Source organism: Phasianus colchicus, chromosome 8 (assembly GCF_987193195.1).
Source record: "Phasianus colchicus chromosome 8, bPhaCol1.hap1.1, whole genome shotgun sequence".
Lineage (NCBI taxonomy): Eukaryota > Metazoa > Chordata > Aves > Galliformes > Phasianidae > Phasianus > Phasianus colchicus.
Window position 1 is genome coordinate 26,454,023 of NC_143443.1, and position 53,147 is coordinate 26,507,169.

Below are 53,147 nucleotides of genomic sequence, written 5' to 3' on the forward strand. Positions count from 1 at the left end.
ACATTATGCAGCAGGTAACAGAGCTATGCTCATGAATCATTGCCTTGTTTATTTAAAAAACAAACAAACAAACAAAAAACAAATATCTGACAGCAGTGATGGAGTGACTGAGCAGGCGTTCAGCTTGCCTGCTGAATCCTGGGAAAGCCCTGCACAGCAGGGAGAGGGGAACAGCACCTATGGCCTGCAGTGCCACACGAGCTCTGGCAGGTGGGTTTTTTAGAGTCCAAGGAGTTTCTGTGCAACTGAGAAGCAGAAGTGGTTTGGATTTTCCTATGTTAAAGCCTTCCTGTCTCTATTCTCATTTCATGTGTAATTAAGGGATTTTTTTAAAGAAAGTACACCAGAGAAACCCTAACAACTGAGCCCTGCTGTGCATAACACTGGGTCTACCCCAAGCGATGCTGTGGATGAAGAAACATTTTTCCATCTGCCTTTTCTCTGCTCACATAGTAGTCTTTGTCCTTCTGCTTTGGCACGTGGGCTAAGGGGAGCTCAAAGTGCCCCACGTAGCTTCCAACTGGGGGGAAGTGTGGCTGTGTGCCAGCTGTGGGCTGCTTGGATGGGGTCACAGGGCTGCAGTGTGAGGGCTGAGCTGGCTGAGCTTGTTCTGCGAGAGGCGGATGCTCACCGGGGTTTGCTGGAGGGTGAGGTAGAGCTTTGTATTGTGAATGCACTGGGAATCCCAGCCTGCACCACCCAGCTTGTGGAGGATGCTGGATCCGTCCTACACAAGCCTTACAAACTGCCACTAGCTTTATCACCACAAACTCTTCACGGTGTGATGCAAAGTCATCTTGGCGATAGCCCAGAATATTCTTCACATTCACGTATAACTAACTATTCCACCATCCCTTTGGATTCTCCACTGCTGTGTACAAGATTCCTGCAGAGCATCCCAGGTTGTAAAAGCCTTAAGACGGAAATGGTCTTTCGGATCAGTGTTTATGCTACACCTGGCTTCCTGCCAGTCTGGCCAAAGACTGGAGTCCCTTCATATTTCCACATCAGAGAAAGGTTAATCATAACAACCCTCAGCCTCTTGCATGTCTAGGTGATGAATCCTTCCCACGCCTCTGTAGGACCAGTGCATGTAGGAGATCAGTCTTGGAGTGTGATGCCACAGTGCCCCAGTACTAAAAGTTCACAGGCTGAGAATTCTGAGAAATGCTGCCCCTTTGCATAGGTAGGAAAACTGATATACAGGGAGGGGAGAAGACCACGTGCATACAACCAGATGGAGAGAACTGCACTGGTCAGGCCTCTGTGCTCCAACCAGGTGTGTGGCTGCCCTGCATCTTCCCAGCATGTTATCATAATGATGGTCATGCCATGCCATGCTATCCCAACCCCAGCAAGCAGCCAGTGGTTTCATCCCAGCACACTGCTCTTGTGCAAAGGAAGCAGCAGCACAGTCAGTAGGCAGCAGAAGAGCCTGCTTAGTCTGCTGTGACAGCGGCCCACCCAAAAGGTCCCGGCCCCAGTTGGGAACCTAGTGATAAATGCTCAGTGCTCACACTGCCTGTCTGTAACTGCAGCCAGTAGCTCTTTGAAACATACAACTTGCCAAAGTGGGTTAGCAGGAACGGTGTAATAGGAGGGATTAACGTCTGACGATGATCCTGCCATCTGCTATTTCCTACACCTCCTCCTGGTATGTGCCAGCACCAAGAGAAGCAGCACTGACCTGTGGAAGAACTGAGCTGGCTACACAGGGACGTTGGTGCCTGGAAACTTTGGTCACCTTGCAGGTCCTCAGCATGCTTTAATGATTCCCAGCCCTATTTTTTGGCCATTTAGCACCATTTTTGCTACCACCTGCATCCACTTCTCCCATCTGGGATGCAGGGTTACTGTAGCACAGGGAATGGGAAGCCAGCAGGCATGGAATTATGGGATGTGAGCAGGGGCCATGGCAGATCCAGCGCAGCTGCAGCAGCTCCATCTATGAGACAAGCCCAGCGCCTGCCTCTCTGTAAGGGTGTGGGTGTTTCTGGGAAACCGAAGCTCATCCCCATGTATAGGAGGTGCAGGCTCAGCTGGAGGAAGGAGAATTTTACAGCCAGCACCTGGTTCTGCCTGCACCGCGTTTCGAAACGTGCCACACACCAGTGTCAGCTCTGCCGACCTCAAAAATGCAAACGTTCTGAGTCAACCACTTCCCTTGTTCCTCCAGCGTGAGGTTTCCATGCAAAGAGTGTTCTGGTGTTCTCATTTCCTTCTTCTGTCAAGGACTGCAGGAGACACACTTTGCAGGTGTCTTCCATCAGAGCAGCTGCAGTGAGGTAGCTGGGCTGTGGGAGCTCCCTATGAGCTAACTGAGAACCTACTAATTGAGAACCTGCCAGCCAGGCCATGAGCGTGTAGTCAGATATAGGTAGGCTTCCGGGGTTCCACAGCAACAGGAGAATGTGTTGTGGGTGGCAAAGTGTTGTATGACAGTAGGAGGGCTGGGCAAGGGGAATTCAGCATAGCTCTCTCTCTGTAAGGCTGCATCCTCCTCCACTTGGTGATCTGGTCCCTGCCTCCCTGAGAAGGATGGATGAAATAGTAGCTATGAGTAAAGAGCAGGAAGGCGTCTGGATTGGAAGGAGTTGGGTTGTTTAATAAGCATGTGTGTTTAGCACTTAGGGATGACTTAGAAATGGCAGGTCCTTATCAGGAGCTTGTCTCAAATGATCCAAAGTCTTCTGATAGGTGTTTACTGGTAACGTAGAGCATTCTCTATAGAGCAATTTCCTCCACAGCACCTTAAATATTTAGATTGGGTGCTTTGTGCATTACAGGGACTCCAGACAGACAAGTCCTGGTTGAGTGGGTGCAGCGTGTGTGATGGCCCAGGTGCCAGAGGGACGTGGGCCTGCCCTGGGGCATTCGCAGAGACACTGAGGTTTCCAGCCTTATTGCACCATACAGATTTCTCTTATGTTTTTGTTTGTTTGTTTGTTTGTTTCGGTAAGAAAGTATAACTTCATTTCTACATTTTATTCTGTGAATTTGGGTGAAGTTCTTGTTTTCTTGTTCATTCGATATTATCTGACATGGCTCCACTGTAGTTAATATTTGTTCTCTGGGCCATCTAAAACAAATACTGCATGACTTTATCCCCAGCCCCTCAACATATCTGTCTATATTAGCACCTTTAGGCAGGTTTAACAACATGGCTTATCTGCAGATTCCTGTTTAGTTTGAATTTTGCAATTGACATGAAGCCCTGTTGCTGTTGATGTCAGAAAGAGAGCCGTGAGCAGCTTGAATGAGAGGGAACTTGTCACCACACAGCCTTTCTGCTCAGTGCTTTTAAGACTGCTCTATGTTAACCTGTCTGCACTTGAACTGCAAGCCCTTTTATTTCCTGTGCTCTTTCTCTGCGGGATTGCTGGTAATGCTCGTGGATCAATAGGGCATTTGTACCCTTCCACCTTCCCCAGGTGTTCCCTCCATCTGACAGCAGCAAACATGTTTTGAACAAAGCACAGAGGGTCGGCCCACTCGCGCTGGCTGGTGAGGTGCTATGAATTAGTTGGCAGGTTTTAATCCAGTAAAGCCTAGTTAACACTGTCCTTGTGCAGTAAGCTGATTATGATAAATAAGCATGCTGTGTCTTAGCAGATGCCTGAAATCAGATCAACCAAATGCAGTTAGACTGGCCAGGAAGCTTTTTCTTTTTTCTTTTTTTTTTTTTTCTTCCTTTTTTTCCCTCCCTCCTTTCTTTTAAAATCCCACAGCAGTAAGGCTGCGCTGGCTTTGCAGTGAGCTTCACACAGGACGTGGTGCTGAGAGGAGCTCCCATGAAGCCCTGGCAGCCTCCATCTCATCTAGGATTGAGATAGGGGACAACTAAGGGAGCTGCACAACACAAGTGACTGCAGTGAGCTCAGTGCTGCTCCAGCAGCCTCATCACATGAGCACATGTGGGGGCAGGCAGGGTGCACTGGATCTTGTCTTGCAATTTCAGGGCAGCTTCTGGCTTCCAAGAGAGCAAAACATCCTGGCACACTGAGAGTTGCTCTCTGGGATTCCATCCCTGCCCCTGGAACTGCCCCATGCACCAGGATGCTGTAATGTGGACTGCTGTCCCTGCTCAGCAAGGCCTTTGTGAATGGGGAAGATCATGTGGGGCTGGAGCTCAGAGTCCAACCAGCAGTTCTCTAGCTATGGCCATCCCATCCCCTGCAGCTCATTGTGTGGCTGTCTCTCTGCAGACACTGCAGGCCCTTGGGGAGGGTTCCCAACACCGAGAAGGGCTCCAGAGTAAGAATTCCAGCATTTCATGTCTGAATGCCAGCTCTGTTGAGTGGTAGGGAGAATAAAGCTCCCATTTAGGATATTGCTGCTGTCTAAGAGGCTTTAGGGATTGTTAAAACTCTTGTCTCTCAGGAAACAGTCTGGCTTCATCTGTTGCCAATTAGAGCCACAGGGTCTGGGCTGGGTGCTTGCAGCTCACTGGTGACACTGTCCGCCCCAGGGATGCACGTGGTGGTCATGTAGGAGCTGAGAAAGGGATTAAACCCTCCCCCCGTGAGGAGAAGTGCTGCTGGAGTCATTGTCCCTGGAGGTGTTCAGGGAAAAGGGTAGATGTTGCACTGAGTGACATGGCTTAGTGGGCATGGTGGGAATGGGTTGGTAACTGGACTAGATTCTTAGTGATCTTTTCCAACCTTAATGATTCTATGATTCTAAGTGGAGAAGTTTGGGATAGGCAGGAAGAACTTGGCATCATCTGGCTCAGCACTGGCCCAAATTAGGGCTTCCCATGGGAGCTGGGGGCCAGGAGAGGGCAGTCACCATAAGGCCTGGGGGTCCCTCACAATGGCAGATCTGTTGTTTGACCAAACCAGCTCCTTTCTGACTTCTCTGGCCCTGGAGCTGTTGTGGCCACTGCACTTTGTAATGATCTTCGAGTTTTGAAAACCCCAGGGTTATTCTCCCTTTCCATCATTTTTGGGAGTGCAAGAAAACCCAGGACACCATCAAGCCACAAGGAAAGAAAGAGAACTGAAACATCTCACTTGTTAGATCTGCTTGCCTCAGGGGTATTAAAACAGTATTGAAATAGGAAGGAGGACACATCCGACCAGCAGTGGAGCAGGCCATGTGAGTGGCCCTGCTCTGCTTTAGATGTCTCTCATCACTTGAGCCCCACAGTGTTGGCACTGTGACCCACACCTACCTGGCCATGCTTCATCCCCCAGCGCCAGCTCCCTTGTTCACCTCCCTGGTCCCATTCTGTGAGCAGGTGTTGACTCCTCTGTGGTTTCATTCCCCTGATTTTTCTCAGTTCTTTATGAAACCAGAACATGCATATGGCCAGGCCATTGGGGAGCTGCACAGGTTGCCCATGCTGGGTGGAGAGCTGCTCTAGGAAGATACCAGTATGATGTGAGGGGGCACAGGATATCTCATTTCTGTAAATTGCCACACTGAGGAGAGATGCATGGAGGGATGTGGCTTCTGCAGCGCTTTGCTGTACTGTTTCCACCAAGCTTTGCTAAGCAGGGTGGGAATGGAGAGATCTTCACAGAGTCCTGAGGCTTCAGAGAGAGCTCAGACAACCCTAGGCAGCTGGTTTGTTTGGGATTCCAAAAGGGGCTTGAATGGAAGAGGTCCTGGAAGGATTCCTGGCCTCAAGTAATCTCCCTTCTCATCCTACCTTTAAACACAAACCTGCAGGAGCAGAGGACAGTATCGGCAGTGGAGAATCCCACACCACAGGAAAACTCAGGTCTCAGCAATGCCTGCCTCCTGGCACAGGAATTTCTGACAGTGAACATCGAGCCTACTTGGGTTTTGGGTTTTTGGTGCTGCATTTCTCCAGCCAATTAATTACTATAATGAGGGTGAGGCTCTTATCAGATCCAGGAAGAGAGCAAGGGAATGAAACAAAGGGTAGATTAATGCATGAACAATGTTTTCCTATGGAAAGACAAGGGGACTCCAGGAGGTGATGTAGACCAGAGGTCCCCATACACAGAGGGGTGTGCAGCACCCACCTGGGCTGCAAATACAAGATGTATATACACAAGAGCTCCAGCTGGTTGCTCCCAGAGCTGCTGCAGGCAGTGGGGCTGGGGGCAGAAAAGACAGGATGGGTGGGTGGGTGATGAAATGCACACCCTCGCCCTGCTGCTGGCTTGCAACACACCTGAGATCAGACAAACAGATGGAGGGACCTGCTGACTAACCCCACACCTGTCTGCTGAGCCTCACTGCCTGTTTTTGGGCTGGGTGAGCCCCATGGTGTGGCAGGAGGACACCTGGAGCCAGGTACTCTGTGCCAGGGCCTTGTGGCCATGATTTGAGCCACATGTAGCAGTGAGGAGCAACTCTTTGGAGTGTGTGATGGTGTAGAATAAAAGCGTGTGGGTGGCTGGGGGTGTTAATGCTGGCAGTAATTCCCAGCTCTGTGACAATGAAGCACTGATTGCATTGCACACGCTGGGCCGGATCCGGCATCGCTCCTCTTGCTGGAAACAACTGATGAAAGCAATGGGAATTGCTATCTGAGATCGTGACTGTGGGATCAAGGACATGATGACACTCTGCTTTTCTTATCACGTTATCTCTGGCTCTTTCCACTACTTGAAAAGTTCCACCCTGAGCTCACAAAGAGTACAAAGCACCCCTGAGAGATGCACAAACCCCGAGCATCCTTTATGCCAGCTGCTGGTCAGTGCTTAGCTGGATATGCAAGCACAGCTGGGCTTTCTGTTTGCCTTCAGTACACAAACATAGTTTCTCCCACTCAGTAGAGGAGACCTGAGTACCCTCCCTCTGGCCATTTCATTCAAGGGAAGTAAAGAGAAGCTGAGGAGTGTGGTCTGCATGGAACTGGAGCTGTTTTAACAACTGTCAGTCTCAAGTGTGCTGCAGTCACAGCAGATAAAGTAAATCAAATTTCTTCCCTTTTTTCTCTATTGTCTGAGTATCCAGCTCTGCAGGGGATAAGGAAATTGGGGAACCAAGAGATACAGGTAATCAGGAGGTGAAGCATCAGAGACATGGAGGACCAGGAGTTGGGGGGGTCGCTGCTGCCCACCCAGCACACAGCCCCACCAGGCAGCTCTGCTCCTCCTCCATTTATCTTCTGTAAGCACGTAGATATTTTTTGTGGGTTCACTGTAGATGCTGAGCACTCCTGCACTTTGTCACTTGTAATTTCAAGTATCAGCTGTTTTGAAGGCATGTTACAAATTTGACCTAAAAATATTCATCTAGTTTACAGCTGGTGCTGCAGGTACTCTGGAGGGGACGCATGTCAGTGCTTCCATAGCTGTAGCCATGGAGGAGCTGCATTCCCAGGGGAGCACACTGGCTCAAACTGGCTCAACCCATTAGAGGATGTGCTCCTTCCACCTACTTGTTTCACAGTGACAGAAGGGCAAGTCTGAACTATTACAAACATGGCTTATTTGCACTTACCATGCAGTGAGCTGCTAATACATTTTGACTTGTGTGCCTAAAGATGGGACAGACGTGATCCCTACGTCTCCATATCATGTATGTGATTTTGTAGTCCTTAAGGCGTGACAATCTGGTCTGGTTATTCCCAAGCCAACCCCCACAATTTGTACTTGATGACAACATTTCTTGACTTGAAGGAGAGGGAAACTCCACCACTTCCTTTGTAGCTTGTCCCAGTGGTTTGTCATCCTTACTTCCAAAAATGTGAGGCTCATTTCTCCCATGAACTTGTTTGACTCTGGTTCCCCTTACAACAGTTTGTGCTGGCCTCACCCACTGTGTGCAGTGCAAGCAGGGCAGTTGAGTGAGAGTGTTTCAAGTGGAATCTCTGGTAATTCCATACCATTTTCTATAGAACTGCAGCTTATTTTCTGCAGGGAAGTGGTGGGCAAAATACCCTACATTAGCTGGTGAGCAATAGCCCTTTTGACTCGAAAGGCCTGACCTCCATGCTTTCTTCTCTCTCTGCCTTTAATTCTGTTGCAAGTTTTCTTCTGCGGTTAATTTAGAGGGAATCCCCTGCTGGAGGAAGGAAAAAAAATAGAAAATTCCTTTTTGGGAGTATGCACTACATAACTAATCACACTGTGACTGCATTGTTGGGAGAAATGATTTTGGAAATCAGTCCCACAGAAACCCACAGCTAGAGCATCTCTAGTTCTGCAGAATCAGCTGGCTGGCAGCTGCTGTACAGATGCAGCCCAATCCTTCTCTGTGATAGCAAAAAACAGTGCCTCAGTGTGAGCTGTGTTACTGTCTGTATTATAAATCCTTTGCAGTGCACATTGCAGTAAAACAATCTTGCAATTAATCACACAGGCAGAAGCAAAATCTACGTGTGACGTCAGCTCTGTCTCTGCTTCCAGAGCCTTTCTTAAATTCTCTTCTAAGTGCATGGAAGAGAAAAAAATGTCTGATGAGTGGAAAGAGGGAATTCCCATATCTTCATGTGTTTGCCGTGCAGCAGTGGGGCTGAAGGCACAAGTGGAGCTATTAGCACTGTACGGTAAGGAAATATCAACGCAAATGCTATGACTAATGGGCTTCATCTCCCACTGACCTGCGCTTGCTGGAGAGCTAATGCAATGGTATCTGACACAACAGCAATGCACTGTCTCATAATCCCACGTGTCAGGATCAAAACTGGTGTCAGCTATCCCTCTGGTTTGTCTCACATGGGCACCTGGACTTGGGTAGGGGAAGCACCTGCAGCAGAGTCCTTAATGAGCACCCACCATGAGGCTGGGCTTCTGGCTGTGCAGGCACATCCTCCTGCAGAGAGCCCCATATGTCAGATCACCTCCTGCTCCCCTGTCCATGTCTGCCTGGCCAGCAGTGTGGCAGATACTGGGGCTTCTCTTCCTTCTTCTCAAGTTCAGCCTGTCCAGGACATCATTATCTGCTGGAACAAGGAGTTTCTCGCTGTAGTTTCCAGACTGGCTCCAGGGCAGGTGCCTGTGTTCTCCCTGACACTGAGATGTATGCAGTGATCTATGGCTCTCAGTTTCCACCTTCTCACAGACACTGCCAAAATTTTTCCTTTATCATCTTAATTTCAACTGTTTGTTTTCCACTGTTGTGGAAGGCTTTAACTTCAGTGTTAATAACCCCAAACGGGTGCTTTCATACGTGGCTCCAGAGCATCCAATGCCATTCTGTGACTCACCCCATGAGAAGTATGCCACCCACACCACGCTGTCCCTGAGCTCATTGGTGTGTCCCACAGGTCTTCCCCCATCACCCAGAGCCTGCTGCATGCATCCCATGTATACCAAGCTGGGAGCGTGGCTGTGCAGCCCCAGGCCCCTTCCTGGCTTCCAGCTCCTTTGCAGAGCAAAATCGAACCTTTGTCCTGCTCTGCAACATGGGGCTGGTTTTCCTGCAAACAGGGACAATGCCCTGTTGTTCAGGGCCAGCCTGCAACCAGGGGTCGTGCTTCCAGTACCTCCCCACACCAATCCCTGCTGCCTACTCACAAATGTGAGTACTTCTTGTAGGGAAGGATCCCAACCTGCTGCAGGTGAAGGGCTCTGAAACATGAGATGATAGCACTGAACTCTCTGGGAACAACAGTCCTCCCTGGGTCATTTTGAGGAAAGCCAAGAGTGAAATGCTTGTTTCATGCCAGAGTTCTTGCACCTCTGCTCGCAGCCCTGTAAGAGCTCTGGGTCCCTGAGATGGGAGACCTTTGGAAACCAAGGTGGGAGTGGGGAGCAGACACATTGCCTGCCCTTGGTAATTACTGTGGGGTACTGCCAACATGCACAAACAGCTCTCCTGTGGTTTCTCTCCTCTTTAAACACATTTACAGAAAGTGCATAGGCATGCTGACCTCGTGACATGGCAGTCACCATATGGTGCCAGCATATGGGAAGCACGCTCCCAGCTGTGACTGTCATCCTGCTGCTGCACTACAACACTCTGTTCCTTTTGTCTTCCCACAGCATGAAGGGGAACCCCAGGAAGCTTTGTCCCTTCCACTTTGTGGGTGTTTTTGGGCAGGAAACCTGTGATGGAGAAGGCTGTGCAACCCACGTAAGAGTAGGCCAGGGGGTCCTGTCACCATGAGTTAACAACCAGGTGCAGTACCAGGCACAGCTCTGTTATAACATGTGTTTTACTCCCAGGAAAGCTGTAGGAGCTCTTAGTCTGTTCCCAGGGTTGTGAGGATTGAAGAAGAGCAGTATGACAGGCATACCATGGCAGTGCAGTGACGGGTTTCTCTGGGATTGATCTCTCCAGGTGGAAATGCTCCTAATGGCAAAGCTGCTTTGTGCCTGAGCTCAGGTAAACAAGATTTTTCCAAATCAGTCCAAGCAAAGAGCTTTTCAATTTTCTGGTAGATAAGAGGTGCATTATAAACAATCAAAAGCTGTCAGTGATTCAAGGAGTGCAAGGGAATTGATGTTGTCAGGGCTGGTAGCCACGGGCTGAGGAGGGGCCCAGAGATCCTTCCCCATGAGAGCTCTCCATCCAGGTGTGTTTCCCAAGTGGACTTTGGGAAGAATTAGGGAGAGGCTTCCACCTAAATGTATGAGTAATAGGAAACTGTAGCAAAGCCTCATCCTATGAGCAGCACTGCACTGGGAACTTGATTTGAGAGAAGCAAGGTGCTGCTCTGCACCCCTGCACGTGTGATGGTACTGGTCCCATTCGCTGCTCCTTGGGTTCCTGTGGGTCTCTCAGCCCGCCCTTCTTATGGGAGCAAATGCATTGTTCTCTACAACTACCTGGAAGGAGGTTGCAACAAACTGAGGGTCAGCCTCTTTTCTCAAGTGACTAGTGATGGGACAAGGGATAATGGCCTGAATTTGCACCAGGGGATGTTTGGTTTGGACATTAGGAATGATTTCTTCTCAAAAAGAGCAGTGAGGCACTGGCACAGGCTGCACAGGGAGGGAGGGGTCACCTTTCCTGGGTTCAGGAAACATGGAGATGTGGCACTGAGGGACGTGGTCAGTGGGCATGGTGTGGGTAGGCTGATGGTTGGACTGGCTGACCTTAGTGGTCTCTTCCAACCTTAAGATTTCTATAATTCTGTGATTCTATGGTATCATTCGGATGTTTTACTCATCTTGTCTTAAATGAATGCCGTATGTTATTTTTTACTTCCACATTTACTTCAGCTTAAATAGAGTTCTGTATTTTATAGAGTTAGCATGTGATACCCTCCTAATTTGCTGTAAAATGTCTGCAGTTCTGGAGTGGAACACAGCAGAACAAGATCTGTAGCAAACTGAAAGCAATGGGGAAGCTATATTTCATAAAGATGCCCAAGTGAGCTGTGCCATCAAAATGATACAACATGGAAGCCACATCCTGCCGGCTTGGCTAATCCATCAAAGAGCTTTCAGTGTTTTCCCTTGGAGTAACAGCTTTAAATTTTAATAAGCTGTAGTGTACTTTCACCGGATGTCATAAGCTGATACAAAGTTTAAATGAGGCTAAGCAAGCGGGAGCCTAGGAGAAATGAGCATGAGATGTAAATTATTTCCTCTCTTTTTACTAGTTCATTTCATTAGGATTATTTTGGAAAGAAAAAAATCGAAACACTTTTTTTCCCCTTCTGTGGATGTTTTGATGTCAGTGGAGGAAAGCAACAATCAAAGTAGTCACAGTGTGACTTCAGAGGGATGGACATGCAGGAAAAGTGCCAACCCCATCCCTGGAGGTGCCCATGGCCAGGTTGGATGGGGGCCTGATGTGGTGGGTGGCACAGGGTTGGAGCTGGGTGGGCTTTAAGGTCATTTCTAACCCAACATTTCTATGATTCTGTGAAGATTACAACAAACTGTGCAGCTGCCTTGGGTTTGTTTTTCTTCTTCTGCTTCTTGCAATGCTATGGACAAATGAGGTGTAATATTTTTTTTACCGCGTGTGATGATTTTGTTTGTTTATATCCGTGTAGCCCACTGAAATGACTCCAAAACATTCTAAGCTAAAAACATGAGCTGCTCCATTTTGAGCTTAAAAAGTCATTTCTGTGCTCGGGAGCTGTACTCATTCTCAGTGGAGTGGGCATAGTAACACACTGTGTGGTGGATTATATTTACGTGATTATACCCTCCAGGCAACAACCTGGTGCTTAAGAAATGAGTCAGTCAGAAAGACCAAGGCAGAGAGAATCAGATTTAGTGATGATAAGATTAGCTTGCAGAAGATCTGGACCAAAGCAACCAGTGTTTCTCCAAGATATGTTTGTCCAAACAGTCAATTAAACTGCCCATATAAGAAAATCTTGAGACATTTGATGGCTCCCTGCAGTCTGAGGAGGCAGTAACCACACGAGGATGGGGATGTGCTGCACTGGTGGATGGGGCAGATGGGAAGGAGCAGCAGCAGAGGTGGGTCAGAGCCCAGCCAGGCGTGTGATGGCCATGGGCAGGGGGCTGGAAGAGGCTCCTGGGAAACATGCAGGGCAAGGGAAGAGAGGGGACAAGAAGGCGAGAAATGCGTGCAGGGAAACAGCAACAGGAAGAGGAAAGAACAAATGAGAACTGGCAAGTTGATAAAAGAACAAAAGGGCTTTGTCTCACACTAAAGACAGCTAACTACAGAAATAGTTTTCCATGCAGCTACCCCAGGGATGTCTGCAAAAAGGAAGATCTTTACACTCATAACTGCAAGTGCTCATCATTATAGCTCAGAAGCATCGTGGCTGTGGAAGGCGAGTAGAGAAAATCAGCCTTGATGTGCAGAGAGCTGGTGATGTGAGGCTCTGTGTGTTCCTCCTGCACCGTGGCAGTGGCTGCTGACAGCAGCTCACAGCAGCCAGGGGAGTCACGTAGGCATGAGTCAGGTAGAAAGCAGACATAAGGCTGACATTCACTGCTAGCCTGGTTTTCAGAAGTGCTGAGTGCAGACTACTCCCATTCAGACCATGCACTGTTCATCCCAGTTCTGTTCTGTGGCAGCAGAGCTGGGAATGTAAAACAGCTCTGAGAGATGCTGGGGCTGCAGAACACTGAAATCCAGTTTGTTCTTCCAAAATGAGTGGCTTGTGGCATGCATTTCCATTATCTAATGAGCTATTTTTATTGAAAATGCCCTATCACTTACTAGTTTTTTCACTTCTTCTCTGGAGAAAAAAAAGGGTTCCAGTTCAACAACAGATCACATCTATGGTGCCAGAAGGTGAGGGGGATGATTGCCACGCAGCACAGTCTGTATCTGGTAGCACATTTCACCTTCCAGAATTAGATTTGACCATGGGTTATTCTGTCGTGATTGGGACAAATTTGTACTGGGATGGATTAGTTCATGATCCAATCTGTTCGGTTGGAATTTAGCACTGCTGAGCAAATTGTGTCACCAATGCAATCGCAGCGTTGCAGCTCCTGTTGGCATTGCTCAGCCGTCCCCAGCCACGGGGATGGCTTCACCCGGCTCCAGCTGCCATGTAGTGTCCTAGAATCACAGAATGGTTTGGGTTGGCATCAGCATACACTTCTCTCACTGCTTGTGCCGTGAGCATTTTGACATCAGCCGCTCCAAATTAGAAAGTGATGTTATGGGAAACTTAGTAACAGCACAGAAATGCCAACACATCCTCTCTGTCACCTCGTACTATGCTTTGTTCATCCAAAGAATGTCTTGCACTTCACAACCACCTGGAGGATGAGTACAGTGTTATGCCTCAGGAGGGATGTGGTGCACCTCGAGCCCCAGATTAAGACACAGTGACATATGGGGTGCTTCCTCTGTATCACCTCCCTGGCAGATCCCCTAGGGGACAATTGATCTGCCTTTCCCTGGGCTTCCTTAGGCTTCATCTCCCTTTTGCTGTGGCTTGGGATTAGCACTGTGGTTTGTAGGGCATGCACCCAGCACCCAGCACAGGGTCTTGGCATCAGCAACTCAAGCCCTATGGACCTGACTGATCCTGTCTCTTGTTTCCAAACAGCATTCACTTATTTGCCTAAGCGCCCTTTTGAATGGTAGTCTTCCCAGAAAGGCAACATTTTGCTCTTCAGTGATGCCCACTGAATGGATGCTGCTCCACGGGTGGGTAATTCCACCTGGGGGGGTGGGGGAGCTGCTTCTGCCCCAGGCTGAGCAAAGTCCCACACACCACAGTGGGCAGCAACAATGGGTCTGCGGGAGGTGCAGGAGGAAGAATGAGCTGGGTTAGGGGAAATACAGCCTGAAAGAAAAGGAAAGGGCCAGTGGATCTGAAAGCCCCGATAAAAGCCCGAGACAAAGGACAAAGGAGCCTGGGAGATTACCAAAGGGAAGTGGGAGGAGGAGCAGGGAGAATGATGTCGAGTGGCATGGTGATGATGGATCAATGGTTGGACTAGATGATCTCAGTGGTCTTTTCCAGCTTTTATGATTCTGCAAGTGCTGCAGGGAGGTGGGAGTTCCCTGGCTAGGGCAGAGGCAGCTGAACAGCTCAGTGCTCTCCATATATAAGATGCTGCACTTTCCCCTTTCGTGCTGGAAACACCTGTCAAACTAAAGGACACATCCAGCAGGGAAACAAGTCTGTGTCCATGTGCAGCCCCATGGCTGCTTGCACACCCACAGCAGCAGCCCTCTCTGGCTCTCCATCCCCAAGCACACAGAACCATGGAGGTGGCAGGCCAGGAGTCAGGGGCCGGGCATCCAGCACCCTGCTGCAGGAGGAAGCGTCACACTGCTGCTGTTCGCCTGCTTATTTTCTTCTAATAAAAAGGTGGGCATGACTCACTCCATTAAGAAACAAAAGCAAAGCTAAGCTATAATCTGCTGAAAGGTGGTTGTTTGGAGGCTCAGTGTTAGGTGTGAGAAGGGAGGAAGGTCAGCTGCAGGTCACATCCCGCGATACACATACACCCCGTTGTCATTTCAGGTCCAACACCAGAGCTCTTCCCCAGGGAGTTGAGTTTCTGAGCTCTAACATTTGCCCCCTCCTTCAGACCAGGGCTGGGGAAAGAATCTTTCCCTCCCACCCCTTCCTGTGTCGCTGGGGTTTTCTGGGAGGAAATGATGCTCACTGCCACCGTGCCAGCCCCCTCTGTCCTCCAGAGAGGGAGAAGCATTCGCATTGCCCACAGCCCCTCCATGCACCGGGACCACTGAGCAGCTGGGCTGTACTAGGGGAGCCGAGGGGAGTGGGACTGGTTTTCTGTCGGGGTGGAAGGAGCAGGGCTGAGGGCAGGAAGTAGGCTGTGCTCACTCTGTGCCGGAGGTTCTTCCTGCATGACCGGGAGCAGAAGCCCCCAGCTATTAATCATAGGGTGAGCACGGAGGGGATGGCGTGGGGCCACGGTGAGAGCAGCACCCACACTGGAACCAACACCTGCAACCACCCACCAGCTGTCCGGTGTTGTTCCATCTGACACCCACTGATGTAGAGCAGAGGGGTTGGGTTAGGAGGGCCCAGCTGGGGGACGCAGGGGTTTGAAAGAGGAAGAAGTGGAGGTGCTTCAAAACTGCTCGTGGCTTTGCTTCCCGTCAGCTCGAGTGTTTTTCCTTGTGCAGTCTCCTTCATGCATCTGTGTTGCTGCTGCAGGCAGTTTGGGGCAGGGTGGCACTTCCTGCCCGTGGTGGAGGTGAGCATATTTCGGGGCAGCATCAGAATAATAACAGCGTGCTGCTCCTGGATGGCTCCACTGCGACCTTGCCTGGCTGCCATGAGCTTGGCTGGAGCGCAGCCTTTTGCCTGACTGCTTCCAGGGATTGCCACTTCTCTTTTTGATTACTTCATAAAACTCATCTATGAGAAAAGGGAAAGTGCTGAATTTCCTAATTCCGTGTATCAGAGTTATGACCTCGGGCCACAGCAGCAGGTTGTGCTCTGCTGCATTACTCTTCCTCGGGTCACACTCCTGCAGATGACACCTTTGCTACAAGCAAGGGGACATCAGATCCCCAAACAGACACCCTGACTCCGTTCCCATTCATCCCCTTTTTGCCATTCATTCATTCCACAGCAGCACTTCCCACCTTGTCCAGAGCTGCCTCCTGCTTTGCTGCCGGGCTGCAGCCCCGATGGGTCCTTGCTGGCGGTGACATATATAGCGGGGGGGAGAATAAAGGGAACTGAAACCCAGTACAGCCCGGTGAGAGAAAGCTGCCCCAGCGCTGCCCTCCTTCCTCCTCCTTCCCCCCCCTTCCTCCTCCTCCTCACCCCCCTCCGGCTCTCAATCACAGCTGAGGAGGGGGAGGCGATGATGCCGATGACGGGGTGAGGCTCAGGCCGATGACTGGAGAATTTTTGCGGCGTTTTTCAGCTTCCTCTGCCTCCCGAACTGACTAACGCCGACCGCTGCGGGGAGGGGAGAGCAGGGGAGGGGAACCCCGCCGGGGGGCGGAGCGCGGGGCGGGAGATGCCCATATTTGGAAGGCGGGTGCGTCACTCCCCTTATATGGGCAGTGTCGTCACAGCCCGGCCTCCCATTCATATAAATGCCCGCTGGCGGCGGCTGGGATTCCCTGCTCGGGCTCGGCGCGGTGCCTCTATCCCTCCCGCCCCGTCCCGTCCACGCGTAGCGGCCCTGCGGCTCTCGTGCCAGCACCGGTAACCCTCGGGCCGCTCTCCCGTCCCGGACAGCCCCGCCGCGGAGGGGCTCACGCTGCGGCCGCTATGAAAGTCACCTCCCTCGACTGCCGGCAGCTGCGGAAGCTCCTGCGGAAGGAGCCCTCCCGCTGCCTGGTGCTGGACTGCCGCCCCTACCTGTCCTACTCGGCCTCCTGCCTCCGGGGCTCCCTCAACGTCAACCTCAACTCGGTGGTGATGCGGAGGGCCCGCGGCGGGGCAGTGCCGCTCCACTTCGTGGTCCCCGACGCGGCCGCCCGCTCGCGGCTGCTGCTGGGCTCCGAGGGGGCGACGGGGGCGGCCCGTCTGGCGGCCGTCGTGGTGCTGGACCAGGGCACGGGGCACTGGCAGAAGCTGAAGAAAGACAGCACGGCGCAGATCGTCCTCAACGCGCTGCTCTCCAGCCTGCCCGAGGCCGGGGCCAGGGTCTGCTTCCTGAAAGGTGAGGGGGCGGCGGGGGGCCGCAATGGGGGATATAGGGAATCGAAGCCCTGGCGCCCTCCGGGAAGCGGCCCTTTCCCCACTCGCGGTGTTAAACTGCTTATAGGTGCGGGGCGGGGAGGTAACGCCGGGATTTCATTTCTTTTCCACCCACTGGAGATAAATCCCGGATAGGCTCTGCGGGCTGAGCCCAGATGCCTTTCCGCTCACCCCCGCCCGCGTTTAAGAGGAGGATGGAAAGCGAAAAACATCAGGGAAGGAGGATAAAAGTTGGTATCGAGGGAGCGGGGCTGCCTGGGGAGCCAACCCAGTCCCAAGAGCCGCTCGGCCATTCTGCATGGGAAGCAACACCGGGGCCGCAGCTCGTAGCCCAGTACCGGGGGCCGATCCTTCGTCCGGGGGTGTTGGGGCTGTGCCTCCCCGGGGCAGGCAGGGGAAAGCCAGAGCCGCAACTGCGGGGTTCATCGGGGGGTGCGAACACCGCCTTCCTCACGTGCTTTACAGCCTTCTGATTGCGGTTTTTGTTTTCCTTCCGTGTAACTCGGGGGTAATAAAACAATAAAAACCAGCAGCCTGCCCTTTCTCCCGTCCCCCGCTCCGTTTCGCCCGGCAGCGCCTTTGTCCTTTTGCCCTCTCTGTATGCCGGCCCTCCCCCATCCCCTCGCAGCGCGGTGCCGATCGGGAAGCGCCGAAAGGATTCCCAAAGATCCCCCAAATAGTCCGGGGGCAGTGGGAGATCGCGGCTGGAGGAGAAAGTCTAGTGATAGTTCTTAAATTCTGTTGTGGATTTTTATTAAGCCTTTCATCCTAGTAGGATTTCTACTTCAATTTTTCCACCCAGTTTGTGCTTCCTATGGTGAAGATAGCCCAGAGGGCTTCACCACCAGGCAGAGGCAACTCCAACATGGGGGGCCTGGTACCAAGCAGGAGGGAGATGTGGGGTGGTTTTCCACCACCCTGGCACTGCCCAGTCACCCTCATGCTGCACCCCTGCAGGCACCAATTCTGCTGTTCCAGGGCAGGGATGCTTGTAGTGTTGGGGGCTGGGCAAAATCCTATGGGACCCCATTAAAACAGGGGTGAGGAAACATCTCCAGGATTACTCTGGGAAGTGTGTGGCAATCCAGGAGCTGAATTAAGCTCCCACCCTGTTGGCTGAGCCACAGGATGGTCTTTCCCTCCTATGTCCTAGCTCCCCACTTTGAAGTGGTGACTGTGGGCATTTTGTATGGGGTGGAGTGTTGATGTAGGCTCCACTTTACATCTTTTGTGTATTGCAAAGCCTCTTTCTTGAAAGCCTACTAACACGAGGCTGAAAAGATTTCCCTCCAGCAGAGCACAGTTTCCCCTCTCACCTCTCTACAAAGTGTTCTGGGTCTCAGGACCAGCAGCCCACAGCTCTGGTGTGACTCATTGCCGGAGCTGCTGATTCACCGTGGCTGCAGACCCCCAGGAAGCTGTGGTGGTGTGGGGACATAAGGTGACACCGGGGACATAAATCACCCTGCAGCAGCGGGTGCTGTGCAGAAAATAGGGACCTCTCGGCCTCCTAGCAGTGGCTGTGCTGCCTGGTGTGTGTGTGTTTGACCTCTGTACCACAGAGTGCTCGCCATGGGTCAGCTCAGCCCCAGAAGGGCGAGGGATCGTGTGGTGGGGGAAGAAGGGCTCACAGAAAGATAAAACAGTGTATGGTTCCTTGGTGTTGACAGGGATTCTGTTACTTATTGATTAAAAATGAAAGCGCAGCCCCACTCCCTGCGATGAGCAATGGAGTATTTGCAGAGATGACCTCAGGGAAGCTAGGTTGAGAGGAGAGGGGAAGAAGAGATTGCTGGAGGAGGGGATGAGAGGATGACTCACCATCAGAGCGGCCTGCAAATATCCTGATCCCTGAGGCTTGCAATTAACTGTTCAGTGGCCGCATGCTCTGCTGCCCCAGAGACATGGGGAACACACATGCTGACTTGGCTCACACACATTTGTGTTCATTCAAAAGCAAAAACAGCACAGGGTGTAAACAGGGATAAAGGCTACTCCTATGGCCTGAATGTATTTTTCCTATGTGAAGGCAGTGGCCGGGGGCAGTGGGAAGATAAGGTCAGCCATGCAAAACATCAGAATTTAGAAGCCCGCTGTGTGGGAAGGCAGTTTGGGATTAGGCAGTCGGGAGAGTTTCTTGTGTTTGTTGGCTCTTCCACCACGATGGCTATCACTTCATCAGCCCCCTTCATGTTCTTCACAGTCACGCTGCTGCTCAACCTGTGCTGGTTGAGTTTGGCTGGGGTCATGGGAGGGAAGGTGTGGGTGGTGTGAGTGCCAGCTCCATGCAAAGCCGCCCTCGTGCCCCCAGCATGGAAAACAGCTTTTCATTGCACCTAGTGGGCTTCGAGTCGTGCTGTGCTCTTGCGACACAAGGACCCCACAGCGAGACTGAGTGGGTGACAGCAGCACGTCATCAGATTGAGCACACGTCTGCCCAAACATCACACGCATATGAGACACCGGTGTGCGGTGTCAGAGGTGGAGGCAGTGGGCAGCGGGGCTGTGGGTGCACAGAGCTTCCTTTGTTGCGAAACCAGGCCCCGATCGGGGCGCACGACGGCACCGCTTATCAGGGCGAAGCGGTGGTGGATTAATGAATCACACCGCAGGCCTTGCTTGCACAGCCCTGTTTACCTGGCGGTCACGCTCCAAAGGGTTATTGAATTTTCCTGTAGAAGAGCTCTCTGACGATTCGTTTTCTCTCTGAAAAATCACAGGTGGTGGGCACAGCTGACATTTCCAGGCTGTTTCTGCTACCTGACGTGTTCACGTTCAGTTTGGTGAGCGTATGCTTAGCTTGGAAATAGGCAACCGTTTAGCTGAGGACAAACTTTGAGTAACGGTGTAATAATAGGATTAATTCCTTTTCATTAGCAGCGTGCTGAATGTAACGAAGGCAGTACTTAACCATGCAGAATCACTCATGTGGGGCCATTCAGTTGTCAAACGCTGTCACAGGATTTCATTAGATTTTATAGTGGTTATTCAACGGATTGGTTTCAGTGGGACTGTCTTCATTAATTTGCTGTCTCGTGTTGTGATTAATGATGTGATCTCAAGCGTTCTCTTCTTGTGCCCGTGTCTGTTTAGGAATGCAAATACAGTATTTCTTGGGCTGTCCCAGTGCACGCAGTGAGGGCGGGTTTGGGATGAATTCTGCAGAGCTCTCCCTCCAGCACTGGCAGTAGTGTGTGTGTGACTGGAGGAGGGAGCTCAGTCCCTGCTGTACAGAGGTTAATGTTTGCTGGACTCAACAGACCTACGTGCACTAACGGTTTTCATCTCTACCCACCAGTTTTTATCAAGTTAATAATTGTCAGCAGTATTGGAGGTTTTCCTTGAGTGCCCAAAGCCTCTCAAGCAGCCCCACTTCATCACTGGGGACAGCTTTCTAACCAACCCTGGCAACAGCACTGCATCACCGTCCCGCTTCATTACCAGCACCGAGCCTCATTTCTCCTCCACTTTAATTAAACTACTTTTCAGAAGCGCTAACATCAGTGTTTCTTTTTTTCGTTCCTTCCCCAGGGGGCTATGAAACCTTCAATTCGCAATATCCTGAGTGCTGCGTGGATGGGAAGCTCATTTCCCTGGAGAGGAGCGACGTGGAGAGGAACCTCACCAGCCACTGTGAGAAGCAGAGTGCCAACCACAAGCCTGCCTATGACCAGGTGTGTGTCACCAGGGCCACCTCCCCCTCAATCTTGTGCCACTGGGTGCTTCTGTCCCAGCTTCATGTCTCATGCTCCAAAGGCAGGAGCGTGTAAGAGTCTGTGGTGCGTGGGGTTAGAGTTATCTCTGTTCCTGCAGCAAGAAATAGATGTGTTTTGTTCAGAGAGCCCATTGCAATCAGAGAGTCATAGAGCTGTTTGAAAGGACTCTTAAAGGCCATCTGGTCCAACTCCTCTGCACTGAACAGGGACACCTACAGCTCCATCAGGTGCTCAGAGCCCCATCCAGTCTGACCTTGGGTGTCTCCAAGGATGGGGCACCACCACATCTCAGGGCAGCCTGTGCCAGTGCTTCACTACACTTAATATAAGAATCATTTTCTTTATAGCCAATCTAAAATGGCTCGAGAGAGGCTGGCAAAGGAGCTAACAGCTCTGGAACTCAAGCTGCCATCCCATGTGCCTCACCAACACAATGGCACAGGGCATGGTAACAATGACCATTATGCTGGCACAGGCTGCCAGCAGGTCGTCCCAGTCCCTGTCCCACGTGTCACTAAAGTTCCTTGTCTGTGCTGCTGGCCAGCATCACCTCCAGCTGGCTTCAAAGTGAGGCAGCAGTAGGAGCTACAAACCCTCTTCAGCCCAAAACTGCACTGAAGGTGCATTCAGCACACAGCCAGGCAGCTCCAGTGCTAGCTGTGAACAGCGGCCCCCTCTCAGGGGACACTAAAGGGGCAGGGAGAGGTGTGGGGCTGCTGCTTTCCGGCAGATGTGGCCCTGGGAGGCCCTGTGGGGTTTCTATCGGAAGTCACCGTGCTCCCACGCCCGCCCCTGGGGCTGAGGAAGACGTGTGCCCCCAGATGTCACCCTGCGGTCTGGCTGCTTCCGGGCGTCCCCAGAGTGAGCCCTGTGATGCAGGTGGCTCCTGGCGGTCCCCGACAAATTGCACAGGGCAGTGGGGGGGGGCTCGTAAGATGATTTCTCACCCCTGAGGGCTGGCAGCAGCACTGTGCATCATGGAAATTACCTGCCACCCGCGTCTGTCAGGCGGTGGCTTTTCTTCACGGTGTCGTCACCTGGTTTTTTCACATTCTGGGGAAGGAGGAACTGAGATTACATCTTGTAGAGTGGGAGACTATCTGGTGACGCAGGGGAGGGGGTGTCCCCTGCCACAGTCCTGTAGTGCTGCAGTCACAGGGGTTTTACTGTTATGGGGCTGAGCCCCACTCTGGAACCCCTCCTGCTCTGGGCCTCCCAGTGAAAGCACTTCGGGTCCTCCTGAGGGGCTGGAAACATCCTTCACACAAGGTGGCTGGTTCCAGCTTCGTACCTCGCAGATGTGGATGAGAGAATGAAAAGCTGCTTCCTGCGTGGGCTGTGCCAGTGCAGTGATTCACTGGGCAGCAGCGCTGGGGTCCAAAGCCATCATGAAAGGCGGGAGGGTGAGGAGCAGGCACCCACACATGCTCCCTTGCATTTTTCCCTGCAACATCAGGATTCAAATCAGCATTGCGAAGGCAGAGTTGTATGTTTTTGCTCCTTCTCTTCCAGGGTGGCCCGGTGGAAATCTTGCCTTTTCTCTACCTTGGTAGTGCCTATCATGCTTCCAAGTGCGAGTTCCTCGCCAACCTGCACATCACGGCCCTGCTCAACGTCTCCAGGAAGAGCTCCGAGTCCTTTCAAGACCAGTACTGCTACAAGTGGATCCCTGTGGAGGACAGTCACACGGCAGACATCAGCTCACACTTCCAGGAGGCCATTGACTTCATTGGTAGGTGCCCTGGGTCCTCAGCTTTCCACATTCTGAGCTTCCCAAAGGGAGCCAACGGCTTCTCAAAGAGTGCTGTGTACCCACAGCAGTGTCCAAGCCCTCACAGTAGAGCCATGAGTCAGAGGCTGAGAGGTGGGGGGGGAAGAGGGGGGAAGGCACAAAAATACAGAGGTGCTTGCTGACATCCAGCCATTTCCAACGGGGCTGCTGGAAATAATGGGTAACTCAGAGACCAAACTTATGTTGCTGCATTTTTTGTGTGTTCCAAGATGTTACTGTAAAAGTTTAAACATATTCATCAACATCTGCCCCAGCTAGGGGTTTTCAGCAAGGAAGAGGCACTTACAAGGTGTTGGGGAGGATGAGGAAGGAAATACCTCCTTCTGATTGACACCAGGCAGACAAGGCGAGTGGGCTACTCAGCTTTGTTTTTCTTTCCAAAGCAAGTTCCAAATTTGTGTTCTTTGACACTGCAGATAGAAAAAAACAAAGCAAATCTGATGTAAGAGTGCCCTCTAAGACCTTTCTCTTCCTGGTAAAGGACTTCTCACAATTTTCAGGGAAATGATAATTCACGTTTGTCACATTCTTACCCCCTTCTGATAGTTGTTGAATCACTTGCAAATTTCCCCAAAATTTTGAGGATGATTTCAGTTTTCACTTTCTTTAAAAACTGTGTGGTGTAGATGCTGGAGGTGACTCAAATCCATGTCTTCCTTTTTATGTACAGCGGTTAAATATAACTGGTTCTGGTGGCACCAGTCCCCCAGTAGACAAAGACAGGCAAATGATAACTTGCTCAGCTCTATGTTGTTCCAGTGCCATGCAGCAAGCACCACATTCAGTGCATTTCTCCATAAATTGGAGCTTGAACATATTGCTTGAGGCAAGAGACCAGAGGACATCTATTTTTGAACTGCATTTTAGTGTGGAAAGGGCTTATTTTAAGCACATTCTCTGTAATCTAATAACAATCGTTGTGTTGTGTGAGTAACCACAGAGGCTCCCTGTTGTGTAAAATGGGTGCTTTGCATAAGCTTTTTATATCCTGACTTAAGTCCAAGCATCTTTTAGCCAGGCTGTAATTAGCAGCTGCCCGGCAGTCCTCATGTGCTTTGTAGTACGGCCCCAGGGACTCTGCCCAAGGGTGCCACCAAGAGTCCCTCCTGGTATGGCTGATTGCTGCCAACCCACCAAGCAGCAGGACAGATTTGGATTTTAAAGAGGAAACCCTGTTTTTCTAGCAAAGTTGATGAGAGGAAATTCTCTGCAGTTCTTGCCTTTGAAATACCCAATGGGGTAAAGGCTGATGCTTTGAGCCACAGGTAGTGAAAATGCAGGAATAGCAAACACACGTACTGCCCAGATATCCGATGTGTCACAACACTCTGAAAAGCAGATTGTAGCAGAGGAGAAACGGGCACCTGGGAAACGTTTCCCTAAAACTGGAGGTGGGACATAATTGGGATCCGCAGATCCCGAAACAATGTCAGCTGGGGCTGAGCTTCATCTTGGGGTGGGTTTCGTCCCTCCTCTGTCTGTCCCCATGCCCCTTGGCACCCATCAGCAGAGGGTCCTTTCTGATGGATTGGCTTCTGGGCACGTATCCCAGAGTCTTCTCCAGCGCTAACAACAGCTGATGTCCACACAACTTTCTGTTCCTTAGATTATGTCAGACGAGCAGGGGGCAAGATCCTGGTGCACTGCGAAGCGGGGATTTCGCGCTCTCCCACCATCTGCATGGCGTACCTCATGAAGACAAAGAAGCTGCGCCTGGAGGAGGCCTTTGACTATATCAAGCAGCGCCGGAGCCTGATCTCACCAAACTTTGGTTTCATGGGACAGTTGCTACAATATGAGTCAGAGATCCTGTCTTCCACCCCCAGCCCTCCCGTTGCCTCGTGCAAAACAGAAGCCGCCTCTTTCTTTGCAGAAGAACTGACGTTAGGCAAAAATTTTGAAGGCTCGTGTTTCGCCTTCCCTACCTCAGTGCTGAGTTCTGTGCCCATCCACTCCCCTGTCCATCCACTGAAGCTCAGCCCTATGACGGCTTCTTCATCCTGCTGAACGCTCCGGAGCCCTCAGAGCCCAACTGTGACCCTAATGAGAATATTTCATGAACGTGCAATAGAGAACCTCACTGACTTAGTCTGAGGTGGTCCTTGTGGGTGATACTTCCCATACACTGACTGTGAGGCACAAGTGGCAGGTTTTCTGAACTTTCAATGTTGTTTTGTGTGGTGTTTTTGGTTTTGTTTTGTTTTTTTTTTTAGAAGTACTTTTCTAGGTTTTTATCCAGAGTGTGCAGCCACTACTGTATTTCCAGATTCCTGGGGAGCAATGAGAAATCCATTTCAGGTATTCTCAGTTCCCACTTTCTTCCCTTTTTTATTTTTAAGAAGAACCTTATTTAAAGTTTCAAGCAATAAACAGCAGCAGTGGGGGGAAAAACAAAACAGGAAGCCCCTCTTGCACCTGAAGTGGTGCCCCAGCTTTGCTCCCAGCTCATGCCCTATTTCAGGGAGCAGAGTGCCAGGGCAGCAGGGCTCTCTGACTGCTGTTGTGCATCCAGGTGAAAATCCGCTGTCCTGTTCTGGGCTCTGTGGTGTCAGGTACCGACCTCAGTGTAACTGGAGACCAAAAGGACCATGGATCCCTTCAGGTGTGACATTTCCTGTACTCCTGCACTTGCCTTTGTACTCGGCATGCTTTTAACTGAAGCCGAGGGATTTAAACTATCAGGCTACCCTGCTAAGCTATTATAGTCCCATCTGTTGTTTAAGAATGGCCCTAGAATACTTGAATGTCTCCACAACCCTCAATCAAGTTACTTCCCATCAGATGACACTGTTACTGCTGGATTTTACACCAAAAAATAAGATGAGCTTGGCTTTTTGGTCTCTTCCCAAGCATTTCTGACACGCGTTGTGTGTGGTAAAGTGGTCTTGTCCAGTGTTATGTGGCTTGCTTTGTGCGTGGTCACCTCCAGCCAGCCTTCATCTGTGAAATCTGGATTCATTGCGTTGAGTTTGTGTCTGCAGGGAGCTCGGAATGAGCTGCCCTTTTTGTCTGTTGACCTTTTTATCTTTTTTTATATGTAATACATATGGGAAACGGCAATAATTTCCAGAAGATCTCGTGAATGTGAAAGAAAGTCTGCAACAGTTTTTATGGAGTGTAAAAAATAATAATAATAATAAAAAAAACCTGTGAGGAAAAGCAAGGTGTTTGTCATCCTTGAGTGAGCCGGAGCTGCAGGAGTGCTGGTGCTGAGGGAGGCCAGCTGAGCACCCCACAACAGCAGCATGGGGTGGGAGGAGGGCAGCACCGCTGGGAAGGGCCTCAAGGTGCAAGTCTATGGGGGGAGAAGGTGAGGGGGAGGATTTTTTTGAACAGAATGACATGAGTCACAGTGGCGTCACTTCCCAGCGGCTGGGCAGGCGCTTCTCTTTTGATTCATGCATCTTTTATATAAGATTTGCCGTCTCGCTGAAGACGAAAGCCTGCAGTCAGCACAGCCCCCGCTTCCTGCCCCGGCACAGGCAGCAGGGATGCTGTGCCCCAGGCTGGGTGACAAGGCTGTGCAGGTCCACCAGCCACCTGCTGCTGTCATGCCATGGGCAGGGCAGGCAGCCAGCCTGCAGTGCTCACCTGCCATCAGAGATGTTCTGGTTTTTTATTTTTTATTAATTAAAAAAAAAAAAAAAAGCACTTGAAGGCCAGCATCTGAGACATTTCACACCTCATCTCAGCTGGAAGTTCTTCACCCCTCTCTGGCTTACCACTGTAGCATGTTTATCACCCATACATCTAAGCTTTCTGGTTGAGAATGATGGCTCTTTGTGTAAACTGAGGGACATCTGTGCCCTGTGGGGTTAATCCCTTTGTAACATCCTCTGGCAGCAAATCTTGCAGGTGAGGAGCTGTCACCAGAGCCTTGGCTTTCATTTGCATGTCCTCAGGAAACTAGAGCACAAGAGCCTGCATGTGAAGAGGTGAGGTGACTGATGTAATGGAGTAAGAGCAGATCAATTCATTTGCTAGAAGATCTAATTGCCCCTCGTGGGGAACTCCGGAAAGTGTTCTCAGGAACCCCAAGGGCCAGCTGCAGCACGAAGGCATGAGCTCCAGAGCAGGGAGGTGCAAGGCTTTGAGAAAGGGTTATGACATGAGCAACCCTGACAGAAACAAAGCAATCAAATGCTCTCACTAAAGCACTGTAACACACCTTTGGAGGGGCTGCAGCAGGACCAGTTTACTTCTAAAGGCTGAAACTGGTGATGCTCCAAGCACAGGCAGGAGTTAATGGGGCACTGCTGGCAGAGCTGAGTGCAGCAGCTAGAGGAGCTCACAGGCCAGGTGGAGCAGGCAGGCAATTAGCAGAGAGGGAAGGCAGCTGCTGGGTATGGAGAGAGGCTTTGCTGTTGGACTGTAGTGATGTGTTGGTGGATGCTGTTGGCAGAGGGAGGTGCTCGGCTAGGGTTCTGTAGAGATGGAGAAAGGAACCTGAGGCAGAGGTGCTGTGCCTGGCACTGGGGCCTGAAGTCTGTGTTTCTGCCCAGCTGTGATTCCCCTCTACTTGGCCCTGACCTGCATCTTCTCTCTACAGGCTGAAGGACCTGCATCTATGTAAGTGTTCCCTCCTGTGCTCCTGCTGGTATTTCCTTTGCTGTTTGTCAGTGCTAGGGTGGGACCTCATGCCCAGCTCAGTGGATGTTCCTTCTCTGAGGACACTTTGCAGCTATCCTGCCACAGGGTGTAGGGAGAAGAGCACCCCTGAGAGTGCTTTGTGGGTTGAATGCTGGGTAAATTCACCAGGCTGAGCCAAGGGCTACTGTAGCCCTGGTGGGCTTCTGTTTTGGACAGGTGGCTCCTGGGGGTGAGAGTTCAGATCAGACAGGTGGACACAACCCCAGGTGAATGGGGAGTGCTAGAGCTGAAGGACAGGCTGTGCCTCTCTAGTAGCTGGGCCTGGAGGAGGAGAAGGGATCTCAGAAATGAACTGCTGATGGTTTTGGTGGAAAATAGGGACCTAAGTAGCCCTAACAGCTACTTGGGGGATGCCAAAGCAGTGTGATTTTTAGACATCAGAAAGCGTAAAGGAAAGATGCTGTACCCTCAGGTGAAGCTTTGATTTGAGCTCTTCTCTTATGATCCTTGAATCAAAAAAGATGAGAAGAAATAGTACAGCAAAGGGGATTTTTTGGGGTACTGCTGCCCATGGAACTGCTGGGTCAGGGCTGTGCTGAGCTGTGAACATCACTCATCTTGCCCCATTGATGCCCCGATGGTGCTCTCTTATGTCCTGAGTACTCTGGTGTCATTCAGGAGCTGTCTCCACAGCCAGGTGTGGGCATGTATTGAACAATGATTGTGCCACTTAGCTTTAGTCCAGAGCTTTCTAGCTTGCAAAGAGCAGCACTGTTGCTCATTCCGTCTCTGCTTTGCTGCCTTTCCTCTCTGCCTCTGAGACAAACAAACCTCTCAAAAACCTGCCACAAAGAAAAAATATCTTTATGTGGTGGCAAATCAGACTGCGAAAAGATCTGGGGTGGGGGCGGATGGATGGGTGTTGTCCTCAAGTGTCCCTGTCTCTGCTTTTAGTCCACGTGTTTGCTGGTGGGATTTGCAGCCTGTGCTGTTTATGAAGACTTCTCCAAACAGCAGAATTTATCTTGTGGCAGAATCTGTGCTTTGCGAGTACCCAAGTGCACTGCATGTAGCTCTCCTCAACTCCTGGCTGCACGGACTGGGGGCATGGATTTAAATCTGACCCATCACACTCAAATAAAAATCACCCACTTGGTGTGCCTGTGTTCAGTCCCTGAGCACCACTGGGTCAGCACTGCTTCTTAATTTCATCCTTCCTGGTGATGAGTTTTTCAGGAAACAAAGCCTGAATGAACAGGGCATTGGTATTTGTGTGTTAAAAACAACACTTGCCTTGTAGGGAAGTCAGGGGACCAAATGTGCCCCATTATAGGGCTGAATTAGGGGAAGCTGCAGGTGGGGTGGATCTGACCCTTCGTCTCCACTTTTCACAGCTCTGTGCTAATTGAAGAGGAGATGCGGTGCCAGCTCACTCTGGGAAGAAAGCGGCAGGAACCAATTTGAAGAGCCACATAAATATGGAAGTAGGATTTTTTTGGCGTGGGAGGTGTTACCAGCACCACACATTATGGTTCCTTGGCTTTATCACACCGTAGGCTTTTATCGAGACATGAGTAAGTTCTCTAAATAAGGAATATGAAAATAGCTTGTGAAATAGGTTGAGTCATCAGAGAAAATCAAATGAAGCTTTGACATCAGGGCCTCAGTTGTAAAGTCCTACTGTGTTCTACAGTTTGCATTATAAACTATGGAGTCATTTCAATCTGTTTACTTCAGCTTCAAAATGCAAAGCACTCTGCCATCTCCGTGACTGTCAGCCTTACCAAACGGGTCCATTTTTCTGCTGCCGGTGGTGCTGCTTCACCTCCTGGCCATGAACACTTGCAGAGAAGAATGTAAAGGTTACTGAGAGAAATGGCTTCTGTGGCTGGAGCTGGGATGCTTGGCAATTCTTTTAGATTCCTCTTATTATTAAGGAGGATTTATGGCCCCTAGATAACCTTTTCAAGTACTAGCTTCCCTCATAGAAGTCCATGGCTGTTGTTTGCAGCTTCTGGCAATCTGGAATTGGAAAGAGGGCCATTTTCCAGGCTGGGTTTTACTGAACTACTCACATTAGTAAAGTTACTTACATGAGTAAGCATTCATCAGCCTTAAGTCTCCAAGTGAATCGATCATGTAGTTTTTCATGCTCTCTCTCCCTATGAATGAGGGCTTATTTCTGTCACACAGATACTCCATTTCTGAGACTCCCTTGTAGAGCAGACAGTGGTTGCTAGTGAGTCATCCCTCCTTATTAAATTGCCCCTCCATCATGAGCAGCCTGCAGGCACTGCTCCGAAGTCCATTGACTGCAGCAGGAGGATGGCTCCCAGACACAAAGGGTGCTGGATCGAGCCCTAGATGAATTTTCATTTGAAATCTGTATTTTAAGGAACCATTTGTTCTTACTGGAGCTAGAATCGCTACTTCGTTGGAATGGAATATTGAGGTCTACAGGACTAAAACTGGGACAACGGGTATATCCTATCTACTGTAATGCTTCAAGTCATGTTAAGTCAAGTTAACTGGAAAATCAATTGACATGAATTCCAGCATGACCATTAGCTGCTATCCAGCTGAGCCCAGAGAGCCTTGCCAACAAGAAGCAAATTTCTAGCAGGGATAGAGCAGAGCTGTGCATGTTCATCTCCTAGAGATGCTTTCCACCCGTGATGTCCTTGGCAATGTTTGTGTTGCAATTACTATGGCTAACAGACAGCCCAGGGGTCAGGCGCTGTGGGCTGGATGTGGGCTTTGCCCTTGGCTTCAGAGGGCAAGTGATGTAGTTGGCTCTGTGCACCTCTGCTGGTACAGTTATTATTTGTCAAATCCTAAACAAAGTGAGGGAGACCTGAACTGACCATGCTGACCAAGAGAATCCCTGTGGTACACATAAAAGGATTGTAGCAGAGAGCTGTTTTTTCCTCATCAAAGCTCATTTCTCCTGCAGAGAATGTTACTGCTCCGCTGCTACAAAGCAGATCTTTGCTGTTGTGGCTCTGTTCATGCAAGAAGCCTTTTGCTGCTTGAGTGGACTTGAATTTCTCTCTAAGCTTTCTTGCAGGCTTATGTCTCTGCCTTCCATCAGGTATAGTGATATCGATCTCATCCTGAGAAATGCATACAGCTTTTTTCACATGTTTGCAGTGCACCTTTGGGCAAAGGATGCCCTAAACACAAAGTCTTATTACCATGAGGTATTTATTGTTTTTTTTTTTTGTGGTTAGGAGGCCATCTGTTCTATAGTATTGTTTTTTCCTTAGGCTGTAACGTTGCACTTAGTTAAGACCAACTAGAGTGGTCAGGGGATGATGGCAGCCCTGGGTGAGTGACAAGAAATCAGTGCACTACAGAGTGCTAAAGCCATTGCTGGGATCTCTGAATGCAGCTGTGAAGAGCAGATGGCTTTCTGGCTAGCAGCACAACGGATTGTATGCAGGCAGTTATGCTGGAGAGAACTGTTCAGGGGCCACTGGTGGGGGAGCAGGGTGTGTTGTTCTGAGTGCTGCCAAATGACTCTGGACAGGTGGGATTACCAAACCCTGCTGCGAGTGGGCTTGCTTTGCTGGGCATGTGTGACATCTGAGGGGAGATGCATGAGTGTGAGAAGGCTGGGAAGGAGGGGAGAGCAGAAAGCTTCTGTGCAAGTGGCACTGCCCTGCTTGGAGCTTATGCTCGTGGCACCCTGGGGAAGTTGGTACATCTGTTTCTAGGACTGGTTGAGTTGCAAAGATGTCTCTGCTGAATGCAGAATTATTTTCTCTGTACAGGAGAGTAGAAGTGGGAGGAGCAGAAAAGCAAACTTGTCTTTTTTAATTGTTAGGTGGAGGAAGGGGGACAGGAAGGAGAAAAAGAAAAAACACCACCAAAAAAACCCCAATCACTTGGGTTTTAACCAATTTTAAAGATTTTGACCCACCGGTGATGTGAAACAGCGCCAGAACTGGCACTGCTTGATCAGCCTATTTTATCTCATGTAAAAATATTAATTAGAGTTGATTTCATATTTTGAATTGCTGAGGAGAAACCATCACGGAATCACAGAACGGTCCGGGCTGGAAGGGACCTCAAGCATCATGAATCTCCGAGGGATGTCAGTGTTACAGCCAGCGTGCTGCGGGCAGCTGCTGATCAGTAACCTGCTGCGGTCTGTCCCAGTACGGCTGTCCGTCTGTCTGAGCACCAAGCCAGCAAACTGCCAGGAGGCGGCGCTCAGCGCTGCGCTATGATGGTGGCTGGGCTGCGAGTCGGGCAAAACTCAGCGACAGCAAATAGCTTCCTCGTGACGGCAGGGCAGGAGAGAGCGGAGAAGGGAGCTCAGCAGGTATCCAGTCATCCCTGCTGTACCTGTTGTAAATAATATTTAGAGGATGTTGGTTTTCTCCAGTGGCAGTTTCTGTAATTTGAGCCATTCACAATAACCCGCTGGCCCAGGCGCAGTTTCTTGGCCTCAGTATTTATTGTTGTAAAGCGTAAGGAGAAAATGCTTGTTGTAATGTGACCAGCAGACCCTGGGTTGAAAGGGAGGTCTCCCACAACCAGTTCCAATGCTACAGCCTTATCACAGCCTTCTAATCCCTTTCCTTGTTTTGCCTATAGGATGGTGCACCTGCGAACCGTATCCACTTGATGTCACTGCCCTTCCCAGAGGCTGATGCCTCCTGAATTGGAGATGGTGGGGCTTGGAACAGCAAAGTGCTACGTTCTGCAATTTAGGTATGTTAACAGTGCCTTCCGTAATGGGCGTTATTTCATTGGTGGCTCCCAAACGGGCATACCACTTGGAGATTTTGGAGGCTTTGGGCGATCAGTGCTCCTCAGCCTTCGCTTTATTTCAACAGCTTCTCGGGGAGTACGGCCGGGCTGCCGCTCGGACTCCACGCTGCCCACGCCGGCTGAGGGCGCGCCGGGCAAAACGGGGCGGAAAAAAGCAGTGGGCAAAGGGCCCCGAGCCTCCACTGAGGCGGCTCCGGCCGTCGCAGCGCCCCCTGCAGGCGGGCGGCCGCACCACTCCAGCCCTGCGGCGCGGCCCCGGCCGTCGCAGCGCCCCCTTCAGGCGGGCGGCCGCACCCTTCCCGCCCGGCGGCGCGGCCCCGCTCGCCTCACACTTGCCTTTGGCGCCCAACCCGCCCCCCAGCGGAAGAAACCACTTTTCCGAGCTCAGTGGGGGGATTCGTGAGGTGAGGCAGGGCGGTCTCGGACAGCTACTCCGCCTCAGAACCCCTTGAAAGGCTGAAGAGATATTAAAATCGGTTAAAAAAGGGCAAGATTTTAGCGTCTGTTTCCCGGCGCCTTATCTGACCAGAGATGGGTGCGATCTCTTCTCCTCTCGCCCCCTCCACTCTGTGCCGAATGGTTCGCGCCGGGACGGGCTAGGGGTGGCTCCGCCGCCATTTTGTTTCGTGAGGGGTCAGCGGGGCTCCGCGCCGAGCTGTGTGTGGCGGCCGGAGGGGCGGGAGGAGGAGGCGGCGGAGGCCCGGGGTCGCGCCGAGCCGTTGTGCCGGGAGGAGGCGGTGCGGGCGGGCTGCGCGGCGGCAGCAGGAGGCAGCGGGGCGGCCGCCTCCCCCATCCTCGGCAGCCATGTACATCAAGCAGGTACAGCGGAGGGGCTCTGGCCGCCAGCATCGCGCGGCCTGCTGCGGCCTGCCCCGCGCCGGGGGTAGGCAGGGGCAGGAACGGACACCCTGTGTGTGTAGTGTAGTGCTTCGGGCTGTGTTTGGAAGCACGTGTTGTGCACGGAGATCAGGTTTTCATCAATTGTTTGTCGACATGAGAGTGCTTGCAGATGCCTTTTGAAAATGTTTTAGTACGTCTGGTTCAGATGCGCATTTAATATGCGGTGCGTGTTGCTTTAAATACTTCAAATAAGAAAAAAAAATATTCTGCAGACTTGTACTGCACAAAAGTAAACGGTGGTAAAGATGCGGATAGTCTTAGCAAGCCCAAATGAAGTCAAAGTTAGGTGCACCGTAAGCATTGGTGTTCTAGGAGCAATACAAGAGGGTGGTCCAGCCAGCAGTTGGGCAGGACGGTCCTTGTGGGTCCCTTCCAGCTCGGGATGTTGTTTGATTTGAAGTCAGACACCGTCTAGGAAAACCTGCACGAAGTGGGGGAAAATGCTATTGGGAGTCTGCCAGTATTATTCTTCAGAAGCTTTGCCCTGGGTATGTGGGTGGAAAAAAGTTGTAACTCTGTAGTAATATATATAGCAAATAACGATTTTTTTTTTTCTTTTTTTTTCTTTTTTTTTCTTTTTTTTTCTTTTTCTTTTTTTTTTTTTTTTTGGTAGAGCTACTCAGGTGTTTTTAAGAATAAAAGATATAAGTTATTCCAACCAGAACACTTTTATACTAGGCTCGCCTCCCAAGTTTTTGCCCATTCTTTTACTTTTTATTCTTGAAATCTGCTGAACTGGGAAACAGAATCATTCACAAGCTTCTTACAGTTTTTCTGTTATAAATTGGAATGAATGAATGTGGCTGCTGTTTTTGTTTTTGAAAGCCATAGGTACTGACGCAGAGCTTACTGTTGCTGTGAGGCTTTCCCATGTGGGAGGTGAGGCTGACCAGTATTTATAGGGTTGGGGGTCAGATCCTCTGTGAACAGCCAGTGTTTGAGGAGTCATCAGCCAGTACATAGTCTAAAACTTGCTTTCTATACTTTGATCCGTTAAATACTGAAATCCTCAATTACTTCCAGTATGGTTATCATAGATTTAGACCTGAATACAGTGCAGGTACAGAATTTCATTTTGCTTTCTAAACTTAAGCGGTTATACTGTTGAGAAATCTCATAACGTGTTTTGCTCTCTTCCTAGCCAGTAATTCTTCCTTTATGTTAGTTTTGATGGTGAAACATCAGTGAGGTTTTAACAAGATCTTCTGGTGGCAAAAGGCTAAGAAAGGGCAGAAAGACTGGATGTCAGTTCTAGTTCATTTGTTAGTGGTCTTCCTAAAAGATTTGCAGCTTTTCAGGTGGCTGTTGACAGCTTTCTGATGTCAGACTGAGCAGAGGAAAGCTGATGTAGAGCACAGCTTTGGTGATTGAAAAGGGTTGATTAATGCTGAGCTGTGCTGGAAGCTGGTTTTGCTGCTACGTGGAACTGAAGTATTCAGATACAGGCATTGTAGACTAAAATTGGATAGTTGTATTTCTAGACTAGTATTAGCTGTGTAGCTCTCTAGCCAAATTCGTTGTGTATAGGTTATATGTTGTGTGGGTTGTATATGTTTGTTTAGGAAGTGAATTCAACAGAACCAATGTTTCTGCCTTTTACTTTCTTTGTTTTACTGTGCAGCCTAAAAAATAAGTCTGTCTTGCTCCTAAAATGGGTAAAGTCTGGTATCGTGTCTTTGCAGTTTGTAACTGTTCTACTTGAAGAATTTGCAAATAGAGTTGTTATGCTGAATGTGGATAATGTTATCCTAATGGGACAGATTTTTAATCATTTTATAAGTGCTTGTTAACCATGGGACAGTATTTTTCCCATATGTAACATTTGATGCAAATGCTTCTTTTAGTGTAGATTGTTATGAAAAGGCTACAGGAGCTCTCTTGTTCACTGTGCTTTGACCTAGATATGTACCAGCATCTTTTATGAGCGGGGAGAAAAACTTCTGTCCGTAAAATGATGCTTAGGTGGAGGGCCAGGGCTCATAATACAAATACTGGTCTTGAGCTCGAAAGTTGACAGGATTAGGGAAAAGACATCAAGTGTATCATAAGTGATGTGAACGTTCTGTAACATCTTGAAGTTTAAAAGGTGGTTAAGAGAGCAGAGGTAATTCTGTCACTTTACTCCCCAGGTAATCATTCAGGGCTTTCGAAGCTACCGGGACCAAACCATTGTGGATCCATTCAGCTCAAAACACAATGTCATTGGTGAGTTCCAATATCTGGTTTTTAATGCTAATTAAAGTTGCATCAGATCATGGTCAAATTAGTCCTTAACGGTTTGTTTATGTTCTTCCTACATTTGATTACTTTGTATTTTCTGCACTGGAAGCTTCTTTACAGTTGTCTGTTAATTTCACAAGGCATATTCCAACATATTTATAGCAAAGTATTCTAGCATTCATTTTTACTGTGTCAACAGTGATTCTGTAGTAATTGAGTGAGAAATGAACTGTGTATAGATGTTCACACTGAACAGTCCTCCTTTAAGAGACTGGGCTGTCCTTGCCCAGTGTTTTTAAAAGGAGAGAAAGAAACCTGGTTTCACTGTTTGCCTTTTTAAAATAACTCATGGTAATCCCAAAAGTGCTAGGGAATGAGTGAAGCTGAAGGGCTTTGGAGGCAATATGGTAGCAATAGTTAATGTAGAGAGCATGAAAAGCCTAGGATATTCATTGCTAGAAGGGAAGCTGTTTTGAGTTTATACAGTAAATGTTTGTCTTAAAGATGAGGCACTGAGTCTCACTAAAACATCAGGATATTATTAAACCTTTATTTTTTGAATAGAAATTGTGTTTTTCTGGTCTTTTTAAAACAAAACATTTCTGAATTTGCATGTGGATTGTTGAAGTTCATTGATTTCAATTTGTAGCTATATACTCTGTGTTTTAATTTTCAGTGGGAAGAAATGGATCAGGAAAAAGCAACTTCTTTTATGGTAAGGATTGATTTCTTTATACAGTACTGAGATAATGGTAATAGTGGTGGCTTCTTTTGTTTGTTTTGTGTTTAAGTTGATCTACCAAATGTTCTTCCTTAGTAAGGAGTGGTCATGTCTTGACAAAGATAAAAGATCCATCTTAATGCGCATATTACGTCTGGTTTTTCCTCACTACTCAGTTTCTCTTAAGTCTTCTAATATTTGCAATGCCAAAAAGGAGTCCACAAGAGGAAACTGATTTCCAAATACTACCCACGCTGGAAACTGTTAGTAGTATTTACAGTTACTTTAGACATTCTTAGTGGCTAGATTTATGGTATAGCTTTTAACACATGATTATGATGGGGATTTTGTGGAAGTGTCACTGGTGGAGAACCAGAGAGGCCCGGTAGAGATATTAGACAGTAGCTGTGTGAGTTACTGAGTGTTGAGTATTTTACTGTTGTTTTTAACCTGGCTTGTGAATCCTTACTTGTTGAGCCCTGTTAATGCTTATGCAATGAACAAATAGGATATTGACAGCAAGAGACTGAAATTGTAGCATACAGTTGGCTGAGTGATAAAGATCCAACAAATTAAGTTTTTTTGGGGATGAGGAAGAGAACGCTGAGATACATGATTGTACTGTGTAACAGTATGTTTAAGTTAGAAACTGCTGCATATCTGCCTAAAGGAAAGAATAAATCTTCTGTTTTATTTTTTAATTTTATTACAGCAATTCAATTTGTCCTCAGTGATGAGTTTAGTCATCTTCGCCCTGAACAGAGATTGGCTTTGTTGCATGTAAGTGAAGGTGTATGGCAAGAAGACAAAGGAATGAGCTCATGCATTTCGGTCTTACTACAAAAGCAGTGAAGTGCTGGCCTGTAGTTGCTTTGGAAGCATTTGTAAACATTTTCGTTACGTTTGTTGCTTCCCTTCAGTAAAAAGGAAGTTATTACAAAATTAATACATTATTCTCATATAGGTGGTTGATGCATGCATGCGAATGTCTGTCCAGGATTTTCAGAAATGAAAATGAATGTAGTGGGTCTTACATAGATATTCCTGACTCAGAAATGTATGAAAGGAGATGGGAAATAAATGTGATTGTCAGGAAAAAGGGGAGATGGATGGACTGGATTCCTTCTTTAGAAGGTTCTTCTGACCAGAATAATCTTGTTTCTTAGGAAGGTACTGGGCCTCGTGTTATTTCAGCTTTTGTGGAAATTATTTTTGACAATTCGGACAACAGGTTACCGGTAAGTTAAATGCTTCTGTTACAGATCATCACTTCAGACTCACATATCTCAGTGTTATAAAAATAGTTGGTGTGGGAATTGCTTTTGAGTTAGCTCTGGTGAAAAAAAAAAAAAAAAAAAAAAAAAAAAAAAAAAGTACTGTAAACATTCTGGATTAGTTATACCTACTGCAAACACTTAAATTTACTGGACTTTCTTTTCTTGAGATTGATAAAGAGGAAGTCTCACTTCGCAGAGTCATTGGAGCCAAGAAGGACCAATATTTCTTAGACAAGAAAATGGTGACGTAGGTACTTCTTTTCTTGAGTTGAATAAACTGAGTAATATTTCTCCAAAATTCTGTAGTCATATCAAACTCTTGCGTCTCTAGCCTGAAATAAATAATACTAACTTAGTTGTACAATACAAGTAATGATAATCTGACAGCATTTGCAGCAGTCCTTGTGTAATAGACAGCAGAGTTCTTTGAATTTACAGTTAAAACCATTCATTAAAGCATGTTTAACTCCTTATTTAGTATTTTTGGACTTGTTTTAAAATATAAGAGATGCCAAACTTTAGATGTCTCAAGGAAAGGTAGGAAACAACCTGCCTTATTTGCCTCCTTTCTGCCCTGAGGTGCTTCTTTCTTCATCTTTTTTTTTTCCCCAAGGCTACATTATTTTTGGGTGCTGCCTTCCCTCTTTCAGACCCTCACCCCTTTCATTTGATACTATACTGTCACTTTTGCTTTAAGTGTTTTTAATAGATTCACAATAATATTTCAGGAAAAACGATGTAATGAATCTTCTTGAAAGTGCTGGATTTTCTCGCAGTAATCCGTATTATATTGTCAAGCAAGGGAAGGTAAGATTCTTTTTCACATATTGGAAAAAAACAACTGTCAAAAATTATATGTATTCTTTAATGACAAAGTTGAGTTACTGCAGCAGTATACCAAAACTTAAATCTTTTCTTAGTTCGGGGGGAAAAAAAAGGGGGAGAAAAAAAAAAAGTTGAGTTTTACCTTGATTTTGTGTGTCGAATTCCATGATGTGACTTGTTTTAATATTTTTTTTTTAGTGTAATGGTGTGATTTTCATGGAGGCATTTAAACTGACTGAGATAGCATCAGGATTTTAAAGCCACACTTAAGCTTTTCTGAATGTATTTTTGATGTCATAAAAGTCTCTGAAGTTTGTATAATAGTAGAACTTGAGTTTCAGCAAAAACTGGTAGCATTTGAAAATCAACAAAATTAATTACAAACAGAATCCTAGCCATCTTAAAGTAGTGGTCTGAAACAGAAAGCAGCATGGTAGATTCCTACACATCTTTCCATGTTTGATCTGTTGTACGAAGTCTTATCAGAGAAGGATATTAAAGTCATAGATCTTGAATTGTTAGATTAACCAGATGGCCACAGCTCCTGACTCCCAAAGGCTGAAGTTACTAAGAGAAGTGGCTGGTACCAGAGTGTACGATGAACGTAAAGAAGAGAGTATTTCACTGATGAAAGAAACAGGTAAGAATACCTTCTGAACAATGGTTCTCCTTTTCATGGTTGTAACTTGACAAATAATTAATGGCTATAGGAGACAGAGTAGCTTTAAAAGTGTAGGAATGTGTTACAATGTTTAACTGAACTTTTTGCCTTGTCTTGTTTTTTAAAGAGGGTAAGAGAGAGAAGATCAATGAGTTGTTGAAATATATTGAAGAGCGGCTTCATACGCTTGAAGAGGAGAAAGAAGAGCTGGCTCAATACCAGAAATGGGATAAAATGAGGAGAGCATTAGAATACACTATTTATAATCAGGAGCTTAATGAAACGCGAGCTAAGCTTGATGAGGTAAAATGCTTTGTCTACTACTAAATATAACACAAGACATTCTTTTGCTTTTTACTGATGTTTGCTTGCATTCAGTGTTAAAATTCTGCAGCTGTCTTTCATCAGTTCAACGTGCTATTCTTGCATTTCTGAAACTAGAATTTTACTAAAGCAGAATCTTGCTTGTTAAGCTACTTGCTGTATTCTCTTGCAGCTTTCTGCCAAGCGAGAGACAAGTGGAGAGAAGTCCAGGCAGCTGAGAGATGCACAGCAGGATGCTAGAGATAAAATGGAGGTAAAAATACTTAAAACAGGGGCTTTTTAAGGTTTTTCCTTTACTTTATATTGCTTTATTTTTTTCATAGTGTAAACATTTGATGTAAATCTAAATTTTGAGACAGAATCCAAAGTTCATTGACTTGAAATGAGAAGAGCTCTTGCATTTTGAGCTTTAACTAATAACTGTAAAAACATGTTACGTTTAACCTATGCCTTCATCTTGTTTGAGATTGGAGAAATTGATTATACTTAGCACATTACATTGATCTGTATAATGCTTGCTGTGAGTTTAATAGTGTTGCATGCACATGGTGTTTAGAATGCTGTATGCTTAAATTTGCATAGGAAATAGAACGGCAAGTTCGAGAACTGAAGACAAAGATTTCTGCAATGAAAGAAGAGAAAGAACAACTTAGTGCTGAAAGACAGGAGCAGATTAAGCAGAGAACTAAGCTAGAACTTAAGGCTAAAGATCTGCAGGATGAATTAGCTGGCAACAGTGAGCAAAGGGTATGTAACAGTGACATAATCTAAAATGTAATTGATTCATGGAAGTCTGCTTGTACACTGAAGGCTTTTTTGGCCTACATGCTAGGTGGGTTTTTGTTTTTGTCTTTAATCTATAGCCTTTTATTGTTTTGTAAGCCATGCAGGACATATATCTTGGGGTTTTTGGCTTCTAGGGGATATAAGCCAAGTCCTAAGTTTTGATCCTTTATTTATCATCCTGAGTGCTACAGAACCAAGCACCTTCAATTCTCTTAAACTCAATTGCTAGAAGCGTTGAGGAGGTTGATTTTTCTTTATAGCATTAACTTGGACTTTGTTGTTCAGCCCCTGAGGACCTTCCATATTTGCATGGTTTAGCTTCTTAAGAATGCTTAATTTCATTTATCTTCTGATTGGAAATGTATTTACTTCTGTTGAGTGCTGAAAGAATGTAGTATCACATTAGCAAATCCATCTTGCGCTTTTACAATTAAATTATTCTTTAGTATTGTGTATTTATCTAAAGATATTAATAGAGTTTCTTTTACTATCTCATTTTAATTATTACTTTTTTCACTTTCAGAAAAGGCTGTTAAAGGAGAGGCAAAAGCTTCTTGAGAAAATCGAGGAGAAACAGAAAGAATTAGCAGAAACAGAGCCGAAGTTCAACAGTGTAAAAGAGAAAGAAGAGAGAGGAATTGCTAGGTTGGTAGTGTTCTGCAGTGAGGGGCGTTAAGCATTATAGAAAGAGCCATGATACTATCAGAACAGATGTGCAGTGTATTTATGGTTTTATTTAATATTTGAGGATGGAGTGGTTATATATGCTCTTTATTTAAATAATACCCAACACGAAATGAGGCTTGAACTGGTGGGGAAATCAGTATTCAGTGAACTTAATTAACCATTTTGTGGAGTTTTATGAACTTGCTGTTTTGTGAAGTCTTCTGCATGATTGTCTTGTTCATACCATGATCCTTTTCTTTTTATAACTGCTTTAACTAGAGCCTGATTTGACTTTTTTGGAAAATTCTTATGGTAATTATCAGTGCTTTTTCTTCATAAATGCACGAGTTCTTTATAATACAACACATCTTCCCCTTCTCAATATAGACTTGCACAGGCTACGCAGGAAAGAACAGATCTTTATGCAAAGCAAGGTCGGGGAAGCCAGTTCACATCCAAAGAAGAAAGAGATAAGTGGATAAAGAAGGAACTGAAGTCTCTAGATCAAGCAATCAATGACAAGAAGCGGCAGATTGCAGCTATACACAAGGATCTAGAGGATACAGAGGCAAATAAGGAGAAAAATTTGGAACAGTATAGTGTAAGTTTTCATTCTTCTCTCAAAATAGTGAGAAGCAATAAACACTCAATCTAATTTTGGACAAACTAATAAAACTTAGTGCCCCAAAGGAACATGAAACTCTCTTTTTGGGTGGGATTTTAGGGAAAAAAAAAGATAGTTTTTTTTTTTTTTAAATATCCACAGATCACTCCCTTTGGCACTACTTCAAAACTTTGCTATGTGCATTTTACTTTCTGATTCTTTACCCAAAGTGTTTGGCTTGAGTTCTCAGAAAGAGACATAGAGCTGTCTTGCTTTTGTTTGTTTTGGACATGGCTGTTCCATACAGAGGTGAATGTTGGGTGTCTTTAGGGGAAAAGGAGAGAACAGGATCTTCTAAGCTCTGCTGCCAGCACTTCATCTTTGCATCACAATTGCAATTTTGTAGTTAGGAATTGAGACTCTTTTCAGTGAAAGAAGATTATTTTCTCAGTATTATCTGCATAATTTGTAGATTCTAATATCCATGTGGTCAGAAGCAGCTCTCACTTCAAATAAAGCAGGGGTCCAGAAATATTACTTCATCTGGATCTGCAGGAGTAAAAACCCCTCTGCTTAGAGCAGGAGAGCATCTAGTGCCAGTGTTGCAACACTGCATGTGCTGATTGATGGGCACATGCCGTGTTTGTCTGTTGAACTGAAATTCAGATCAGTCTGGGAAAAATACAGGAATGTAGCTGTACAGAGAAAACACTGTTCTGGTGAAATAAGCTATGTGAATGATGTATGCATTAGCTAAATAATGACTCTACCAGTTGATTTATGAAAGAACTGACGTTTACCATAGGCTGTCTGTAATGATATTGTATGGCTCAGTAAGAAATGTTTTATAGAACTGATGTTAATTTTTGTTCTTTTCTACTGAAAGAAGGCTGCTTTATGCACAGGCTAAGAATTGATAGCACTTTGTTGTTCAGAAGGAGGTTGTCTCAAGTGAAACTTCATGTTGGGTTGAAAAAACTTCTGGTTTTGAGCATGTTGCTAGTCCTGTAGGTAGATAACAGTGCAAACATAAACTGAATGCTAGCCCCAGCCTGCTTTGAGAATGGCAGGTGTCAAGTGAGTGAGGGGAGGAGCTGTGTGCAATAGCTTAACAGCGTGCTTTTGGCAGCAGCTGTGGTAAAGCACAAAACTGGTAAAGCAGGAGAGCAGGCTAGAATTTTCACTACTAGCAGCATGGGATACAGGACTAGTATGTATGTTCTGATCAGAAATGTTACTTCAGAGCATTATTACACATGGCTGTTTATGGGAGTAACTGTTTTGATTCAGTTTCTTACAATGATCTGGTTAGCTGTTTCATTGAAAAACGCTCAGGTGCACAGCTTGTCTGTGCCTGCTTTGTAGTCTGTTTTGATCACCATGTCTTGCACTACTTACTTGCTGGCATAGTGCTTTTGTAATTTGTAAATTGGTGGAAAAACTTCGTAGAATTTTTTTCTGGATTCTGTGTAGTAATTAAGCATTGAAGTGGGAGGGGGGAGGGAGCATAAAAATTATAACTAAAGAACACTGCAGTTTCATAGTCATCTTTTCTTTATGTTAGAAACTGGACCAGGATCTTAATGAAGTGAAGGCTCGTGTTGAAGAACTGGACAGAAAGTACTATGAAGTGAAAAATAAAAAGGATGAACTACAGAGCGAAAGAAAGTTAGTAATTAATTGAAATATGTCTGAACCTCACTTAATGTGAAGGACCCCAACTGTGTAGTTGTTAACATGGCATGTAGGTATGTTTTTAAATATAGCCATGTATGAACTTCTGTACTTAGCCCTTCTGTTCAATTAGCAGATGTTAGATTTAAAAAAAACTTCAGACTTCATTCACCCTTAAAATACTTGAACTGTGGTTGTTATGCAGTTATCTGTGGAGAGAGGAGAACGCAGAGCAACAAGCTCTTGCTGCTAAGAGGGAGGACCTGGAAAAGAAACAGCAGCTTCTCAGAGCAGCAACAGGAAAGGTAGGAGGCCTTGTATTTTTTGTTGTAACTTCTTTTGTAAGCTTTCTTTTCCCCCATTCCTAAAGGAAAAGTCGTAGTACTCTTTTAAGATATTTTTTAAAGTTATTTCCTTTGGTTGCAGTCCTACTACCTTTACTGAAAATAAGGCAATCGTCTATGCAGGCTGTTCTACAAATATTTTTAGCTCTAGAAGTATTTTAAAATTCATTTTGTAAGCTTAAGGTATTAGAGGAGAGATGAGAAGATGAGGTAGAAACAGAAAGCTTACCAAATTCCTTTTGATATTTGTTTGTTCTAAAAAACACCTACCTTGAATGTGGTACACTCAACTTTTTTTTTAGGTATGTTCATTAGTCAGCAGCAGTTTGTCAAGAAAGATGGTTACTGCTCTCTAGAAGTTGAGGATGAAGCTGATACTTTTTTCTAGATCTTGTAATTGAGGTGCAGTAATCATTTGTGCTTTAACAGGCCATTTTGAATGGTATCGACAGCATAAACAAGGTTTTGGAGCACTTTCGTCGAAAAGGAATAAACCAGCACGTTCTGAATGGCTATCATGGCATTGTGATGAACAACTTTGAATGTGAACCGGCTTTCTACACGTGCGTTGAAGTTACTGCAGGGAACAGGTAACTACATACTCTTCAGTATTAACTTGGTGCAGCTAGAGTGTTACAAATGGACCCGTGCTCATTCTATCTGAAATATTAGTTATTTTTCCTCTCAGTCTTGAGCTCTGGTCTTTATTTCATCAAGCACTGTTGTATGGCCTCGTCACACTTGTACTTCAAGAAGGGACTAAGAATTCTGCAGATCTTAAAAGTGTATTCTAACTTCTCATAATCATATTTCAAGGTTGGGAGGGTGTTGGGGGGAGGGAGTGGGGAGGCAGGTAGGAAAGGCCCAAGAGTGCTACTCCTGATGCTTGCAAGAAATCTCCTGGTGTGGTGCATTCTATGGTAAGTAATGATGTTCCAATAACAATAGGAGTTTTTTCACTCACTAGAAAATCTTATGTGTGATGTAATCTCTAAATAGCCAACTGCTATTCAAAAGCTATGTCATTCTAATAAGAGTACCATCTGCTTGCTTTGACAGCAGTGCTTAAAAACAGTAGAGCAAATACAGCTTGGCTTTATAGTGTCAGGTAATGTCATCTGCATGCTAGATGTTCTCATTCAAATATTTGTTCTTTTGACACATTGAAGATTTCCGTTTTTCATTTTTTGGGGTTGTTAATTAGGTTATTTTATCACATTGTGGATTCTGATGAAGTCAGTACAAAAATTTTAATGGAATTTAACAAAATGAACCTTCCTGGAGAAGTTACATTCCTTCCATTGAACAAGCTAGATGTTCGAGACACTGCTTATCCTGAGACTAATGTGAGTGTTCGTTTTGAACCTGTTTTCTCCATAATTATAAGCCTTTGTTATTTGAACTGTGTGCCTATTACATATTGCCTACCACTTTCTTTTGTTGAATGTCTGCAATTAAATACTGCCATTAATTTATTGATTCTCAAGATGGGAAACCCTTTTGTTGGAAAGTGCTTTGCTACAAGCTATTTCTTATTCAAAGTTAAACTCTACAGAGTACAGGTGATAAAAAAGCAATAGGAAGTTTTACAATCTGATAATAATTGCATGAATTACTAAACTTGAATTCTTTAGCTGAAAGAGTGCCATGGACAAAAGCTGAAGAGAATGATAGTGTTGTGTTGCAGCTGTGGAGACTTTCTCAAAGTTGTTTGGACTGACTAGTGTTTGGATATTAAAAAAAAATCTTTAGTGACTGCTGTTTTAAAAGTATCTTTAAAATGTATTTCAAGAAAGAATCTGCTCTTACTTGGCACTTAAGTGAATTGTTTAAATGTAATGACTTCCTATGACCTTGTGGTAGAATAAGTTCTTTAAAATTTCCTTTCCTCTCCCTTTGCCCCTCAGGTATACGTAAGAAAAAAAGATAAATAGAAAAGAATCAGTCTTCTAGTGTGTCTATTTTGGGAGGGCTTTACTAGCAAAACTGTATGAATGTTTTATTCTGTTTGCCATGTAAGACTCTTCCTTAGTGGATTTCTTTTTTTTTGCAGCCAATTAACGATGATTGTTGAAATAGTTTCTGTACTGTAATACTCAGATACCCAGCAGACTCCTAGCTGCCTTAATATTCAAGCCTAGCTGCTGAGAACTAAAATAGCAAAATCTTGCTCTTGATTTCCATACAACGTTTGTATTGCCTGTTTAATCAGAGTATCATCCCCTTATGTATTTCTAAAGTAATCATTTGCAGTGTTGTGCTTTGAGTTTGGAGTTTGGCATTGTCTAAATAAATTGTGATATATGGAGCTCCAGAAGCCTGATTGTGAATGCATGCATTCATCTTCAGTGAATTTGAGATATGCTTAACTTTCAAGAATATAGTATAGTAAGGCAGTGTATTGTGTTTTTAGTTTTGATGTAGTTTCTTTATTTTCTAGGGCTTGCTTGAATTAGTTGCAATATGCTTGCTCTTGTGTCATTGCACTGTTCTCATTATAACCACTGTCCCTTCAGGATGCTATTCCTATGATCAGTAAACTGAGATACAATCCAAGATTTGACAAAGCTTTCAAACACGTGTTTGGAAAGACTCTGATTTGTCGTAGCATGGAAGTATCTACCCAGCTGGCCAGAGCTTTCACTATGGATTGTATTACTCTGGAAGGTAGGTGTTGCAATTAGATGAATTATTTATTGGAAAAATGAGATCCTTTGAAGTGTGAAACTCATTATGCATAGTCTGTTAGCGTTATCAAAATAAGACTATGTCTCAGCTATATTATTTTGAATACACAGCTACATTGGTTAGGTGCAGTACTAAAAATGCAGAATTTCTTCACAATTATTTAATCGTATTATGATGTATAAGTTAGTAGCTGTATCTCCATCCCAAGAACTGCAAACTAGATAGTTTGTGTTCACATTCTTTCAAATTCAGAAGGCCTTTGTTCTCCTGAAGTACACGATATATTCCACCAACTTAAAACAGCACTGAGGGTGCAAGTGCGTGGCTTTAATTACTGATAAGTGCAAGGTGGGTTTTTCTGCATACCAGGTGCATTTACACATTGTGTTCCCTAAAGCATCTTTTGGTAGTAGCCTATTCCTGCAGTGTATATTCCACGCAGGCTTACTATTTATCTCTTTCTCTGGAAAGCAATCTGAAAACTCTTCTAAGGGATGTCTGAGGGAGAAATAATCAGCAGAATCTGTGCCTTGTAGAGCAATGCTTTTTTTTTTTTTTTTCCTAAAGGAGATAGTAGCAATCTGTGTTGGTGTTGAAGAATGAAATATACTTTAAATGAACACCAAAACAAATATGTCACTAATTACAGAACTTTATGTAAAGTCTTAATTGTAAATAGCAACTTCTTATACTGATGCAGCACTTGTTTAGCTTAGCTGAAATGTTCTAGTCATTCTACCAAACTGTACTACAGAAACTGCTCCAAATATCACAGAGAATAAATGATGTGCTACTTATAGTCTCATTTTGCTGTGCTCTTAGGTGATCAAGTCAGCCATCGTGGTGCTTTGACTGGTGGTTATTATGACACAAGAAAGTCTCGTCTTGAATTGCAAAAAGATGTTAGAAAGGCAGAAGAAGAACTTGGTGAACTTGAAGCAAAACTCAATGAAAACTTGCGCAGAAACATTGAAAATATCCTTTTGTTTCTTTTGGGAAAGGTTGTGTGATGATAAAGATTTCATTTTGCAGTTACAGTAAGTGAAAAGTAGGATTCTTAATGCTTGTAAATGTTACATATTAGCTGTGGCATTTGTTTCGACTGTTCTTTCTGTTGCCTGGTTCGGTTAGTTACTGTAGGGACAATATATAGGTATATTAAATCACCTTCGGGCCTGGTTTTTCTTTTTGAGGAGGGAAGTGTAGAGGATGTATGTAGGGTGCTCATTCAACTGATAGCTGAAGGGCAATGCCACAGGAGAATTTCTGTGGTAGATCAGTAATTGTAATAAGTGTTGTTACTGTATCTGACAGTGAGTTTTGGAACGTAACACAAACATTCCCAAGACACTCAGAAAGTAAAATTACTTTGTCCGTTACTGCTAACTTACTGTTCTGTATCCAATTCAGTTTTCCAAAAGTGTTTTCAGTATGGGGTGACATGTTCTGCTGTGACCTCTGCTTTTGGTAAATGTTTGGTTTTTCATGCTTCTATGTTGATGTCTTGTTAAGCAATGCATTTGTAGTAGGAGAAACATCATGCTAGCAGTTCAACAGAAATTAAAATTCTCTACAAGGTCTGCACTGTGACTCAAGGTGTTGTATCACAGTTGTTCTGGAAAATTGTCCCTTTTGTCTCAGACTTGAAAGAGAGTTGATTTATATTGGTCTAATGTTGCTTTTTAAATGAAGGCATCTGCTCTTCTATGTTTTGTAAGGCAGAGTTTTCCTTACAAGTTCAAATGAATCTGAGTCCCATGTTGTGAAAGTAACAGCAAATGAATCTCTTCTGATTTGTTCTTTGATAAGGCATTGATAAGGGTCAGGAAGTCACTCTTGCTGATGATTCTTGATTTCTCCTGTACAAATGATTATTTTGATTCATCTTATCAGGGCAAGAGAATATGGCAAAAACTAAAAGCTGAATATACGAGTAGATATAAAATGTCTTTTTAAAGAGTTTTCCTTAGCCCACAGAATGGATTAATAATGAGATTGACCAGCTGATGAACCAAATGCAGCAAATTGAGACACAGCAGAGAAAGTTCAAAGCCTCTCGAGACAGTATTCTATCAGAAATGAAAATGCTGAAGGAGAAGAGGCAGCAGTCTGAAAAGACATTTATGCCTAAGGTACAGTAAAATGATATTGAAATCAATTGCTGGTTTTATATTACTGTTTTATTGGCATTGTTAATGAATTTGCTTTCCTTTCTAGTTCACTGAAATATGAAAAGATGATTAGAGATCTGACACAGCTCATATTTGCATAAATCTAAAAGTGTTATTCATAAATCTGCAGGCTGCTCCAAGGAATTATTCTGTCTAATCTTTATTTCCCAGCAACGCAGCTTACAGAGCTTGGAGGCAAGTTTACATGCTATGGAATCAACTAGAGAGTCACTGAAAGCAGAGCTGGGGACAGATCTGTTGTCTCAACTCAGTCTTGAAGATCAGAAACGTGTGGATGCTCTTAATGATGAAATTAGGCAGCTGCAGCAAGTAAGATAAAATGAAGATGTCTTGCAACTGAATGTGGTACCTTTTCTTCCCAGTAAACTTAATTTGGTCCTTTATGTGAAGAGTCAGCAGTGATGAATGTATTGTAACCGAGTAGTGTTTTACCAGTAGTGGCCTGGGATGTTTGGAGTTTTCTCATTTGCAAAATTTATCTGCGTGTTTTTCTCAAATGCTGGGTGAATTTTGCTGGCTATATTTTACTGGAATTACACTCCTGTAGTGCTAGAATTCTCACAATTTCCTTGCTTCTGCTTTTGAAGTTTGCAGTAATTAACTTCAAAATAGATACTGTCTAAAGGGTATGATGCATGATGTGGGAAACTGAAACAGTACCTTTAGGCTTATGGTAAATAAGGCAGTTCTAAGTTTGTTGCTATGTTTGCCACACGTTGAAAAAACACTGTCACTATACTCTTTCAAGCTCTTCTGGGTTTAAGAAGTGTGGATCCACGTGCTAGTACAGTTCAGGAAAGTTGCAGATTTTTACGATTGTCTTGACACTAGATAGCTGCAGAGATGTTCATTGCTAGCAGGTTATTTCTACCTGCTATAAAACAGTGACAGTCCAAAAATGCGTAATATTTTTGTGCACAGTTCTGTCAAGAGTGGGCTTTCTTGTGAGTGGGTAGTTGGATTTTAGTCAATGCAATAAATATCCTGTCTTAATTATTATTATTTTTCAGGAAAATAGACAGCTTTTGAATGAGAGGATTAAGCTAGAAGGCATCATAACAAGAGTTGAAACGTATCTGAATGAGAATCTGAGAAAACGCTTAGACCAAGTAGAACAAGTAAGGATTTTCTCTAAAATGAGCTTATGCAGTCTGTTTTTGCGGTTTACTTCTGAAGCTGTGACGTGTTATTGGTGGGATAAATATGTATTCATCATTTTCTGTAATCTATGATGTTTCTTGCTTCTCTTTATCCAAGCTGAATTACATGTTATGCTTTAACTTCAACAGCAAAAATCTTGGTCTGTATACGCTGTTTTTGTATAAGAAAGGCTACCATAATGATGATCTGGTAAAAGATGAAAATACCTTAAAGTTTTTGAAAATAATTGTCTGTAGAACAGCAGAAGCTGTCTGGCGTACACTTTCATTCCCTTCCTTGTTGAAGCTTGATGGTGTTTACTTTGTCTTATAGGAACTGAATGAGCTCCGAGAAACAGAAGGTGGCACAGTTCTTACTGCCACGACGTCAGAACTTGAGGCTATCAACAAACGAGTGAAGGATACACTGGCACGCTCAGATGGTTGGTAACATGATTTTTTTTGCAAAGAAAAATCTTCAGTGTTTTGAATGTTCTCACACAGCACAAAATGAGAAGCAGCAATAAGTTTTGAATATGCTGTAGTAGTTACATAGTGCATAACAGGTGTTTTGGAACACAATCCAAAAGACAGAAGCAAGATTTTGTGCAAATTGAACAGAAGTGAAAGTGTCTGCGGTTGTACATTGGAACATCCAACAGAGTTTTAGCACCAGGCATAATATTCTGAAGCAGCATTCAAGCAGCATGATTTTGTGTAGCTGTTCTTGAATTTCTAAACATCTGAAACTTAAGTTACTGTCAAATAGGAAATAGTATCTGTATGGATCACCACTACTTTTGCTTCTCTTTCTAGACTTCAACCATGTGACTTCTCTGAAGGAAGAGAGGAAATTTCAGCTTTTTGTCTTAGTGCAGGCATGTAGGTGTAACCATTATGGCTTTTGTGCTTTTTCCCCAATATTTCAGATCTGGATAACTCTATTGACAAAACAGAAGCGGGAATTAAGGAACTGCAAAAGAGCATGGAACGCTGGAAGAACATGGAAAAGGAGCATATGGATGCCATTAACCATGACACAAAAGAACTTGAAAAAATGACTAATAGGCAAGGCATGCTCCTCAAGAAGAAGGAGGAATGCATGAAAAAAATCCGAGAATTGGGTTCACTTCCACAGGAAGCTTTTGAAAAATATCAGACTTTAAGTTTAAAGCAGGTAATAAATGTGCTTGTTTTCATGTTATTTATAAACAAACAAATCTGAACTGTTGGTTCCACATACATCTGTTTTCCCCACAGTTATTCCGCAAATTGGAGCAATGCAATACAGAACTGAAGAAATACAGTCACGTTAATAAAAAAGCTTTGGATCAGTTTGTGAATTTCTCAGAGCAGAAGGAAAAACTAATAAAGAGACAAGAGGAGCTGGACAGGGGCTACAAATCAATCATGGAGCTGATGAACGTGCTAGAGCTTAGAAAATATGAGGCTATTCAGCTGACTTTCAAGCAGGTAACAAAATGGCAACAGTAGGAAAGACTGGAATAGAAATAAGTAGCCTTATGTTGCTGCTGTTTGGGAAGAAACACAACTAAGTGGAGCTATTATGTAATAATAGACACAGCATCATAGCACTTGAGTTTTGTGTGATTAATACTAAGAAAAGAAACAAGCTGACATCTTAAATAGGTGCTGATCTTGACTATGTTACCTTTCTAGCTGTTCTTTAAACCATTTAAATGCTTCCTTTCTGATAACCCTTTGTACTATGTAAAACCCCTTCTTGTGAAGGTCTGGTGATGATCTATTCTAAATCCATTTTCCAGATTTTAGTGAAGACTTTTCTAATGTTAGCAAAAGGTCTTAACTGCAGAGTGTGTAAAATCTTCTTCTGAAGCTCATCCTCTTAACTAACATCTCATCTGAAGCTCACTGAAATAAAAATCAAACTTGCTTTTGCTGTCTTCTAATTCTGCCACTTTGAAGAAAAAAAGTGAAAACTACAAAAGCAGTTGGCTTATCATGTTTTTAGACCAAGCTTTGCATTCACATTACTCTCTTATGCTGGTGGTTAAATTTGAATTTGGATATCCCTATTTAAAAACAAATACTTGAAGCATGTAAAATCTGCTTGTTTGCACTTGATTTCATTATGTAATAATGATTGTTTCCTTTAAGGTGTCAAAAAATTTCAGTGAAGTATTCCAGAAGTTAGTCCCTGGTGGTAAGGCCACATTAGTGATGAAGAAAGGAGATGTGGAAGGCAGTCAGTCCCAAGATGAAGGTGAGGGCAGCACTGAGAGTGAAAGAGGATCTGGATCACAGAGCAGTGTGCCATCTGTAGACCAGTTCACCGGAGTTGGCATAAGGGTAAGGAGAAATATGTGTTCCAGCACTCTCAGAATCACAGAATTGCCAGGGTTGGAAGGGACCTCAAGGATCATGAATCTCCAACCCCCCTGCCAAATGCAGGGCCACCAACCTTCCTACCTAATGCTAGACCAGGGTGCCCAGGGCCCCATCCAATCTGGCCTTGAGCACCTCCAGAGATGGGGAACAACAGTCTCTCAACAGTCTCAACAGTCAACAGTCTCTCAACAGTCTTTTAAATTAAACTATGTATTTTAAAGCAGTCAGTGTTGAACCAATCTATTTATTTGCTATAATAGCAAGTGATGTTGTGGAGTAGTATTTTGAAGTCAACTTCCTGTTGCACTGTTTTCTTAGGTATCGTTCACAGGGAAGCAGGGTGAAATGAGAGAAATGCAGCAACTTTCAGGTGGACAGAAATCCCTGGTAGCTCTAGCCCTGATATTTGCTATCCAGAAATGTGATCCAGCTCCTTTTTACTTGTTTGATGAAATTGACCAAGCCTTGGATGCTCAGCACAGGAAAGCTGTTTCAGGTACCTTACTCATCTTTAGTGTGCTTGAAGTGACTGACTTTTAGTACCTGACATTTCAGGTGCGAGGCACTCCTTGAAATATCTCAGCGGATGTTGGAATTTAACTTTGTGCTTCCCTTTGCTCTTGAAGATGGGCTTTGGGTAGAAGCTCAGTACTGGCACATACAGTAGCTAAGGAGTTACAGCTTAATAAGGTGTAAAAAGTCTAGGTTAAGACTGGAATTCATTAAAGTATATAAATGTGGTGTGGGTTCTTTCTTGATTTCTATTTTATTTTTAATTAACCAAACTCATTTTAAGTAAGGAATAATAAACTTTTACCTGTCTCCTCTTAAGACATATCTTGCTTAATTAGAAAGATGACATTAATAAAGATTTCTTACGTTCTTTTTAGATATGATTATGGAATTAGCTGAACATGCTCAGTTCATTACAACAACTTTTAGGCCTGAATTGCTGGAATCAGCTGACAAGTTCTATGGTGTAAAATTCAGAAATAAGGTAAACTTTTAGTTAGTGTTTGTTGAAAACTTTATCAAGCTCTTTTATTCTGTAGAAAGGTACCTGTAATAAGTATGCTCTGTTTTGTTCCACCAGGTTAGTCATATTGATGTGATCACAGCAGAAATGGCCAAAGACTTTGTAGAAGATGACACCACGCATGGTTAAACAAAATTGTATTTGCTGCTTGTTTGGAAGATGTGTATAGTGTGATGTTTATGCCAGGGAACTGTAAATTAAAAATATGAAGCTTTTAGTCCTTGTTTAAAATAGTTTTTGAACATACATTTTAACCAAGACCCCAGAAGACTTAGTTTCAAAGAAGCTTGAGTATCCGTATGGTCTCTGTTGCTGTATTTTATAAAATGATTGTTAATGTTACCTTTATACAGTACCTGTAGTTTACAAAAGTTTATTCTCTTCTGTCAAATCTTTTGTAAAGCGTCTGTTGCTGTTTTAAAGCTTTTCAGAAAATGCTAGCTCTTCCTTCCAAGTAGACTTTTACCATTTATATTGCCTCACAATTTTTTTTAATGGCTTCAATTAAAATGATTGGTTTTATCGCTGTAACTTGTGTACAGGTGTGTGTTGTCTGTCTAGGATTTCCCTGAAACAGTAAATACTGTCAGTCCTATGGAGCTGTTGAGAAGTATGAGACAAAGCTGTTATTTCAAGTAATTCATACTTCCCTTTTGGCACTCTGGCCAGTGCAGCAATTCTTCCACATTCCATCATCCCGAATGACCAGAATTGCTTGTATCAGGCTGTCAGTCATGAATCAAACCACGAGTCTTTTCCCACTGCCTAGAATTCTGACAAAGAACTGTTACATGATCTGCTGTGCTATTCTGGAAAAAAAAATTAAGACCAGATACTTCTGATCTAAAATAGCAAAGACATTGAAAAAAAAAAAAATGGT

General features: G+C 45.5%; 2 protein-coding genes across 2 annotated transcripts; both read left to right on the forward strand.

Annotated features, from left to right (window-relative positions):
- Positions 1-16,330: 16,330 nt before the first annotated feature.
- Positions 16,331-25,599, forward strand: DUSP5 (dual specificity phosphatase 5). The gene is made up of 4 exons (XM_031597500.2): positions 16,331-16,925; positions 20,495-20,637; positions 22,192-22,411; positions 24,078-25,599. Exons 1-4 carry the CDS (start codon positions 16,532-16,534, stop codon positions 24,476-24,478), a joined length of 1,158 nt encoding a protein of 385 aa, XP_031453360.1. The 5' UTR covers positions 16,331-16,531; the 3' UTR covers positions 24,479-25,599.
- Positions 25,600-32,446: 6,847 nt separating this feature from the next.
- SMC3 (structural maintenance of chromosomes 3) lies at positions 32,447-52,820 on the forward strand. The gene is made up of 29 exons (XM_031597499.2): positions 32,447-32,659; positions 34,870-34,945; positions 35,637-35,675; positions 36,394-36,461; positions 36,848-36,919; positions 37,126-37,205; positions 37,687-37,765; positions 38,306-38,423; positions 38,572-38,747; positions 38,941-39,021; positions 39,351-39,515; positions 40,078-40,199; positions 40,608-40,821; positions 42,389-42,492; positions 42,704-42,803; positions 43,272-43,432; positions 44,047-44,188; positions 45,359-45,509; positions 46,353-46,505; positions 47,511-47,662; positions 47,873-48,031; positions 48,733-48,840; positions 49,196-49,304; positions 49,791-50,038; positions 50,122-50,334; positions 51,001-51,192; positions 51,550-51,727; positions 52,122-52,228; positions 52,325-52,820. The coding sequence occupies exons 1-29, from the start codon at positions 32,645-32,647 to the stop codon at positions 52,394-52,396; spliced, it is 3,654 nt and encodes a 1,217-aa protein (XP_031453359.1). The 5' UTR covers positions 32,447-32,644; the 3' UTR covers positions 52,397-52,820.
- The last annotated feature ends 327 nt before the right edge of the window (positions 52,821-53,147 follow it).

Excerpts from the sequence above, each read along its gene's own strand:
- SMC3 (XM_031597499.2), top strand. Across the intron at positions 39,022-39,350 it reads ATGCTAGAGATAAAATGGAG|GAAATAGAACGGCAAGTTCG; the intron begins GTAAAAATACTT and ends AAATTTGCATAG. Across the intron at positions 46,506-47,510 it reads CTTGCGCAGAAACATTGAAA|GGATTAATAATGAGATTGAC; the intron begins ATATCCTTTTGT and ends AGCCCACAGAAT.
- DUSP5 (XM_031597500.2), top strand. The coding sequence starts at position 16,532 with ATGAAAGTCACCTCCCTCGACTGCCGGCAGCTGCGGAAGCTCCTGCGG. Across the intron at positions 16,926-20,494 it reads CAGGGTCTGCTTCCTGAAAG|GGGGCTATGAAACCTTCAAT; the intron begins GTGAGGGGGCGG and ends TTCCTTCCCCAG. Across the intron at positions 22,412-24,077 it reads GGAGGCCATTGACTTCATTG|ATTATGTCAGACGAGCAGGG; the intron begins GTAGGTGCCCTG and ends TCTGTTCCTTAG.